General features: G+C 34.1%; 3 protein-coding genes and 1 long non-coding RNA gene across 4 annotated transcripts; 1 reads left to right on the top strand and 3 right to left on the bottom strand.

Moving 5' to 3' along the window:
• Positions 1-4,692: 4,692 nt before the first annotated feature.
• Positions 4,693-5,680, bottom strand: LOC130967034 (pollen-specific leucine-rich repeat extensin-like protein 1). Its single transcript, XM_057891856.1, has 3 exons — positions 5,453-5,680; positions 5,184-5,375; positions 4,693-5,103 (listed from the first exon to the last, which is right to left on the bottom strand). Exons 1-3 carry the CDS (start codon positions 5,678-5,680, stop codon positions 4,693-4,695), a joined length of 831 nt encoding a protein of 276 aa, XP_057747839.1.
• Positions 5,681-14,997: 9,317 nt separating this feature from the next.
• Positions 14,998-15,450, bottom strand: LOC130967033 (uncharacterized mitochondrial protein AtMg00810-like). Its single transcript, XM_057891854.1, has one exon. The coding sequence runs from the start codon at positions 15,448-15,450 to the stop codon at positions 14,998-15,000; it is 453 nt and encodes a 150-aa protein (XP_057747837.1).
• Positions 15,451-34,556: 19,106 nt separating this feature from the next.
• Positions 34,557-36,422, top strand: LOC130970394 (uncharacterized). The gene is made up of 5 exons (XM_057896470.1): positions 34,557-34,781; positions 35,107-35,167; positions 35,357-35,511; positions 35,781-35,856; positions 35,957-36,422. Exons 1-5 carry the CDS (start codon positions 34,632-34,634, stop codon positions 35,971-35,973), a joined length of 459 nt encoding a protein of 152 aa, XP_057752453.1. The 5' UTR covers positions 34,557-34,631; the 3' UTR covers positions 35,974-36,422.
• A 1,389-nt stretch (positions 36,423-37,811) lies between these two features.
• On the bottom strand, positions 37,812-39,388 carry LOC130965256 (uncharacterized). Its single transcript, XR_009081196.1, has 2 exons — positions 39,012-39,388; positions 37,812-38,044 (listed from the first exon to the last, which is right to left on the bottom strand). It is a non-coding gene; the product is annotated as an uncharacterized LOC130965256 (long non-coding RNA).
• Between the last annotated feature and the right edge of the window lie 32,701 nt (positions 39,389-72,089).

Genomic DNA, 72,089 nt, shown 5'->3' with positions numbered 1-72,089 from the left:
TTTTAAATTTATTTATAAAATAAATAATAAAAAATTATAATTTATTTTTTAAAATAAAATTTAAAATTTAAAAAATTTAAATTCATTTTTTTAACTGGGCTAATTGCACTGAAAACTATAAAACTAAAATATCTGTCGTATATTTATTTATTATATATGTATTCATTAGTTTACAATTTTTTAAAAGATAAAATTTAAATAAATAAATGTATGCATTATCATCAAATTAAATAATTATATGTAGTTATACATATATACATAGATATATATAATCTGAATCTCGCATCTTTGTTAGTTCATAACTCAAATTTGTTACATAATTTTAAATTGTTGAAATAATATTCATTCTAATAAACCCTATATTGTTACATAATTTTAGTTTCAAATTTAAAAAATTTAAAAAATAAGATCTAAAAATATAAAATTAAAAGAATATTTGATTTAAAAGATATGATAAGCACAACTTAGAGAATAAGTATATAATTTTTTATTCATAGAAATAGAGTATTAGAAACACTATAGAAAGGAGTTTTGGGGAAATACAAAAAAGATGTAACATCCTAACTATCAGAAGTTATGCTTCCGGCTGCGCTACTCTCATAGTAAAAAGTATTACGACTACTTTACATACTAAATACTAAAATAGGAGCCTGTGACTCGACACTGTATCACTGATTTCTTTGAAAACCGGAAATTAATACCTTATCTTAAGAAAAATACAAGCAGGCATAGATTCATATACAAAACTCTTTACATAATAACTCATAATAATATATACATATAAAACATACAATTCCTATCCCTCTTACAAATTTGTAATAACAAAGACGAGGGAAGAAAATAAACTAATTAATACAACAACATATAAACCAAACGCAGTATAACTCTTCTTAATGCTTCTCCATCCGATTCTTGAAAAGGTAAAGCTGTAGGGGGTGAGAACCTAACCACACGATCTCACCACGGAGTTTCAAAATTGTCATAAAAATATATTTAATAAGCAAAGTATTTTCAAGCTCAGTGATTATCATTGCCTTATGAATCTTTTAAAAACCAATAGGAAATCGTTCAAACATTTTCGAAGAAACAATATTTAATCTTTCAGAAATCCGAAACCTTTTTCTTTCTTATAAGAAAAATCTCAATCAGAAACTAACCACGCAATCAAACAACACAATCATTAATTCAGTACCAAAGTTCATTCTCAAATGTAGCACGTCAGGACAAACACAGGCAAGACAGACAAAGAAAGCACAAGTAGATAGCAGTTACAGCAAATAGTTCAAGTAGCAGTTAAGAACAGTTTAGCAATTAGGCAAACCAAAACAAGTTCAAACCCAAGCAAAGCATACAAATGCATATGATGCATGCCTGTCCTATGGCTGATGAGGCTCATCTGTCGGTTATCCAACCAACCCGACAAGTCTGAATTGTCCTTAGACTGTCCCCCAACGTGCTTCCCCAAGAGTCTATGCATAGCTTTTTCTCAAATAATCAATATTGCTCAATGGGAGTAACATTCCCGAGAATTTATATAGTGCCCGGTGACACTTACGTCGTAGGGTCAACAGAGTATCGAGTTTTCAACCTGGTACACGTGGTGGCTAGCCATGGTACTTTATCCAGGGAACCTCGTATCTCAGATAAATTCATAAACCAAATGAATAATTCAAAGATCATATTTCAACATTTTCAATCCATATCTCAACATTCTCATTATTCTCAATATCATCATCATTCATCAATCCAAATCTCATTTCCAAATTCATTCAAAAACTATATTTCAAAGAAAATTCTCAATCATCCTTCTTTTCATTCCGTTCACTAACAATTCCCAATCCAAAACATAACTCTTCCTTTGATAAATAAGGTAATTTTAAATCATATAATACTTAAAACCTTTTAAAATAACTACTCCCAATGAAACTTCTAATTTTATAAAATATTGGCAGCATCTCCTCTAAAACTCAGATTCTGCGACACTTTTTGGGTCCCAACCAAACCAAACCAAACGCCTGCTAATCAGTCAAATCACTTCCAATAACCATTATCACAACAACACTCAATCCAAGAAAATTGCAAATTCCAGAATTCAATCAACCAATTCTATAAATCGCAATTTAAACCAATTTCAACCAACAGCATCAATCAATAGTTAAGAATTCTCGGTCTTCTCAAACAGTTTCAAACCAAACCATTCCTCAAACACTTTTCGAATCATTTCCAAAATAGCAAATCATTCTCAATAAATAACCCGTTTTTAGATATCAAGTCCTTTCCAAATTTATTTTTAAAATCAAATTCCGATACCAAATCGGGTTTAATATCAAATCAAATCTCAATATTAAATCTTTTCTAAAATTAAACTATTTCCAAAATTAACCTAAAAGCCAATAATAAATCTTCTCTAATAATTCAAGGAAAACCACTTTAACAACATCAATCAACTAATTCAAATATCCACTTTCTCAATCGATTAGTTTATCAATCAAACTAATAATCTCATTCAACAAAAACAACTCAATTCAATCCATAAGACTCACGAAATCACAAAAAATGTATTTTACGCGTTAATATCGATTTATAACAACCCTGTAATGTAAAATAGATTTAAGAAAACCCTACCTCGACTCGTCGAAACCATAACTCAAAACGCGCCAAAGAAACCATTTCTCTTAGCCCGAAACCAACAGCTACCGCAAACTCAGTCCTTGATCACTTTCGCAGCACTCACAGCAACTTAAAAGCGACACGCAACACTCAAAACACAACCCTACGTTACCAGAACCTTAGAGTTTATAACCAAACATAACAGAATATTAACACGGGTTTTCGAAACATAAATACTTACCGAACTAAGAAAATGAAACAGCGACGGTCGCTGAATCTGTTTGGCGGCAGCTCCGGCAGCCACCTCGAACGGCAGCGGCGACCAGAACTCCAGCAACGGAAATTGAAACTAACATACAGCGATGATTGAGCTCCCGAAAATTCAAAGGAAACGAAAATCAACTTAAAACCTAACCGGCGGCAGATCTCAGTGGTGGTAGAGGTGTTCTCTGGCGGCAGAAGCGGCGGTAACCCCGACGGCGGCACTGACAACGAAGGCTCCCTCCGGTGACTACCCAACCACGGCGACGGCAAGGAAGCCATGGCAGCGGTGGCAACAAGCTCCTCTCTCGCGGGCTCCTTCTCTCTCCTGCGTTTGGCTTGGCGGCGACGGAGATCTCTTCTCCTTCTTCTACCCGTGACCAACCTTGACGGTGACGGACCCAGAGGTGGCGACGACCACACGCGCAGCAGCAACAGCTTGTGATGATGACAATGGCGGTGCAGCGTGGTGGCAGCGCGATTGACGGTGGCAATGGCGCAGGTGACACAACGGAGGCGGTGCGGACAGCTCCTCCCTCTCTGGCGCTCTTCCTCTCTCACGGGTCTTCCTCTTCTCTTCCTCGGTGGCCCCCTTCCCCGCTTCCCTTCTTTCCCTCTCTCTTTTTTCTTTCTTTCTTGAGTAAACTACCATTTCTACCCATGGAAGTTGAAAACGCTGACAAATCTACCCACAAGAGATGGAAACTACCAAATGTAGCCATCACTCATGAGTTACGTGGGACGAAACTAACTAATCCATATTCCGGCGTTGACTCCGGCAGTAACACTCTCTACGTGGCACTTCACGGCGTGACATGGCTTGGTGGGCTGCACACGTGGATTGGTGACATGTCTGACCATTATAATGTACCCTCAATCCCAAAATTTCCCAAATTCAAACATTCTTTCATCCAAAGCACGAACCCTAGATCGACAATAATCTTCGAAATTATACCAATGTCGAGGCGAAGACTCTTTACTCCACCTTCGAATGGCAGTGCTAGTGTGTCTGGAAGCTCAATTTCAAAACGGGTGCATGATAGAAAGTTCAGTGGCAGATGTTTCTGTGGTCAGGGGGTGACGTTGTTACAGTTGGGGACGGCGATGAATCCTGGGAGATGGTTCGTCCGTTGTCCCAATTGGAATGTAACCCGTTGTACACCCTGTTTTGTGGGAGTTGAATGTGCATCTGATTTTAGTTTTTTTGCCATGGATAGAACTCAGACTACAACTTATTTGCATGGGTAGACAAAATCGAAGGGCAGTGATAGGGTTTGAGGAGAGCATTGTCGGAAAGAAAGATGCAGGAAGATGTTGATGAGGATGAGGCTGAAGTGAAGATGCTCACCAGATTAGGGAGCTTTGAAGCTGAATTTATCAAAATTAGGTTTTGGCTTCTGGTGATATCAATGGCTGTGGTTTGTAATGTTGTGTGCACTGTGTATCTGATTCTTAGGAGGGTTTGATCCTTATCAGTTGTTAGTCTAAGATCATGACAAAATTACCCATGATCGATTCTAAATATGTCAATTGTGCACACATGGTTTCCAATTAATGTCAGATGTAGTCTTATAAGTTATATAACATGCACAAATTATCTGGAACTAATTGCAAATCTTGTTTACTTTCTGGTCCAAAATAACATCAAAGACAGGCATAAACTTCTGATAAGTATGTACTAAATGGCTGACAAAAATGTGTAAGATACTGATAAGAGTTATCAAAACATAAACAAAATGAGGCAAAGTATGTGACATGTCCAACAATTGTACGATAAACTGCCAACAGGATTACAAAAAACATAACTAATCAACTATTGCTTCATGGAATTGGAGTGGAGTTGCTGCTTCCGCTTGACCCCTCTTTCAAGTGTGCAGTTGTTGACCCCTTTTTGGCTGGTGGACGGAAGGCTGGCTGCGGCCATCTCCTTGAGGTTGATACTCTAACTGTGGGAGTTGGCATGAATTCCAAGAACCTTGAAGTAGTACCCTGGGAGGCAGCTTGCATAGTTTGAGGAGTCACAGTGGGTGGCACATCAGTGGCTAGCGGTGATGGACTAGAAGTAGTTGGTGTTGTTGGATTTAGGGTAGGCTGAGGAGGTCGTGGTTGCTGACTAGTTGGTGGTGGTCTCCTCACATTCTTCTTCTTCTTTGGTGGCCTTATTGTGGTGGGTGGCCTAATTAAAGGAGACATGGCTGGATTAGGAATGGGTTGACGAACTGGGGTGCTCTCCTGTTCAGATAGAAACATATGAGTGACATAATGAAATAAAACTTGTAAAATGGGATTGCAAAATAAATCAATAGAGTTACAGGCGGGGGCTGAGTTGCTGCTGCTTTAGCTACTTCAACAGCTTCAAGAGTTTCCTCCCAGAACATCTCCTCTAGTCTTGCCGCCTCCACTTCGTCATCCGCAGCAGGTGGGTGTTGACTTGCACTTTGTTCCCCAGCACTCCCTGCCATTGCCTCCTTCTTCTTGGAACAGCTGCAACTGTTATGTCCAGTCTGCAGTAACATATGGCATGAATTCATAAGGTGGAGCATCAATTCATAAGTAATGTAACATATGAAGTATGATTTACCTTTAGGCAATACTTGCAAGTGATGGGGCCATACTTTCTGGGGGGCCTATGTGGATCTGGGGTGGGTTCCTTTGGGGCGTCGTTTTTTTTGTCCTTTTTCGACTTTGGCCTCCCAATTTGTTTCTTATATACTGGTGGCAGTACAGGTGGTAGGTCAACATGCTCCCAATATTCTCGACTTGGAACAGGCTGGATGATGAACTGGTATGTGCTGTTATATGTCCCCATGGAAAGCCAGTTGTGTGCATGTTCCTCTGGCCACCTATTTTAGTATGCAAGGGCAGCACATGCATGCTTGCATGGCAAGCCAGTCAGTTGCCAAAATCTGCAATTGTAAATCCTCTTTCCTATGTCCACCATAACCTTATGTGGCAAGCACTAAACTTCATACACATTTCCAGGATCATCTCCAGTGGGAAACGGCCGCCACTTATTGCTCTCCCTTTTCTCTTTTTCCAGCCTACTCTGCTGCACCGGAGTGATGACTCCGTTATACCCCACCAACGCCTTCTTGTTTCTAGCAATTATGCTCATCATGTAAACCCTAACCTCTTCCAGCATAGTTATAATAGGCTTTCCTCTCATCTTCTTGATCCTAGAATTGAACGATTCACAGTTGTTGTTCGTGTAATTGTTAGACTTTGGGTATTCGCTAAAACCAGACCTACTCCATTGACTTGGAGAGATCCTGTTCAGATACTCCCAAGCATAGGGATTAACCCGTCTGATCCGATCCAGTACAGCATTGAACTCTTGGGAGGTTGTGGCCTTGGCACATCTCCACATTGCCATCTTCAACTCTGTATCACCCCACTGTTTTCTGAAGTTTTGCCATATGTGCATAGCACAATATCTATGATGAGCACTTGGGTTTACTTCACGCATAGCAGGGATGAGGCCCTGGTGGGGAAAAGTAAAGCAAGTATATGATTATCCCATATGAAGAAAAATATATATGACAGCAGTAACTATTTAGAGAACATTGTAAATCACTAATTATAAAGACATACACGAACAATAAGAATTGAGGCCATTACCTTCTGCATGTCTGACATGAAGTTGATTCCATTGATAGCTGCGTCCCCTAAGTCTTCTTGGAGAAGTTCGAGAAACCACTTCCAACTATCCTTGCATTCGCACTCCACCACAGCATAGGATTAGGGTATATCTGGTTATTGGCATCGTGGCCTATCACAGTTAACAACTGCCCAGGATAGTATCCCTTTAGAAAAGTACCATCTAACCCGATAAAAGGCCTGTAGCCAGAAGAGAAGCCCTTCTTACACCCTTTCTAGCATATGTAAATCCTTTTGAATTTATGCCCAGTGCCTTTGACATAATCAGTGCTAATCCTTACGGTGGAGCCAGGGTTGGTCCTCATTATTTTATTAGCATAGTCCCGAAGAAGTGCATACTGAGCTATCTCTGTGCCTTCTATTAGTTCTTTTGCCTTCACCATTTCACGGTATATCTTCCTCTCATTGACAATCACATCAAACTCCTTCTTGAAAAAATCATGTGCCTGCCTTTGAGTCATGTATGGATGGTCACGGATCTTGTCCGCAAGCTCCTCTACAACCCATTTTCCATCCGCAAATTTGTTCTTATTAACTCTGCTGCAGGTATGTTCGTTGACAAAGGTCTTCACCTGGAAGCTTGATGGAAACAACCGTTTTGCACAATATATCTGCCATGGGCAATCCTCATCATAACATATGGCCTTGCACCTACTTGAATCAACTCTTGGAAAGAATATGCTTCGCCCTATATTGATGTTGAACTTCCTAATTGCCTTCTTGAAATGCTCCAGATTCTCAAACTCCATGCCAAGCTCCAACCTTACCTCCCTTATTGGAGAATCTGGATTAGCTTGAGAAAATGCTGCTTGCTGACTGTCTTCGTCATCACTTGCAACAGAATCCAGCTCTTCAGACTCGTAACAATGCATCCCTACAGTTGCCTCAGACATATCTTCACTCTCCACAGGTATAAAGATTGAAGGATGCTTGTTTGGATCCTGGTTAGGTATGAAGGTTTGCCCTGATAGAGGAGGCCTCACTGTTGATCGTCTCTTCCACTTCTTTGGACTACCACCACCCACTTCTGGGTTTATAAACGATTCGGGCTGTGAACTGCTAGGTTGACTTCCTTCACAAGGTGTTTCATTCTCATTTTGAATGCTCTGCTCCTGAGAATCTGGTTCGTTGTAAGATTGTGGGATGTATTGTGTGAAAACCTCATTAGATTCAGCAGGTTCATTATCAACTGTGGGTGCTATTGACTCTGCAGAAATTGGATTTCGGTATCCAGTTTCTTCACTTCCAACTGACACACGTGGTGGTTGAGGGTCTAGAGGTGTATGGTCCAACAGCTCATGTGGAAGCAAATTGGGTTCAGTGGGTGTATCTGGGGTTGGAATGATCCTTGGTGGCTCTTTGAAGGTTACTTTTGGTGAGTGTGTGGGGACATTAGGTTGGTCACTGCCTACTTTAGGTGATTGTGTGTCTGTTGTGGTAGCATGGACATCTTTGTCAGCCGCATCATCCTCTGTTTGGGTATCCGGTCTAGGCATACCTCCTTCAATCTCATCACTCTCTTTCCCTTCTTCTTTGGGGTTGGGGGTCTCCTAACACACAGTTTGGTTCTGCGCTTGACTGGGGTCTTAGTAACATTTAAAATCTCAATACCAGGTTCAGGTTCATTCTTTTCTTCTGCGAACTCAGGAAGGTTAACTGGATGCTCAGTGAACACCTCAACTCTCCTACCATTAGCAATGGCTGCTTCGTACATAGTCACCACATCCATGTCAAGTCTAAGCAACTTCAACCCACCATCCAACTCCTTCCCAGGTTCAAGCCAGTAAAGCTCGCTCACATCAGTGTACCCTATATCCTTTACTAAGTCATTCATGAAGAACCTATTTAGGGTATCGACATTCACTCGTTCAATCTCTATTTTATCACCCCCAACGTATGCCAATCTGCCATCAACACCCGTTTCAAATTTTCTTCTGTGACTAATGACTAAGGTAATGTAGATAGTTGCCATCTACAAATAGACACACCCTAATTAACAACCAAATCGTAGCAAATACAAACACACCCAAATGAGAAACCCGTTTCCACAACCATGCACCGAAAACAAGAAAACCATGACATATAGATCAACGGTTACTACTTACCTATGGATAACACCACGTAACTCCACCCGCTGAAACGATCCACACCAACAAGCTCCCTCTCTTCAATACAGAGATTATCGTCGCCCTGGGAGGTATTCTTTGAGTGGAGAAGATGAACAGTTTCTTCCTAGGGCTCTACCCTTTGTTTTCTGAAACGCGCGAAGATGGAAAACCTTTGCTAACTGTTCATTTTTAATTTCCCTTTTTTTTTCAAAAAAATTCAAAATTTAATTATTTTTTTAACTAATTGTAATTATAATATCCATGTGTGCAGCCTACCAAGCCATGTCACGCCGTGAAGTGCCACGTAGGAAGTGTTACTGTCGGAGTCAACGTCGGAATATGGATTGATTAGTTTCGTCCCACGGAACTCATGAATGATGGCTACATTTGATAGTTTCTGTCTCTTGTGGGTAGATTTGTCAGCGTTTTTAACTTCCATAGATAGAAATGATAGCTTTATTTCCTTTTTTCTTAATCCCTCTCCGTATGTATTATGTGATGTGTGGGTGCATTTGTGTTTTTGTTTGTGTGTATGTGACTGGATGGAGTAATGATGATGATGATGATGATGATGATGATTAAGTCAATGGTGTAAGAAGGCTGTAAATGAAGTTCATTTTGAAAGCTACACATGATTTCTAATAAAATTATGATATAATGTATAAATTTAAAATTTAATTTAATTTTTTAAAATTATTTTAAAAATATTATTTATTTATTAATTTGCTAATTAGATTTTAATTAAGTATCCTAATTTAAAATTAGAAATAATATAATTAATTTTCTTTGTTTATAAAAACTAAAGTATTACATTTCAAAATCTCAATTATTTAAATTAAATCATTTAAAATTTTTATCCTTTTACAACTGTTAAGTTGTATAATTTAAATATAAAAAATTACTCAATAATTATGAGATCAAGTAAAATTTTTAATTTAATTATCAAAACTTAACTTAATTATTTTTAGTAAAATAATTTTTAAAAATAAAGACTTTAATAAATAAATAAGTCAGAGTTAACTTTTAATAAATTTTTTTCTGAAATTTTTGGATTTTACAAAAGAAATCATGTTTCTTCTACTGTTAAGGTTCTTCTCTTAATTTTCTACTTTAGAATGTTAGGAACAAATGAACAATGTAATATTTTGTATTTTATTCTAAAAATTAAATCTTAATAATATTTTCTTTATTTTTCTTTATTTAATGAATTATGTAATTATTTAGTTTTTCTTAATATTTATTTTAACAGTTATGAATTTAGGAATTATTTATATTTTTAATTTATGAATGCGAGTTTAAAGATTGATTAGAATAAATTAAACAAATAATTCTCATAAGCCAAAGCATGACCTATCAAAAAATTGTTTGTTTATTCGTAGTCTTAGAAATTCTTATTATTTAGCATCATTAGTTAGATTTAAATTAAAATTAAACTATTTTTTTATTTTGACTACAGTTAAGAATAAATCGATCATAATCTCAATAAATCAAAGAAACTAGGGAACACTAGCTAATAATTATGGAACTTGATTAGATGAAATGTTATAATAGAGTATATAGGATAAAAAATGTGAGATAGTTTTCTGGGTGATGAGTTGTTTGGCTAATTTTTTTTATTTTGATTAAATATATGTGTAATATGTTGTTGTTGAAAAATTAGGTGTTTTTTTATATGATTTTTTTTAATTGATATTATTTAAATTGGACGGTCCAATTTGTTTGAAGAAAAAATAAACCTCCGATTTGTACTTTTAAAGTTTTTATTTTTGAAAATAAAAATCAGACGGTTCGATCTCAATATTAAAAATATTTTAATTTTCAAAAACACAAATTAAACTGTCTGATTTGTGATTGTTTGTTTAAAAAATAAAATAATACAAAAAAATTAGAGACACCAATTTATGTAACCCATAAAAACATAAAACACTTCTCACACTATTTTGTGATACACGTCTCTTTTTCACATGAAAAATAATAAGCGTAACATAATTTTTTATTAGTTAAAATTGCTGCAGTTTCTATAAATAGCAACTCACGTATTTGCAGAATAGCTTACTTTTACTGTAATTGATTCAACTCTGATAATAGTTCATCAATACATTGTTTACTCTTTTTTCTCAATTACTTCGTTTCCTTTCATGCTAGTATTAGTGTCGTCTTTCATCGATAAATTTTTTAGATATTAATCAAACTTTGGTATAACATTCAATTATTAAATTTTATGATACTTTTTAAAATACGGAACAGAACAATACACAAAGAATATATTGTCCCGTCTCAAAAATTTTAAAAAATACCAAAAAATCTAACAATTAAATATTACACCAAAGTTTAGTTAATATCTAAAAAAATTAGCCGTGTTTTATAGATTGCATTTTTATTTTTTATTTGATTTTTAGATTTTGTATACAAAAAATATAAGCAATTATATAACTTTTTATGCACCCAATTGGTTAATTTATAAGCCAACTTTAAAAAAATTTGACTTTCAAATTTTAAAAGATTATATTTGTGCTCAACAAGTATGTGCCCTCCCATTTCAACTTTTCATATTGCGACTTTTCTCTCTAACTCTTCTTACCACTACGCCACGTCTTCCCTGTCCAACTCTTCTCGTTGTTCTCATTATACCAAATTGGCCAAATAACTACACTTAATTTGTGACCCTTATTTTAAGGGTCTCTATTAATCAACATTGTGACACTTATACTCTTAATTTTTAAACCGTCACTGACTCTATATCTCTCTCACTATTTTTCTTTTTTTTTTAATTTTCTATTTTTTCTAAAACTGTATTCACGGTCTCACTACTGTTTCATATGAGATGAGAAGAGATGAGAAACAGAGAAAGTCACGCAACAACCTTCACCACGCTACAGTTCGCCGTTCGTCGTTCGTCGTCGTGAATCGCGTTGGACGTTCACCGTTTGCTGTTCACCGTTCACTGTTCACTGTTGCGGTTCGCATTCACCGTTCACCGTTCGCTATCTCCCGCGTCGTTTAATTGTTCATACAGCGACTTTTTCTTCCCTTCCAACCTCAATACTAAACACTGATGGTGATATTTAATTGTTCTTCTACTATAATTTTTACCCCTGCAATTCCTTTGTTGTTGTTTAATGTTTGTTGTGCTGAAGTTGTTGCAATTGTTTGATCTTGGTGTTCTATTTTGTTGCAATTTATCGTAATGATTTTATCCTCATGTTCATATTTGCTATTTTCTTTAAGTTCTCTTATTTCTTTTTTCTGCACTCAACATGTTCGATGAAATAATTCAACTAGATTTCTTTGAATCTCTCTTTATTATTTCTTCTCTTGATTTCTTTGATATTTTTGTGCCTTGATGACATCATGAATTAGTTAGTACTCTTCTTGAATTATGCAAATTGCTACACTAGAAATGAAAAAGCTAATTAGCTAAAAATGCTATTTGGAATAAAATCTAAGTAAACTATCTTAAGCTATAAGAAATTATAAGCCATACTAGGCGCTGAATTTAGAAAATTAAAGGTGTTTGATGGAACTACTTGAACTTGAGAAGGGGAGGGTTGAATCAAGTTAGCTCAAAACTGAAAATTTTAAGCTCTGTTTTTACGGAAGCTAAATATGCAGGTAATTTTTCCGTTTTGTCTCATGTGCAGAAAAGAAACAGAGAAGGGAAGAAGAGAAAGAGGCCAGCATGTATCTTGGTTCGGATTCTAAGTTCCATGAATCCTAAGTCCAGTCTCCACCAAAATCATGGTAGAATTTTTACTATAATCAACTGATTACAATCACCAATACTATTGAATTACAATCTAATTCAACTAGTATCTATCACTAAGCTTTCTTCACCAAAGCTCAGCTTTCCAAGTGTTGTCCCAACTTGGAAGGAGAACCTAACCAGATTCAGAAACACCAAGTGCTATCCCAACCTTTGCAAGGGGAACTAAACCTTAGTTCCATAAAATCATATTACACAGAAATATTTCTTTGGCTTTTTCATGCATCTCTCTTGCCTCTTCTCTCATGGCTTTTTCAACTCACATTCACAAGTCTTTTTCTCAAATACAGAAAGATGACATTAGATAGCCATAGCAAAGAAAATCTGAAATGAAGTACAAATTGAAGGAAAATGATTTAAGCTCAAGTGTTTTGAGATGGTGCTCTTGTATCACTCTATTTTTCTTGATTTCAAATGTTGAAGTGAGGTCTGTTTTATATCTTTAGCTTGCTCTTCAATTTGCCTCTTCCAATTCCTTGTCAATCTACCCGTTGGAGTTGTCTCTACTGGCATCTAGTCCTTTTTCCATCCTGCTCCACTAACGTTGCTTGTTGGAGGGTTTGATCCACCAACCTCTATTGTCCTTGAAACTGCTGTCTTCCTTGGCATGCAAAGCACTTCCAATTTTGAGCCATTCCCACTGCTGTCCATAACTCTGCATTTTTGTTTGCTCTTCCAAAATTGCTATTGATCTTCTGAATTTTGATTCTGAGTTGTCCTTGGAGTAGTGATATTTTCTTTGTGTTTTTGTTGCCTTTCTAGAGCCATAGCTGTCCCATAATTATGCCAAATGTCCTTGTATCTTATTGCTTCGTTAATCCCCTTTTGTTCTAGCTGTCTTCCTTTTTCTATGATGAAGACAAATGCCCCTTTATCACTTTACAAATGCAAAGCCTTCTTTCTTTACACCTTTTTCTGATCGGTGCTTGTTTAAAGACTTTGGGCTTGTGCATTAAATTGAAGCATTAAAGGAATACTTAAGCAACATTGTTGGGCTGAGAAAAGAATAATGGGCCTGCATCACTAAAACACATATTAAACTACAATTGGACTTTTAACCCAATACATGTTTGTCATCATAATTTATTTATCAAAATCAATCTTAACTCAACAATCTCCCCATTGATGACAAACATGATAAAGAAGATAAATTAATTTAAACTTCTAGCTGAATTGAGTTAAGAGTACTTCCCTTTGATGACCATCCAAACTGTTATGGTGTTGTGTAATGCTCCCTCTTAATGTTAGCATTTCTCCCTCATAACACAACAACACATAAGACAATACATATCATTAAGCATCATCATCCATAACCTAAGCCAAATCTGACTTTTCTTTTCTTTTCTCCCCCTTTTGTCATCAAGGAGAGAAATGGAAGACCCTGTATAAAACTAGTTAGTAGCTAAACACATGCAGTCTGAAGTAGTAGCAAAACAAACTGTTAGATTAGAGATGAGAGTAACTAGGCATCAGAGTTGGAGTCATCGGAGTCTTTATCCTCATCGTCATTGTCAGTGGTGGTACACTCAGCTTCAATTTTCTCCACATAATTTCTGAAAATGTGAATGCGGCCCTTTGTCGTCTTGAGTGCAGTTTCCTCCATGCTTTCAGCTCTCTTCTTTTTAGCCCCAAATTTGATGAGAAGATCCGTCAGATTCACAAATTTTTGGAGCAAATCCTTTATGATCTTAGTCATGATTCAGATTTTGGCTAAGTTGGACTTAGGAATCAATGGATTATAACCATGAACAAGAGTTTCAGTATCCTCATCAGTGCTTCTACGCTTGGTTGCTATTCTCCTTACTACACTACCCCCTTTAATGTAAGAATTTAAATTCCCTGAAGATCTCAGTCCCAAAATCAGCATTATAATACTGAAAAAAAATTTATGAGTAACATGGCATAAAGCAAAGCATTTTTCGAACTCACACATGCATGCATGTGCTTCAACAAAAATGAGAAGTAGGGTTAAGGAGTGGAGAGCGGCGTGTGTGAAATGACTCATGAAGAGAAAAAAAGATAGACCTAAAGTAGTGCAAAGGTCTCAACTTGAAAAATAAAAAAATAAATCCAAGTTAAAATGAAAAATAATTATTTTAAAATCCAAGTCCAAAGTAGGCCAACACTTTTAGACACAAGTGGCCTATCTGAGAGTAGACAAGTAAACACCCTAGACCCACCAAATCTGATAAGCCTCCAACGAGTCCAAATAGCAACAAATCAAATTAATGAAGCCACTCATCATCTTCCCAGAATAGTCTCATCTCGACCTATGAGACAAAACGCTTGAACTAGAATATTAGAAGGATTAAGAAAAATTATATGAATCAAGAATGTCCAGAGCAGTTCGTAATTTGCAGAACCTCTCTTATATCAATGGTTTAGTGAAAATATCAGCTAGTTGATCTTCAGATTTAACAAACTGAATATCTAAATTTCTATTTTGCACATGTTCTCTTATAAAATGAATCTAACTTTAATGTACTTTGTTCTTGAGTGCAAAATAGGGTTTTTTGAAATATTAATAGTACTCATGTTATCACAAAACAATGGAATATTAGATACTTTCAGTTTATAATCAGCTAACTGAGTTTTCAACTATAGTAATTGAGAGCAACAAGAAGTGGCTGCAATATACTCAGCTTCGGTAGTGGATAGTGCCACTGTTGCTTGCTTCTTTCTTGAACATACATTGAGAGATTTGCCAAGAAAGCAACACATGCCACTTGTGCTTCTTCTATCAATTCTGTCCCCAGCAAAATCAACGCTTTGTATGATGTCAGGCCTTGAGGAGGTTAGATACATCAAAGAACCAATCATTCCTCTGTAACGTGTCTCATCAACGTCTCTAGCATGTTCATCTTTGTCAAGCTTGATGTTAGGATGCATAGGGGTTTCCATTGGCTTGGCACACTCCAGCCCAAATTTCTTGACAAATTCCTTTGCAAATTTTTCTTGATGTATAAATATGCCTTCTGAAGATTGCTTAATTTGCAAGCCTAAGAAGAAGGTTAATTCTCCCATCATGCTCATATCAAATTCACTTGTCATTAGTTTAGCAAAATATGCATACAAAACCTCATCAGCTGAACTAAAAATGATATCATTAATGTACACTTGCACAAGAATGAAATGATCATTATAATTCTTAATAAATAGAGTGGTATCAGTGGCTCAAAACCGAACGTTTCAAGCTCTATTTTTGCGAAAGCTAAATATGTAGGAGATTTTTCCATTTTGTCTCATGTGCAGAAAAGAAACAGAGAAGGGAAAAAGAGAAAGAGGCCAGCATGTATCCTGGTTCGGATTCTAAGTTCCATGAATCCTACGTCCAGTCTCCACCACAATCATGGTGGAATTTTCACTATAATCAACTAATTACAATCATCAATACTATTGAATTACAACCTAATTCAACTAGTATCTACCACTAAACTTTCTTCACCAAAGCTCAGCTTTCCAAGTGCTGTCCCAACTTGGAAGGAGAACCTAACCAGATTCAGAAACACCAAGTGCTATCCCAACTTGGCAAGGGGAACCCGCAGATTCAATCTACCACCAAGTGCTATCCTAACTTGGCAAGGGGAACTAAACCTTAGTTTAATAAAACCATATTACACAGAAATATTTCTTTGGCTTTTTCATGCATCTCTCTTACCTCTTCTCTCATGGCTTTTTCAACTCACATTCACTATCCTTTTTCTCAAATACAGAAAGATGACATTAGATAGCCATAGCAAAGAAAATCTGAAATAAAGCACAAATTAAAGGAAGATAATTTCAGCTTAAGTGTTTTGAGATGATGCTCTTGTATCACTCTATTTTCCTTGATTTCAAATGTTGAAGTGAGGTCTGTTTTATATCTTCAGCTTGCTCTTCAATTTGCCTCTTTCAATTCCTTGTCCATCTACCCGTTGAAGTTGTCTCTATTGGCATCCAGTGCTTTTTCTATCCTGCTCCACTAACGTTGCTTGTTGGAGGGTTTGATCCACCAACCTCTGTTGTCCTTGAGGCTGCTGTCTTCCTTGGCATGCAAAGCACTTCCAATTTTGAGCCATTCCCACTGTTGTCCATAATTCTGTATTTTTGTTTTGCTCTTCCAAACTTACTAATGATCTTCTGAATTTTTATTCTGAGTTGTCCTTGGAGTAGTGATATTTTCTTTGTGTTTTTGTTGCCTTTCTAGAGCCATAACTGTCCCATAATTGTGCTAAATGTCCTTGTGTCTTGTTGCTTCGTTGATCCCCTTTTGTTCTAGCTATCTTCCTTTTTCCATGATGAAGACAAATGCCCCTTTATCACTTTACAAATGTAGAGCTTTCTTCCTTTGCACCTTTTTGTTGATCGGTGCTTGTTTAAAGACTTTGGGCTTGTGTATTGAATTTAAGCATTAAAGGAATACTTAAGCAACATTGTTGGGCTGAGAAAAGAATAATGGGCCCGTATCACTAAAACACATATTAAACTACAATTGGACTTTTAACCCAATAAATATTTGTCATCATAATTTATTTATCAAAATCAATCTTAACTCAACAGTGTTGAATTCTTTTTCTATTCACAACATATTAAAAACATTTGAATGGTAGTTAAAATTCAAATTTGTCGGCCAAATGTATATGGCTATATCAACTATCAAGTTAGTCTTCTACAGAGTTTGATTCTTTATCATTGAGTAGATTGCTTGATGTCTAAAATGGACATCAGTTTAATTCTTCAACGTATCTTGGGATACCAACTTGACCATTAATTGAATTGATTATTAATTTACCCTATACATGACAAATTTGGTGTTTAATGTTTTGAGGGACTAACTTGATGTTCTAATTATCTTTGGAGGAATGATTTACAAATTTGCTCTAACTTGGTATTATTATGTTTTTCTACATAATGCTATATTACAGACTGAGCTCAAAGTGATTTGAAATGAAAGCTGGATGATGTCTTGTAGGAGTCTATGGTGCTTTTCTTCTTGCTTGCTATGACTACAATAACGAAGAATTTTAAAGTATTTGTAAGATTGGTGAGTGATCGAATGTTGTTAAGTAACTGTTGAGTTCCTTTATTTCTTAAAATTAATTGTCTTATATTTTGAAATTTTTACTCTGAGTAGGAACGGGATTTACTGAAGACGTGCTCAAAGCGCGTTCTAAAAGTCTTGGTTCTCAAGTGATTCATGAGCCAAAGGTACCTCCATTTCTTGTTCCTCTTTGAACCTGGTTTGAATCCTGCCTAATATTACTAGTGATTTTTAGTCATACTATTGATATGGAGATACAATGAAGCCTGATGTCTGGCTTGAAGCTAGTGAGGTAAGAGTGTTGTATGCCCTTGGTAATTTTGTTCTTGTTCTCTAGTTCTATCAATGAGCTGTCGTTTGCCTCTTGATTATTGGAATATTGCACACTTCTTTCTATTGCTTAAATGGAAGATATGAGGTCATTTTCTATTAGTGTACTATATGCCATTGATAAGTAGTACTTAAACTATATTTCCTTAAGTATAGTGTTATATCGCAATTAACTTGTAGGGAATACTTCTGATAATGTATTATATTATTTATTTATTCAGGTGTGGGAGGTGAAAGCTGCAGATTTAACCATTAGCCCAGTTCACTATTCCAGTTGCAAGCTCAGTTCTTGTTCCCATCCCCATTCTCAAAATGGTATCTATTTCTTAGTCTTTTCTCGTCTTGCTTGAGTCAATTCCAAGTCTTGGTGTGAGATGGAGTTTTTGATATTGGCAGCTGTGGTTTTTTTCCGTTGCATAGAAAATAGAATTTGAAATCTTTCCTTTTTTTTTGAAAGAAAAAAACTATAAACTTTGTTCTGTGAATGCCTTTTGTTTTAGTTGCTTGATTATGCATAAATTTATTTAGAGAGGCAAATGAATCCTACTATGATTAGTTAAGCAAAGTTGGACACGTTTTGCACTGTAGGTTGCTGCTACTACTCCTACAGTTGGGTCCCATGTTTGGGTTGAGGATTCTAAAGTAGCATGGATAGATAGTGAAGTCCTGGAGTTTAATGAAGAAGAAGTTAAAGTCTCTTGCACTTCACGGAAGACGGTGAGGGCCCTTTGATTTTAGCTTAATGAAACTATTGTTCTTGTATTACAATATGCCCATGCTTTAATTTTCCTTGAAATTCAGGTTGTTGTTAAAGTGTCCTGTATTTATCATAAAGACACTGAAGTTCCGCCAGGTGGAGTAGACGATATGACAAAGCTTGCATACTTACACAAACCTGGTGTACTAGAAAATCTGAGATCAAGATATGATATCAATGAAATTTACGTACATATTTCATATTTTGATGATGTTGTATGGTTGGAAATGTGGAATATTATGCTAATTTGTCCAATACTTTGCTTCCAGACTTACACTGGAAATATATTGATTGCGGTGAACCCTTTCGTAAAGCTTCCTCATTTATATGATAGTCATATGATGGCACAATATAAAGGAGCAGTGTTTAGTGAGCTAAGTCCACATCCCTTTGCCGTTGCAGATGCTGCATATAGGTAATCTTCTTTGCTGCACTGTAAATGGAGTCTTAATGTAATATAATTGCTGGTATTTAATTGAACTTTTGAACATTTGAATTTTTTCTCTCATTCTAACTAAAAAATAAAGCAAGTTTAGAAAGTAACTTCTATCCAGGAAGTAATAATAGCAGAGGGTAGCAAAAGTTGTGAAAATCTTAGCCTAATTCTTTGTTGGGTTCATTTTTATACAGAGAATCAATGAGAATTATGTAGTGATAACTGATAGAATGTGGGCTAGGCTGTTATCTTCGATGAATCAACCCAACTTTTTGGGCAACAAGTGTTACAATGAAGATAACATTGAAGAAGAAGAACCATTAAACTAGCTGCTACATGGAGAATTTTCAGATGACACCTTGGTTATGAAAGAAATTCGCAGCATTTAACAATATGCTTCCTAAATGTTATTGTCATTCCTTCATACTCCTTCATTATGTTATATGCATTTAATTTTTAGTAGTATATATGAGCTTTTTTCTTCTCTCCTTTTTTTGAGCCCTTCTACTCCATAAATTGGCTGGAAAAAAATTAATCTCACATTATTGTTATTTTTGTAAAACTTGTGGGATTGAATTTGGATTTAGTGAAATACAAGGTTATTTTTAGAGAATTCAACTTTTGATAATAGAAATCTTTGATGTTGGAGAGATTACGACAATTTAAAATAGTCACTAAAATATAGAAAAAAAACTGTCACAGGAATAAGTAACTTAGTAACGGTTTTAAATCGAAAAACTGTCACTAAAAATATTGTGACGGTTTAAATAGTCACGAAATATGCCAAAAAACTGTCATAAGAATTAGTAACTTAGTGACGGTTTCAAATCGTCGCTAAATATTGTGACAGTTTAAAATAGTCATGAAATATAAGAAAAAATGTCACAGAATTTAGTAATTTAACGACAGTTTCAAGATGTCGCGAAATACAGTATAAAAAAAATACCTTTACAAGTGTTACAAATTAGTGATGGTTTTATATTTTAAAAACCGTCACAAACAATTTAGCGACACTCTTTACCAACGGTGGTCCAAAACCGTCACTATGTTAGCTGGCGACGCTCAAATCTGTGACGCTCTTTTTAACCGTCGTAAAACCATTTAGTGACAGTTAAAACCATCACCAAGCATTAAAAAAAACCGTCGCCAAAATGCTGTTTTGTTGTAATGTCTGCTGTGGCACCTTCCAATCCTTTGGCATGTCCCTTGTCTTATCTCATCCACATCTCTTCCTTCTTAGCATCGAAGCATCTTTATGTTCTTCTTTTTTTTGTTTTTTAGGTTTTTGACGATTCTATTTAATAGTTTGGGATGTTTTCTTATCCTAAGTTTTGGATGTGTCATTTTTATAGGTATTGAATGCTTTTTTTACGTTTTGAATGTTTCTTCATTTTATATTTTGGATAATTCTTTTTAATAGTTTTAAATATTTTTTGTTAGTATTCTTTTATTTAGTTTTTATTGTACGTTCTCCGAAAAAAAAAACATATGTTGATGGACGACAACTGAGTAACGGACGGTGATGAGTGATGCGACGCAGTTATGACGTGACACAACAACCAAGGCAGTTAAAAGTGATACTAAATGACGCGACTAAAAAATGTGGGAGAGAAGATTAGAATTTTGTAATTTTCTATTGTAAATAAGAATGAAAGTGATGAGATTAAGATTACTCTTAATTTAAGATTGTCGATTTTTTCTCTTGTTGAATTTTTTTTATAATTTATATATTAATTGGATACAATTAAGTATCCTAAATGATTATCTAATAAAATTATTTATATACTATTTATTTATTCATTCCATAATTTGAACGTTCAGATAGTAACTATTCTAAGTGAATTGATACTTGATTAATAATCCGGTGTACTTATGAAAACCGAGTTTTATAAATTCGGTAACAACTTATACATACTCAACAACAAATGCATTGCGGAAGGATTAATTATTTCACTAGAAAGAGTACTTGTAATTTTATATAGTGTTTCTATTGTATATTGTTGTTTTAAGAGAAAAGGATAAATAGATCTTTGACTTTTACTACAAGGGACACGACTCTTACCTGCAATAAAATACTAGCCCTTTTCCAGATCGCTGCTATTCGAGTGAGCTGCAGCAGTTCTTGATGCATTTTGATGGTCCGCCTCTAATAGATCCAAATTTGTTGCCCTTTTTGTCCCAATCGCATCTAATAACAGGGTGGGAGAAGGGGGTTGTTTCATTAAAGTACTCCAACCATAGGTAATATAGTTTTGTTTCATAGCAGAAAAAGTCTATTTATGTCACATTGAGTTAGTCAGAACTAGTGTCTAGTAACTCTTAATTTGATGGCATGACAGGATAAGTGTAAGAAAAATGCTGAGAATCGATCAAAGTAACTTTACACCCACACTGGCGGATCGAAAAGCTTGGCAAGGCTCGGAGAAGAAGAGGTAATCTATTTTTGAGAATATTTTTGGACTATCTCTTCCTCTACTTATTCACTTTGTCATCATTATTGGTACAGTCGGAACGACATGGGAGAAGAGTTAGTAGAGGAGAGTTGTATCTCTTAACGCACAAAAGAGCTAATGGCTCGTATGTCCGTGATGCAGCTCGGGCTATTGGAGTAAGTAATGTGTTGCGAGTCGGGAAGTAGTTTCTCCCATGTTTTAGTTTTTTAAATTTTATTGGAAGTCTGTGCAGTTAGCGACTAGCTAATAAATTCTTATAATTGCTTATCTATGTGTGTAGAAAATAATTGAGGCTATTGAGCAACGTGATGAATCCTCTAGACTGTTGTCTCATAATAATTCCCTTGCTCAAGCTCTCGGAAAGGAGCACCCGGGTAGGGTGCGTGGCATGGGGTTAGGGCCCACTTCTAGTCAAGTCTTCGGTATGAATTCCCATCAGCCAAACAATGATTTTGAAAGGGAGGAGACCCAAAGGGTGCTACTTGAACTACAAGCAGAGTTGGCAGCAGAAAAATTGAAAAGGAAGGCAGTGGAGGATGAGACAGGCAGTGGAGGATGAAGTAGCAGCTGGGAAGGTCAGGATACAGGCAATGGAGAGTGCTTTGATATGTCTACTTCAAGGGCAAGGTGGGAAGCTGCCATCAGACGTCGCTGCATGGATGAGTGTGTTGGAGGGACAGAATAGAAAGTAGATCTTAGGACAGTGGAACCTTTTTTTCTTTCAGATATACACTTTTTTTGTGTTGATTATGCAACTCTTAGTAAGGAGTACATTTTATTGATATTCAGATAATTATATCAATTAAATTAATGATTTTGCTATTGTCGTTTACCTTGCAATATATTTTTGGGAATATAAAATAATTTAACGCACTAATATTAAGAAGGATTAAAAAAATTGTACATTAAAATAAAAAAGAGCGTTGATTGCCAATGTGCAATACAGTATTTTTGCGGCCATTTAACCGGAAAATAGCGGCGATTACAACATAGCCGTTAGAAATTTGTAAAACTAGGTTAAGAGATAGTGGCGGTTTAATCAGTTTCATTTGAAAACAGTGGCTGTTAAACAGCAGCATTTTCAAACCGCCGATCATTATATTTGAACAAAACCGTGGCCATTAAACAGCAGCGGTTTCAAACCGCCGAGCATTTCGTGTGGATCATTGTTGGGCAAATCACGGCGGTTTTAAACCGACTCTAAACATTGCGACGCTATTTCTGGGTTTTGCGGCGGTTGTGCCAGCGGTTCCTGAAAACCGCTGCAAAATCATATAACCACCCCCTAATAGGCGATGCTTAACGAACCGCTGGAATCCCGTTTCGTGGCGGCTTAAAACCGCCGCAAATCACTCCAATAACCGCCGCAATTTTCCGTTTCCTTTGTAGTGTTTTAATTTATGGGTATTTAAGTTTTTGAAAATTTAAAAATGTATTTAAGTCTTCAATTTTTTTTTAATTTTGGACATATCAATCTTTTGGTCTAATTTATCATATTTTAAAAACTCTCTTACGTGTGTATTCGTATATCGGCCAAGTCAGTATAATAGAAATTACGTTTGATTTTTTCGTTGAGTCTGACAGACGAAAGTGAACAGAAAAATCGATATGTTCAGATTTTAAGATTAAGACTTAAATGTATTTTTAAATTCTAAAAAAAACCTTAAATATCCATAAACCAAAAAGTTAAGTAGCTATTTATTCTGTTCTACTCTTTTCATTTTCTCTATTTTTTCTCTACTCAGATCACTACTACTGGTGTATAAATAATTCTTGATGATGAATAAAGTGATGAGTAAAAGGCTAATCATTTGCTTTGCTTGATACATATGTATATATATCAAAATTATATTCATATCCACCACACCTTAGCTTATTGTATAGTGTGATGCATTATATACTTATTAAGAGGCGTCAAATTCAAGCCTTTCAGGTTCAAGAGCTACAAACCTCCAAAAAATCACTTGTGAAAACAGATATAACTTTTCTGTATCAAGATTAAAGGATTATATATGTGATTATATGTCCAGACTTATGTATTCATTGCCTAATCCATATTGCATCATCATAATTAACTAACACAATATAATACAGAATTTGAATAATCATGGATCAAATTATTAATTTATTATAATGTGGTTGAACAATAATTCCCTGATTACAAACCAAATTAAAGAGGCACCGCGTCCTGACAAGCAAAGGACTTGGACCCGGCTTGCAATAATGCAATATAATTCATTCGATGCACACAAAAAAAAGTATAAAGGGATTATTCCAATTTCCATCAATGTAAATAATGTTATATAATTAAGAATCTAACTAATTTCTTCTATCTGTATGCATGTTAGTGTTTCCTCTTGGAGGAAAATGAGGAATAGGATCATCGAGTTTTCTAGTTGTAGATATTCTAGTTGTAGAACAAAAAATTGTTGAATTCTGACATAAAAGTTAAAACAAAGTTATTGTGAATTTAACGTTAGATCTAATTTCAGCACAAACAATTAGTCTCTAAATGCAATCTCAAGAAATCAAACTAGACATGAATCAAGATCTCTCATTCTTTTTTGGTGTTTTATTAAGGTCATAATTTATCATGGAAGTCATGGGTCCAGTCGAAACAACTTCATCAAAACTGTTGCACGACACGACTTCTTCTTCCATTGAGTTTTGAACTATCTCCCACATCTCTTATGTTTCCTCTTGAATTTTCTCTTGAAATAGTCCTGAAAGTTACATCGTAGCAAAACAAATTGAAATCTATTAATACATTTTACAAAGAATATGGTCAGGCTTTTACATTATAGCTAGAAGACTTGTTGGACTTACATTCCCATAGCTTAGTAAGTCCTCTTTCTGTGAAAATAAATTCCTCCTGGGATGCAATATCCAGTTCAACCATACATAAACAAGATACAAACACCGAGTCCCAAGATAGTTCTTCACTTCCAAGAGTTTCCAGAATGCTCAGTGTAGTGCCTCACGATCTGCATCTGAAAACAATAACATATGTATGGAATGAAAATCGGGGTTCTCAGTATGGTAAAGGTGCCCACATAAATAATATATAAGGTCCCGAAAAAAGTTAGAGACATTCCTAGAACTCTGACACTCAGAATCAAACTTAAGGAAAGTAAACTAAACCAGAAAGTAGGTAACTGTCTAAGGTTCTCAAGTCCTAAATCAATTTCTAACTTAACCCTTCACTTTTTGCTTCCTCCAGCCCTCCGAAACATCGGTGGAACAGCCCTCGTCACTCCTCTACCAGACAAAGGACCTCTCAGATGCAAGCACAAGCAAAACAGACAAAGAAAGCACAAGCATGAATAACAAGTACAGCATATTGGACATATAGCAATTAATTAAAGTCAAACAATTATGCAAGCCAAAGCAAATCATTCTCAAACAACTCACACAAATGCGCATGATGCATGCCTACCCTACGCCTGATGAGTCTCATATGTTGGTTATAAAGACAACCCGACATGTCCGGTAGCTAGCCTGGACATCGTCTTCTTGAAAACTGGTGAGCGGTACAGTACCAAGATCCTCACCTGGTAAGCGGTAAACTATCTCGATCCCCACTATCTGCTGGCGGTAAACCACCTCGATCTCCATAGACATTTTCAATTAGAAAGGAACAACCTGTGGGCGGTAAATAACCACAGTCCCCACCTCAACTGCAATCCTTAACAAGCAGTACACCACCATGATCCTTGTCAGGTGTATAAATCACAATTTCATAATCCGTAGACGGTAAATCACCACGATCCCCACAAACATGTCGACACTGGACAAGCTGTAAACCACCACGATCCTCGCCAGGTCAAGCCTAAAAATAGTTTCATTTTCAAATTTATTATAAACTATTCATACATTCATTAACTTATATATGAATCTCTGGCATATTCGCAACCTTCTACACTTCCTCAACTAATCAATCATAGCCACAATATATCATTACCGCCCTTATACCCTCTCTTCTCATACATTCACATTTCATCAATTCAAACTCAGTTTTCATCATTCTTCTTTCTCATCTCTTTCCCAGAGCAAGCAGACAACGCCACTGCCTCTTATCCGGGGTCACATATCTCATTCATTTACATATTCTCTGAGCTAACTTCAAAACTGTTTTCGAATTTAAACTATTTTCAAAAGACAAAGGAAAACTATTTATTAGTTAAACCCCTCGACAAGGCCTCTAGACTTTAGGGGAGCGATAACCAATCTTATTTCAAAACCAACTCATTTAAACTCAAACATAATTTATTCTTTTCTTAAATAAATCAAAATCAAATAATACAATTCTTTCAATCCAAATTAACCAAAATAAAACTTCTCGGAATTCTTGTAAAAATTTCAACAACACCTCCCCTAAAACTTAAACTTCTGTCACCCTTCAAGGGTCCCAACCATCAGACCAAACACCTTTCAGTCATTCAGATCATTCCTAGTATCAAATCATTTCAAAATCAAACCTATTCCAATATTAACTCTTTTTAAAAAACCAATCAACTCCAATAACAAACCGTTTATAACATTGAATCATACATCTCTCAACCAATCCATTCAATTCAATGTCACAAACTCACCATCAATTCTCAACACATCAACAATCATGTTTATTTTATACTCATCAAAGTCACAATCCAACACATACAAGTTCATTTATCCTTTATACACACATCGTATACCATATACATAATCCATCAAAAATTCATTCAGTTCATTCCTATCTTATGGTCTTTTAGCCTAAATTTTCATGTTACATTATATTTTATCTACGAGAAACTAAAATCATACCTTGGCCGATTCTTCCCTAAACTCGGAACACCTCAATTATCCACCGTTCCTCAAGCTCCAAAGCTCCAGTTCCTCACCAATTGAATTTTCAGCTCCCAGGATTCAATTTCAAGCTTCCAATATCCACCAATTTAACTCCAATTCAACAAGATACACGATCTAATTCATACAATATCACAATAATCAATATTAATCTCACTAAATCACCAATTCACAAGGGTTAGGGTTTCCTTAACGTTACCCATGAGTCAAATGGACAAAATTCGGTGATTATCCACCGCTAGAGTATCACTAAACCATCAAAATCACAAAATCGCTCAATACTAAAATCCAAAATCACGAATTAAAAAGGGAAGAACTGGGTGAGAAAACGTGATTTTCTTACCAAATTGTTCGATGAATTTTGTATAAAATTCTGAGACGAACACATAACTGCTAACAGCTTGTCAATCGGAGTTCCAGATTGAAAATTATGAACATTGAATTTTCGAAGATGAGAGTTAGCTTTTTCACGTTAATCTCTCTCTTCTTCAACATATTTGCAGCAATGAAAATGAAAATGGCTCGTTTAGTGGTTTTATAGGTTAGGTCTGATTTGGATTTGGTTTAATCGATTCGATTCGTTAACCTAATTTTAGACTAAAATCTTTAAAATTAGTATCAAAATATATATTTTAATTATTTCTACTTTACTAAAAAATTAATTTTTTAATTTTTAAAATAATAATTAATTTATTAGTTAATTATTTAATAATTATTCGAAATTTTTTACATGACGAATGATAATAAGTGATGCAACGCAGGTATGATATGACACAACAATTGAGACAGTTGAAAATGATACTAAATAATACGGTTAAAGGACGTGGGATATATATATTTAATTGGTTGTCTAATAAACTTATTTATATATTATTTATTTATTCATTCCATTATTTGAACGTTCAGATAGTAACTATTCTAAGTGAATTGATACTAGACTAATAATCCGGTGTACTTATGAAAACTGAGTTTTATAAATTCGGTAACAACTTATACATACTCAACAACAAATGCATTGCCGAAGGATTAATTATTTCACTAGAAAGAGTACTTGTAATTTTGTATAGCGTTTCTGTTGAATATTGTTTTTAAGAAAAAAATAAATAAATCTTTGATATTTTAGTTTTTAGATATTTAAATCTTTAAAAATTTAAATATATATCTAAATTTTTAATTTTTTTCAAAATTTATCAATCTTTAGATTTAATTTGTCCTATTTTAAAAATTCTTTTACGTGTATATCCGTATATCGGCTAAGTCAATATAATAGAAGTTACATTTAATTTTTCTGTTATTAAGTCTGATAAACCCAAATAAACAGAGGGATCGATGTATCAAAATTTTAAAAAAATAAAAAATTTAAATATATTTTTAAATTTTTAAAAATTTAAATGTCTATAAACTAAAAGATCATAGATCTAGTTATTCTGTTCTCTTATTTTAATTTTCTCCCTTTTTCCAGTCAGATCACTACTGGTGTATAAACAATTCACGATGATGAATATAGTGATGAGTAAAAGGCTAATCATTTGCTTTGCTTGATATATATATCAAAATTATATTCATATCCACCATACCTTAGCTTATTGTATAGTGTGATGCATTAAATACTTATTAAGAGGTGTCAAATTCAAGCCTTTTCAGGTTCAAGAGCTACAAACCTCCAAAAAATCACTTGTGAAAAAAGATATAACTTTTCTTGTATCAAAATTAAAGGATTATATATGTGATTATATGTCCAGACTTATGTATTCATTGCCTAATCCATATTGCATCATCATAATTAACTAACACAATATAATACATAATTTGAATAATCATGGATCAAATTATTAATTTATTATAATGTGGTTGAACAATAATTCCCTGATTACAAACCAAATTAAAGAGGCACCGCGTCCTGACAAGCAAAGGACTTGGACCCGGCTTGCAATAATGCAATATAATTCATTCGATGCACAAAAAAATAAAGTATAAAGGGATTATTCCAATTTCCATCAATGTAAATAATGTAGGTATTTTTCTTCCTCTTCCCTATATAAGTTATATAATTAAGAATCTAACTAATTTCTTCTATCTGTATGCATGTTAGTGTTTTGTTTGCTCTTGGAGGAAAATGAGGAATAGGATTATCGAGTTTTCTAGTTGTAGAACAAAAAATTGTTGAATTCTGACATAAAAGTTAAAACAAAGTTATTGTGAATTTAACGTTAGGATAACACTCGAAATAAATGGTATATATACGCCAATAAATTATAATTCAAATGATATAATGAGACAAAAATAAAAATATTTTACTAAATATGAGACCTTTTATTAAATAGAGAATAGAAAAATAAAAGAGGAATCCAGCTGTTATTCTATTCTTATCTCTAAACTTGACATTATAAGAATTTTTATCTTTTTGTAAATTAAAAACAGAGAGGGGTCCCCACACATCCCTAAACTTGACATTATGAGTATTTTTTATCTCCATGTGAACTAAAAAATCTCATTTAATTTAAATAGTCATTGAATTGAATTTTGGAATCTACTAGGGCGTGATAATTTCTTAAGAGTAGTATAGTATTTTAAACATAAATTATTCAAAGAATTGAATTAAAATTGAATATTTAAATTGCAACCTTAAGAATGTGAGACAATATTATATATCTAGGTCTGACTGATTTGAAGATTACACTCCAAAATCCAAATCTCTCTATACATATATCCAATAACAACGGGATATGATAATGTTGAAGACAAATTAAAGCTAACGAAGCATTAGATTCCATCAATACACTCTAATATCTAAGACGACATATTATTTTAAAAGAAATTAAGAAAAGCAAAAATGAATAATTAGGAAATGTCGGCAAATAATGGGAAAGATTAGCATGTGTTGCAATGGTGAAGCTTCGAGGGACTTAGAGCAGCATATTCCGTATACTTACATATTGCTAATAACGATATTTAATTGATGTGAAAAAAGCACTTTATAGAATATATTACTTTCAAAAGAAATTCTGCCATGCAGGTCCTTATCCTTAGTTATCCAAAACGAACCCCAGAAGAATGAGGGGATCCCAATTCTTTTAATACTTCACCAATAATATATGTACTCAATTCAATTCTCTTCATCCCCTTCCATCTATATTTGTTCTTCTCTCCACTTTACACCTTCTTTAACACCATTCCCCATGTGGTCGTTGCAACCTTTATTTTAACAATAATTAACTAGATTGCGGTGGTTGCTCTAATTAATTAATATTTAATACTCCATATATTTGCTTTTTGGATACCTTCCTTTACCAACTAGCAATCTTATTATCAAATTCATGGCATTTGAAATTTGAATAGAGTCGTCTAGGCCTTCGATATTGATGCCATAGATTTGTTTTCATGATTACTCACTAACTATTCATGATCTAGATCCCACTTTATTAATCACGAGAGCATATATATGATATCCACTTAGTATATATAAGAATTAATAATTAGGTTTGATATATACATATATGCTCTTAGAATATCTTCTTGGTTATATGAATAATATTAAAAAGTGTTAGCCGTCCCTCTGCATGGAAAATTATTAGGCATGTGGATAATTTCAAGGAACATATACTTGATTAATTAATCACTAGGGTTTCATATCTACCAAGACAAATCTTGCAAATTAAATTGGATATATTTGTAGAGCTCGCTGCTTCAATTTTTCACATTCCATTCCAGTATTAAATTATTGACGGCAATTATATATTTATTTATGAACAATACTATAAAATTAAGATAATTCTACCCGACCTTCCCTAAAATAACATGTAACTTACTTTTCATGATGTGTTATACTTTAATTAGTTATTATCTTAACTATAATTGAGTTATTTTGTAATTTATTATTTGAGATGGGTAATTGTATAATTTTTAAAATATGAAAATTCTACCCCGTAAGTAGCGCTGACTTAATTGCGATCTCCTGCCTCTCACACAATCTCTTTCTGTACAGTGCATAATTCCTTAACGAGTCGTTAAATTCATATGGCTTGTAACTTTCCCGTTCTTCCCAGTATAGCCAGCGCCGACTTCATTGCTATCTTCTGTCCTCTCACTCAATCTTTTTTCTTTTGCCATGGATCACTCCTTATTAAATTTTTTTCATTAAAAATAATATATGGAATATATATTATGATATATAAAATATAATATAATAAAATAAATCTATTCAAAGTACTCAAAAGTATAATTAAAATTAAGAATATACAAATATAATAATAAAATTTGTACTCTAAACAAGTAAATATATCTTTTATCATACATAAATTATTTAAAAATATATAAATTATTAAAATTAATAACACAAATTTAAAATGATAAAATTCAACTTTCTTACAAGTATTTTTTATAATATTTTTATTCTTTTAATTTTTAATTTATTAATATTTTATTATTTAATTAATAATTAAACAAATTATTTTTATGAGAAATTATTTTTTGTATAATCTTAAAGAAGAGACCAATATAACAATTTAAAAATTAATATAAAAATGATATTTTAAATAAAAAATAGTTAATATTAAAATTTTTAAATACAAAAGCAAATTGTATAATAATTGTTTAAAAATGGGAAATCCTTGTGTTCAACTATTTTCCATTTGGAGAAAGGAAATGTTTCTTTCTTTCTTTTTAAGGTAGCGTATCTGTGAATTTCTTGTGATATCCGGCGCTTGAATTTTTTTCAAGAATCTTTATACGAAATAAGTGAAACATGCATTATTATTATGATTTCCTTGCCGACCACTTAAACCAATATTTAATAATTAATATGGCATTTAGAAAAATCTACAACTGCATCCAACCAGAGGGTTGGTATCTTTGGCCCTAAATCACAAATAGATTCTTTCAAAGATTTTATAGAACATAACTATGGGTTTGGATCGGATTTCCTTTTCTCATCTGATCATTCCATTTTAATAGAGGAAATATATTTTTATTTTTTTTTTAAAAGGAGAAGCACTTTAGAAAGAGAAAAAATTAAAAATTAAAAGAAAAAAAATCAGGGGGAGGGGGAGGGGGAGGATTAGAATATGGCGGAAAAGAATAAATTTTTTGTATGAAAAATACTGAAGAATCAGAATTTTTATCCTAATATCAAAGTGATATTATTGTGTACAAGTTGACTTGAAATCTATGAGTGAGTCATAAAACGTTAAGCAGTGAAAACTCAGGTGCACTTGACTTTATGTGAAGTTAATATTTATGAGCAGTTAGATAATTTAACTTATTTGACTAAATTTTTATTTAGATATTAACTTCACGTGAAGTCGATTTCACCTAAATTTTTATATAATATTTAGTAACTAATTAAATTTTGTTATTTTTAACATAGTATGCTATCGAATATTTTCTATGTAATTAGGACATTTATAAATTAAATGTGCAATTCTATGTATGTATAGACTTTATATTTCATCAGATATTTAATCTTCGCTCGTCACGTGATATTTGTTATTTTATACATATTTTTTATATTTATAAATTATGTCAAAATAATGTATTTATAAAAATTACTACTCGTATAAAAGTAATAATATATATATATATATATATTTGACGACTAATATTGCAGAACCAACACCTACTAAAGATGAGTTTATGTTGAGTTTGAATTTTGGATTTTTTTATTTAAATTTTAAATATATTTTTTTAAAATTTTATATTTTTTTTCTTGTTATGTTATTGAATGTTAGTTGTAATATTATTTGTGCAATGTGAACTCTTAAATTTTTTTTATATTTAATAGAATTACTCACCATATATACCACTTATTTATATTTTATATTATATTTATATGAAAATATTCTTTTAAATAAGTACCATAAGAGAATATTAATAGAATTGTACATGAGAAACATCTAGGGTCAACTTGGTATGGGAGTCCTATCCGAATAAAAAACGAAACTAGAGCAACCGCCACCTTATCCATAATCCAAGAATTCTTATTGTGCGTGTCATTCTTACAACTTCTGCTTTGAACGCATTGTTGATGATCTTTTAGGTGTCAATTACACATGGACTCAAAATGTTTTAAGATTTTTCAATATTTATGCGTGGTGCAAATGCAATTGTTCTAGATATAGTAACTACATAGTGACTTGGTATGGCCTTAATTAGGTGATATATATTGGTATAATGGTATATGACCTTTATATGGAAAAAGTCAAATAGCCAATAATTATATGTGGAGGAATAATTAAAGCCTAGTATGAATATAATAATGATCATATTTGAAACAAAAAACCAATTATACATTAATGAAATAAATTGCATTTCATAATTTTGAAATAGATGTTATCAATAAATCGATTTAAAAAATAAAAAATCAGTATTGAGACTCCGTTTAATTGATGTATAGAATGAGACATAAACATAAAGAAATATATATTAAAAATATAAATATAAAATATATGTATATATGTATTGTATTTGACAAAAATAATAAACAAGACACAAATATTTAAAAAAGACTAAATTATTTTCATTTGAAAAAGATTTAAAAAGATAAAAGAATAAATTTTAAAAATTTAAAAATTGAATAAAAATAAAAAATAAAAAATTAATGTCTTACAAGTTGTGTTTCAACGTTTAACTAAATTAAAATTACACAATTTAATATCTTTATATTTATCTGTATTCTTTTGTATCTTTTTAAAATTTGTGTCTTATCAAATCAAACAATAAAAAGATATATTACTATATCCATGTCTCAATGACAATATGAACATCAACCAAATGGTAGCTGAGATATCCTTAACAAAACGATTATATTGCTTATTGATTTACCAATGAAGAATGTCAAGGACAAATTCAGTTATGTGGTTCATTTCTAACAAGAAAGAAGTTAGGTAAGCATGCATAAAGAACTACTTCATTTTCACCTATCACCATATGCTATAGGCTAGATAGCCACAAGCCCACAAGAGTGGTGTAGTGTACTAGTGTAGAGCACACTATGGTACGTAGTAGCTAGGTAATAGTAAGTTTAAGAAAATTATTTACCTTAAAATTTAAATTAATAAAAATATATAAATGATTTCATTTTAATACATTTAAGTACTATATATAAATAATTTGTTTAATATTAATGTGTAGTATAGATGAGTTTTATATATCTACTAATATTCAATGAAATATTTATCTTTCCAAAATTCTTAAGATGTTAGAGTCAAGATAATAATAAAGTAATTAAATAATTAAATATTTTTATATTAAGAAAAAAGTATATTTTTTGTCTTTGAAGTTTAATAAAAGTTTTAAAAATATTTCTAAGTTTTATTTTGTTTGTTTTAAAAGTTTTCGATTTACATCAAATATATCTCTGATGGCTAATTTTTCAACAAGTTTAAGACCAATTTAACAACAATTTTATAAAAAAATCCTCAAGACAAGCAAATCGTCAAGCATAATTTTCATGCATTATTGTTAGATTGGTCTTAAATTTTTTAAAAATTTAGCCGTCAAAAATATATATGATGCAAATAAAAAATTTTTGAGACAAAATTAAAAAAAATAAAACTTAGAGATATTTTTAAAACTTTTACTAAACTTTAAAAACAAAAAATATACTTTACTCTTATATTAAATATTAGAATATACAATATATGCATACCAGATTAGATTTGACCAAAATCTTAATTAGATCCGTATTAAAAAAAAATCGAATCAGATAAGATATATACGTTTTTTTTATCTCTAGATGTTATTTGATTTGACTCTACAATTTACAAATCAAATTAGAATTGAATAAAAAGATACAAAGTATTTTATTTTTTTTAGGAAATTTTATTTTTTTTTTCATTTTTTTATGATTGTACTTTTTTTGGATAATTTTACTTCGATAGAAAAAAATATTAAAAAAATATTAAAATTTATTATTTTTATCTATTAATTAATTATTGTATCAATATTTAAAAATATAAATTAAAATATGTTATTAGAGTACAAAATTAAAAAAAAATTAAATTTATAACTAAAAATAATAGATAAAATTAATAAAGTTTTATAACTTTTTAATATTTTTTTATTAATTATTTAATAATTTTTAACTATTAATTTTTATATAAAAATTTGGTGGAAAAATTTCGAGAATAAAAGTAATAGAAAGAGTGGGACGGGGAGGTGGCAAGAGGGGTTGGGATTTGGGCATGGCGTCCAAATGGGGCCCAAAGAGAGAAGCCACGTGTCAAAGAAGAGAAGAGAGAGCACATGCACATGCTTATGCTTCTGCTTATAAATACCCTTCTCTTCCTCTTTGCTTTCTACCTTCAATCTCACTCATTAATCCAACACGTGCTTCTCTCTTTCAATCTTATCCATTCCCTTTGCTTCATCAATTACTAGCTAGTTACTACTTTCATGGACAACAACAAAAAGAAATCTTCTTCTTCCTCATCATCCTCTTCCACCACCAACTTTGACCATCTTTTTGGTCCCAAGGATCCCTCTACCATCTCATCTTCTTCCACAAGCATCTTTGGCTCTATTTTTCCCCCTCCTTCTTCCACTGTATGCATGCCTCTTAACATTTATTCTTCATTCTCCTCTTGCATGTTCCTTTTTTCCTTTTTTCTTTACTCAAATAATCTTAATATTACCATATTTAACACTTGTTCTCTCACATAACCTCTGGCTCTCTTAATAATTTTGGTCAATATTGTAATTATTCTACTATATACGGCATTTGACCAACCAATCATGAATTTTTATTAATTTTGCACCTCTCTACAGGTTATATATATATAATATTCAATTTCTAATTCAAAATCGTATTTAATAATAATCGTATTATATGTGAATATATATAAGTAACATATGACATGCACAAATTTAGGTTGGAGGAGGGAGAGATTCAAGGAAGCAGGAGGTGGGATTCAAAAATTATGGAGCACCAGGTTCGTTAGTATAAAATATATACTAGTTGAATTTATTTGACTTAGGTACTACTACGATCCCACATTTGAATAGTACAAACAATAATTGATAACATGTTGTCTACATAGAGGGAACATATTTAATTTGCTTTATAATATAAGTTTGAATGTTTAGGCGGTTTGAGTAACATAATAGTGGTTGGTTTGCAGGTAATTACGGTAAAGGTGAAAGCAGTTGTGGCAACAAGAATGAGACAGTGGAGCCCAGCAGCTACTACAGTTCATCAATCTACTATGGTGGTCAAGAAAATTATTCCCCAAAAACAACAACATCATCAACCAGGACCACTGAATCCCACCATGCTGTGAGTGCCTTAATCCCCATCCTTTACTTTATTTTCTGGTGGTCCATGCATCACACTTCACACATATTCTTATATTTTTTTATTTAATTGGCTACTATGGACCTGCACCTCACTCTATACCTTATCACCGTTACAACTTTGTTAACCCTCTCTGCCACCTCCCATATGCTACTTAACTTCATTTATCTACACTTAACTCAACTCATTCATTAATTGCACTTTGAGTTTCACTATATTTTAGATAAATTAAATTTGTGTTCTTTGTGCAGTTTAACAAAGATAAGAAAGATGATGATCCCGATGGTAACGACTCAAATAGCGCCTCAAGAGGAAACTGGTGGCAAGGTATATAGTATATACATATACATGCACTCTTCTCATACTGTTATTTAATTTATATACAATAATTAACCTAATTTTGATCATTATTACTTTTAATTTTCAGGTTCCCTTTATTATTGACACACTACTACACACTTAACTCCCCGGCCATGTTGCAGGGTGATGTGAACTCTGAAGAATTAACTATATATAAAGTGTATGATAAAATTAAATAAGAGATCAGATGCTAGCTAGTCCTGGTTAAGTAGTATATTAACAACATTATGGGTGTTTTTTTTTTAATTAATACCAAGCAGGTCGCTTCACATACATAACGTTAACTGCACATAAACTAAAGTAGTTAGCCCTTACTATCAAAATCAATAGTACTTAATTAGTACACATATAAATTATAGTTGCTCCCTGCTGCTCAGTTTGTTTTTGTAATTTTATTTTACATAAAAGGTTAGTTTCGTCTTTGTAGCTGACCTTCAGCTTTAGACTTTAGGTCTTGTATTGTTACAATCGTGTGATCTCCTTAGCTTGTTGCATGTACTTTCAGGTTTCTGGGTCTATATAATATAGTGTATCCTTTGTGGTTTACATAAATGTCCTTTGTTCTTCTCTCTCTATCCCTTCTGAAAATGACATGCATGTTTATATTGTAAGAAATTTGATAATATAAGACGCGCTGACAACAAAATAAACAACAGAGTGAGGATAGCAACAACAAAAGAATAAAAATAAAAAATAATAAATTATATATTGGATCAACCATCTCTCACAATAGGGATCTTTATAATTAAACTTTATGAATTCAAGAATCCCAAATTAGTGTCTCTTATCAACTTCTAAGAAAAAGATTGATAAAATACAACTATATATGAATGGTTTCTGAATAAGATATATATATACATTTTTTTGTAACACACAATATGGTTAGAGTCACGGATTGATCTACTTATATTGAAGTGGGGATAAGTATTTTCGCTACAATTTAAATTTTTTTTAAATAGTATATAATAATAATAATAATAATAATATTTATCTGTTATTATTAAATTATTAAATTTGATTTTATAATAATTTTTTATTTAATTTTTGAGATTTAATAATAAATTTAAAAATTTTATATTAAATATGTATTATAATAATAAATTTTTAAATTTAAATAAAATTAGTGGTTTTTTTTTAAATTCACTTAAAAAATATTATTTATTTATTAGTATTTTTTTTAAATTAATTTTAATTTTTTTTATAACAACTACACTAATTAAATAAATTTCTTTTAACTGTGAATATTATTAAAATTAGAGCTAATTATATAAAAAGTAGATTTTAAATGATTTTAAATAATGATCTAATAATATATATATATATATATATATATATATATATAAAAGAGACATTTTAATTATATTGTTAATAAAAAATTATTTAATTTTTTTTAAAATATAAAATATAGAAAATAAAATTTTAAATTATATATTATTATTTAAATTATTGTTTTAACTTTTTAATTTATAATTAAATATTCTGAAAATTAATTATATTTTATGATAAAATATAATTATATTAATAATTATATTACGTATGCATAAAAAATAATTATTTATACAAAATAAATTTTAAAATATAAAATATATATTAAAAATAAATTAAATAATATATATATACACACAAATTTATAATAAATAATTTAATAGTTAATTTTATATAAATATAATATTTTTATTATAAAAATTATCATGTTATATATATATTTTATTATTACTATCAAAATCTTTTGATTCTGTCACTGGTTAGAGTTTAATAAATAAACATTCACTGAAATTCACACCAGCCGACCAGCGACATACACAATTCTTACATATGTGAAATATTAACGTCCACAATTGATTACTCTTCGAAGTGTTACGCTAGAATAATGAGAAAAAAAAAAAAGCGAAATAAAAAGTGTACTAGACGATAGATCTTAATTATATAATTACTTGAAAGGCTAAGAAAGCCGAAAGCTATTTATTTATTACGTTATAGTTTATTACAATTGAACATACATGTGTGAGCTGCTATATATACATAGCGAGCTCAATTTATTATATATTAAAGATAGAAGAACAACTATTATTGTAACTTGAACTTGACCATATGGCATAACTTCAGGCGCCATACATAGCTCACACTCTTAGCCTTCAAGGTATGTGATCATATGCTGCAAAATGATCATGTGAAAAATTCAGTACGTATTAAAATTTACGGCCAATACAAATTAAAACTATAATTATATACTCTAAATCACTTGTTCCTTTACTATAACTTAAACTTCCACTTCAATATAATTAATCGGTATTTGAAAAGAAAAAGAAGACATCACATTGAATTCAAGAATAGTTAAATAAGTCCCACTAAATAACATGGTTTTGAGAAGAATTGACCGGTTTAATCAAATTAATTAATTAAAAATCGATTATGAGACTAATTCAGTTCATGATAAAAATTGATTATCAAGTTTAAAAACTGAAAATTTTGGACAAAAATTTTAATAAACGAATCAAATTAATTTTATTTTTTAGTGTTTAATTAATTTAAAATAAAAATATTTTATATATAAATATATTATTTTATTATAGTTAAATCTTTAAAATTTTAAATCTCTAATTTTACTGATACTTAATTCGAATTTTGTGATGTTGCTAAATAATATAACCAACTTTAATATAAAATTATGAACTAATTTTTTTCAGCTAATAATCAATTAATTATTTTTTAGGTTTTGAATTTTTCTTTTTTATGTTTAAACGTTTGTTTACTGACAGATTGTTAACTAAAAAAACACTGAAGGATCAGCGTGAATTTATTGTTTTTAATTGGCAATTTTTAGTCATAAATATGATTTTTTTTTTAGTTTAGTAATTCAGCAACGTATTTTTAATCCACAACGAAAAACAATAAATTCTATTGTTCTCTAGCATCAATATTAAAAAAAGTGGAGTGTTATGACAGCCAATTTTATGAATTGTAGCTATTAATTAATATTTTTAATGGTGTGAGATTTTATCTAATAATAAAAAATTATTCATTTTTTTTTTTACTGACTAAGTATTGATCAAATTTTAATAAAAGTGTTGGGTCTTAGATTTTCTCTTAAATGAAAAAATAAAAGAAGTAGATTTAATGACCTGCAGGGTTTAGGGGTTGTCATGATAGGCGTGGTGGCAGCGAGAGGGGATGGTCATGGCGACGTGTGGGTCGACACCGATTTTGGTGAAGGCGTCGGAACTGAAGACGGTAACGAGGCATTGGAAGGAGACGTTTTGAAGGTCCTGGCAACACTGCCTAGAGACGGGTGCGTACAAGTTTCTTGCTGGTTTCTCGCAGTGCCTGAGCTTATGAGTGAGTATCCTCTGTGTGCTGAACTTCCCGCACGGCCCGTATTGCTTCTCGCTTTCAAGCTCAGCCATTGTCACCCCTATCACCAAACTCAAAACCACCACCAACAATATTGACTTGTTCATTTTCGATAACTAATTAACTGATGTGTCTATGTATGTATGTATGTATGTGATGAATATGATACGATTGTGCTCAGTGTTAAGGACTATTTATAGCGACTGATTTGCTTCACTAATAACAATAACAGAAATGCTACTTGTCCTTCTCACTAAAGTCTAAAACAATGTTCCAAAAGCATATGGTTTTTGATTAGTTAGAACCCAGAAATTATGTAGTTATCTATTTTAAGATTTTTTGGAGCGATAAATTAAAAAAAAGTCTAAAAAACTAACTACATTATAAATCAATTAGGATAGTGGAGAATTATTTTTTGTTTATTTTATAACAAACTTAACTTTTAACTAATTTATGGAAAAGTCTAGGGGCCAGCAGTTTTGTTGAATTTTGGCCAACATGTAACCAGCAGAAAAATGTGAGCTATTGGATGAAATCTCACACTCACACCATCAAATTATCATTGATGGCTAATTGATGGCTAACAATCACAAAAATTGCTGGCCCTCTAGCATTGCTCCTAATTTATTAGAATTGCCTTCACCTCCTAATTAATTCTCTAGTAAAACTAATAAATTAAAGTGGAAATTCAGGTGCAGTTGACTTCACGTGAAGTTGATAATTCAGAACCGTTAGATGATTTGACTGATTTGACAAAATTTTCAGCTAACGACTTTCAGTTATCAATTTAACATGAAGTCGACTGCACCTGAATTTTCACTGTAAATTAAAAATTAAATGCATGCCACCCATTAGAATGTTATTAAAATATATAGCGTGGAATTTCTTCACTTAGGAACGACCTATTATTTTAGGTAGTAAATATATTTTTTATTTTTAAATTAATGCATGCTAATTTATTTTTATCTTTTTATATTAAAAATATTGATCTCTTAATTTTTTTTATTATGAAAAAAATGCTTCATGATGAAAATAAAAACAAATATTATGAATTTTTGTATATTTATGCAAATTATATTATTACTTTACATGCATATTTTTTAATAAAATAATTGACAACAAAAATAATTATTAAATAGGTTATGATGATAGAATAATTAATTTTTTTTATAATAATATAATCAATTTTTTATGAAAACTACTAAATGTAAATTTTTATACAATGTCAATTAACTAATTTTTTGTTAAAAAAAGGAAACACAATAATTAACTAAGCTAACATACTTAAATCTTCATTGCACATTTAAAATTATAAAAAAATAATACATTTAAAATGTGAAATTTATATAATTAAGTTGTCCAAATTTGATTATAATAAATGTTTAATTTAAAAATTTTAATGTATGCTTTTAAATACATATTTTTTATTTTTTATTTTTTATTTTTTATTTTTTGGTTATGTACCAAAATATTTAATCGTAAATATCAACGGATGCTTTCTATTGGCGAATGAATAATATAATAACATATACTGTATGCATGCAGATGCATGTCTTCAGTTTTGGTCTTTAATACGATTATAGATAAGTCAAATCTAAATTCTCAATCTCTTGATTTTATGTACTAAATAAGGTGGTAATAGATAGAGTAGAATAAAATTTATATCTAATTTTTTAATCGTATTCATAAGTTGAGATTTTTATATAAATTCAATTTTATTATATTTGTGAGTAGAGAATATCTTAACTCTAATTCTATCTATTTTTAATTTATAAATTATAAAAAATATGTAATATTATTGTATAACTTGATGATAATTTAAAATAAAACTGATTTTTATATAAAAAATATATTAAATTAATAGTTAATTTTTTTTTAGTAACTAAATTTTTGTATTTAGCGAAAAATTTTTGGTTCAATATCTATTTAAAATAAATAATTATATATATAGAGAGAGAGTGCGACATGTTGCCGCCCTAGTGGTAAACATATAATTTGGTATCATCCAGACTTCAAAGGGAGCAGCTAGCTAATATACTACTTTGTCGTACATCACAAAACTAAGATCTTATCTTAGTTACAAACCTATGTGAACTGTACTTTGACAAGTAGTATTGCTCGATGGCTTTTAATTTCTCGAGGTTCAAATTCAAAAACAAAACGCAAAACTAATGGCAATGCAAATTTTGTTTGACTATTTTGAAGTGGTACAATGTACCAACTTTAAACTTGGGGCATGATGTAAGAAATAATCTAATCGATACAAACAGAATATATACTAAACAGGTAGAGTATAATTCTGGTTCTTAAAATTTTTTAAAATTTTTAAAAAATTAATATTTATTATTTAAAATAAATTTTAATTTTATTCCTAATGTTAAGTTTTTAATAGTTAGTCAATTCAATTTTTTTTATACTTTTACGGCTGAACTATAATGAAAATTAAAGCAACCATGCAGACTGACAAAACAATGTCTGAAAGCTTGTGGTTTAATTTAGAATCAAATCATGAAATCAATATGTATATATTTTTGTTTACTATAAGGAGACAATGCAATAACAAAAAAGATAAAATCAAAAGCAAATCAAATAAAGTGGGCTAATATAAGCCCACACTAGTTGCTACTTCGTACTTACTACCAAGAAATCCAATTGCTTGGAGTTTTTAGACTTTCGATACCCTCGTTACTCTTATTAAATCCGAATCAATTACTGTGGCTATAAACCAAAAAAATAATCCATGTTTAAGTTAAAACTTAAAACCATTAAGAATGATTACTGCTATTGTGATAAGTATGAAGGGATGGATGTCCATTTAATATATTGTGATTTTCTTCACAATATTGGACGGCCAATTTTCTCAAAATTGAAGGAATCAATCTTCAAGACAAATGCAAATAAATGTACTTTGAAAAGTAAAGCTTAATATGTGTATAAATAAAGGTTAAATCTCATTAGGTAACACACAGTTACACAACAATAAGAATATTGAATATTCTTTACTCTCTCTTATACTATTCTCTTTCTTATATTCTTTACTATAATATTATTAAATATATCTATTAATATAGTAATTCTAGTGAACATTACTACTAGAGCTATCTAATTATATTTCCATACATTATATTTTTTACCTCTTATTTATTTATTTATTTAGTTATTTTACAACATGTTATCAGCACGATGCTCTAACGAAATTTTATGAAGACTTTAGGTAACAAATTTTCATTATGTCAAAACTCTTTCATTTTGAATTTAATGCTCTTAATATATCTGAAAATAATTATTTATCATGGATACTAGATGCTAAAATCCATCTTGATTCAATGGATCTTGGAGATACCATTAAGGTTGAAAATAATACATCCCAGAAGGATATAGCCAAAGCCATAATTTTCCTTCATCCTCATCTTGACATATGATTGAAAAATGAATATCCAACATTAAAAGATCATGCAGATCTGTGGAAAGACCTTGAAAAATGTATAATCATGAAAAGACGGTGATACTTCCTCAAGCCCGATATGTTAGAGAAAATTTTCTCGACCTTCCATGCTTCGAATGTGCTCCTGCAGCAGTAATATCGAGAAAAAGAATTTAAAAATATTCTGAGTTAATTTCTTGCCTTTTTGTTGCTGAACGCAACAATGAGTTACTTTTGAGAAATCATGAAGCGCGCCCAACTGGCGCCGCCCCATTTTCTGAAGCAAATGCGACAAATTATAACCCCAGAATAGGTAAATGGCAAGATTTTGATAACAAAAAAAATTATGGAAGGAAAATAAATTATGTTCACAAGAAAAGATCTCACCAGAAGTGGGATAAAGAAAGAAACAATGGGCAAAGTAAATCAATTGAGGATAATGCTTCCGTTGTGGTGGAAAGGGCCATAGGTCACGTACCTGTCGTACACCTAGTTGATCTTTATCAAGCATCTTTGAAAAGGGATGACAAAGGAAAAGAAACAAATTTTGTTTCAAATAATGAAAATTTCACCACTCATTATGATGTATCTAATTTCTTTATGGATTCTGAAAAATTTTTTGGCTATTTGATCAATGATGGAATAGTTTGATATATGTATGTGTTTGTTAAGTATTCATGTGAATAATTTTGCTGTGCATGTACTTCTACTCATTTTATTATTATTATTATTATTATTATTATTATTATTATTATTATTATTATTATTATTATTATTATTATTATTATTTGTCTTTGAAAAAAATGGCAACGACATATTCTGAAGATAGTGCAAGTTCGCACACTATTCTTAAAAGTGATATATATTTTACCCATCTTGTGCCAAAAGAAGAATATGTTAATACTATTATTGGTGATAGAAGGCTCCGGAGAGCTATAATTTTGTTTTCCGGAGGAACAAAATTTATAATAAAAAAATGTACTATTATCTACCAAGTCTTTGAGAAACTTATTGAGTTTCAAAGATATTTGCCGAAATGGATATCATATTGAAACAATGAATGAGAGAAATCATGAGTATTTATGTATCACAACTCATGATTTAAATAAAAATGTTATATTAGAAAAGTTGTCCTCACTTTCATTTGATTTATATTATACCAAGATTAGTGCAATTGAATCACATGCCACTGTAAACTAGAAGTTTACTAGCTCAAATGAATTCATAACTTGGCACGACCGATTGGGTCATCCGGGAACAACCATGATGAGGAGAATTATTAAAAACTTCCATGGACATTCACTAAAGAACCAGAAGATTCTTAAAACTAGTGAATTTTGTTGTGCTGCATGTTCTCAAGGGAAGTTAATTTTAAGGCAATCACCAGTAAAGATTGGATTTGAGTCCTCGAAATTCCTAGAAAGGATTCATGGTGATATATATGGACTTATTCATCCACTATGTAGATCTTTTAGATATTTTATGGTCCTGATAAACGCATTTTCGAGATGGTCACATGTGTGCTTATTGTCCTCTCGCAACCTGGCGTTTGCGAGATTACTGGCTCAAATTATTCGATTAAAATCACAATTTCCAGAAAATTCAATCAAAGCAATTCATCTTGATAATGCTGGTGAATTTACTTCCCAAGCTTTTGATGCTTATTGTATGGCTAATGGAATAAGTATTGAACATCCAGTAGCTTATGTTCACACACAAAATGGGTTAGCAGAATCACTTATTAAGCGTCTCCAATTAATTGCTAGACCCTTACTTATGAGAACAAATCTCCCAACCTCGGTTTGGGGGCATGCTATTTTACATGCCGCAGCACTTATTCGTTTAAGGCCAACGAGTTACCATCAGTTTGTAAATTCCAGTTAAATTAGTAGATAATTAGTCATTAAATTAGTTTTTAATAAGGAGGATTAAAAATGTGAATATTATATTAAATTAGGGTAGAGCTCATCAAAATGGGAATTTTGACACTAATTTCGAAAAAAACGGTCTAAAATTAGACCGAAAAGACCGAACTGGTTGAACCAGACCCAAACCGGACTGTCGATCCAACTGGACTAGCCCTTTTAAGTGAACCCAAGCCCTTCGTCCCCTTCATTCCAACAAAAACGAAGTTTTTAGCTTCCAGGGGAGGGAAAAACAAAAACTTTACCGAAACCCTTACGTTACTTTCCAAATCCCATAACTTCTCCGTCCGAGCTCCGATTGCCGCACCGTTTGCGGCCACGTGTCTACCGCGTCGAGCTCTACATTTCTACCAGAACAATTTTACTAGTAACTTGTTTAATCACTCTCAGTCCACTTTCCCCCCAATTTTCAAATTTTTAATGGGAAGGTTGAATTTCTTTGATTTCTAATGTTTTAGGATCCAATCAGCTTGTGGAAAACATTCATTCTTGCTTATGTGAAGCTTGGATAAGGTGAGAATATGATAATTCTATTTTATTTTCATTAAATTTGAGCTTTGAGTATTAAATTGGATATATATGTGTTATGAATGTGTATTAGGTTGTGAATAAATAATTGGAATTTGAAATTGTGAATACTGGAACTTGGAGAAAGCAGATTAGTTGAGTTTTGAGGGGCTGCCTTGGTTTTGAATAAATAGTTTTGGTCGTTACGTGGAAATCGGCCAAGGTATGGTTTAGGTTTCTTGCATTTAATATATAATGTTCTGTGAAAACTTAGGCTAGATGACCATAGGATAAGTTGGAATGCAGGTGTATGTTTAATGTTTAGTAATTTGTCGATGAATATATTTGGTTGAAGTTTATTGGATAATTAGTTATTAATTTTGGATTGTGAATTGGATTGTGAATGTTATTGAGTTAAAAAATTAACTAAATTAATTAGTGATGACAAACATTATTTTTGGGCAAAATAAATAATTAGTGTTGATTGATTATATTTATTTTTTACTAATTGTTTATTGGTGCAGGCCAAAATTTCAATAGCCCAAATGGAATAAAAAGCAATTAGCAAGGATGATTGGGCTGAAAGAAAAATCAGAAGCCCAAGAAAAGCAAAAGATAGAAGCCAAAGAAATCAGATGGGTCAAATGGGTTACATGAACCAAACCGATCCAAGCCCGTATCCATCTGGTGGACGAAATTGTGATCAACAATATTGGCTCTTTGGTATGTGCACAAAAACATTAACTCAGCACTTTCTTTCCACAATCTCGTTCAACTAACCAGCAAGTGTACTGGGTCGTCCAAGTAATAAACCTTACGTGAGTAAGGGTCGATCCCACAGAGATTGTTGGTATGAAGCAAGCTATGGTCACCTTGTAAATCTCAGTTAGGCAGATTAAATGGTTATAGGTTTCGAAAATAAATAATAAATAGAAAATAAAATAAGATAGAAATACTTATGTAAATCAATAGTGGGAATTTCAGATAGGTGTATGGAGATGCTGTGTTCCTCTTGAAACTCAACTTCACTACTCACTCTTCCTTCAATCCTTCTTACTCCTTTCCATGGCAAGCTGTATGTAGGGCATCACCGTTGTCAATGGCTACATCCCATCCTCTCAGTGAAAACGTTCCTATGCTCTATCACAGCACGGCTAATCATCTGTCGGTTCTCAATAAGGTTGGAATAGAATCCCTTGATTCTTTTGCGCTTGTCATCACGCCCAGCCTTCAGGAGTTTGAAGCTCGTCACAGTCATTCAATCCCAGAATCCTACTCGGAATACCATAGACAAGGTTTAGACTTTCCGGATCCTCATGAATGCCGCCATCTATCTAGCTTATACCACGAAGATTCTGTTGGGGAATCTAAGAGATATGCGCCCGACCTAAAGTAGAACGGAAGTGGTTGTCAATCACGCGCGTTCATAGGTGAGAATGATGATGAGTGTCACGGATCATCACATTCATCAAGTTGAAGTGCAACGCATATCTTGGAATAAGAATAAAAGAGAATTGAATAAAAAGTAATAGTAATTGTATTGAAACTTGAGGTACAGCAGAGCTCCACACCCTTAATCTATGGTGTGTAGAAACTCCACTGTTGAAAATACATAAGTGAAAGGTTCAGGCATGACCGAAAGGCCAGCCCCCAAAACGTGATCACAGGATTCAAAATACAATCCAGGATCAAAACCAAGATGATAATATGATAGTAAAGAGTTCTATTTATAATAAACTAGCTACTAGGGTTTACATGAGTAAGTAATTGATGCATAAATCCACTTCCGGGGCCCACTTGGTGTATGCTTGGGTTGAGCTTGATCTATCCACGAGCTGAGGCTTTTCTTGGAGTTGAACTCCAAGTTATAACGTATTTTGGGCGTTCAACTCCGGATCATGACGTGTTTCTGGCGTTTAACTCCAGACAGCAGCATGTACTTGGCGTTCAACGCCAAGTTACGTCATCAATTTCCGAATAAAGTATGGACTATTATATATTTCTGGAAAGCTCTGGATGTCTACTTTCCAACGCCATTGAGATCGCGCCATTTGGAGTTCTGTAGCTCCAGAAAATCCATTTTGAGTGCAGGGAGGTCAGATTCCAACAGCATCAGCAGTCCTTTTGTCAGCCTTTTTCAGAGTTTTGCTCAAGTCCCTCAATTTCAGCCAGAAATTACCTGAAATCACAGAAAAACACACAAACTCATAGTAAAGTCCAGAAATGTGAATTTAACATAAAAAATAATGAAAACATCCCTAAAAGTAACTAGATCATACTAAAAACTACCTAAAAATAATGCCAAAAAGCGTATAAATTATCCGCTCATCACAACACCAAACTTAAATTGTTGCTTGTCCCCAAGCAACTGAAAATCAAATAGGATAAAAAGAAGAGAATATACTATAAATTCCAGAATATCAATGAATATTAATTCTAATTAGATGAGCGGGACTTGTAGCTTTTTGCTTCTGAACAGTTTTGGCATCTCACTTTTTTCCCTTGAAGTTTAGAATGATTGGCTTCTCTAGAAACTTAGAATTTTGGATAGTGTTATTGACTTTCCTAGTTAAGCATGTTGATTCTTGAACACAGCTACTAATGAGTCTTGGCCGTGGCCCTAAGCATTTTGTTTTCCAGTATTACCACCGGATACATAAATGCCACAGACACATAACTGGGTGAACCTTTTCAGATTGTGACTCAGCTTTGCTAGAGTCCCTAGTTAGAGGTGTCCAGAGCTCTTAAGCACACTCTTTTTGCTTTGGATCACGACTTTAACCACTCAGTCTCAAGCTTTTCACTTGGACCTTCATGACACAAGCACATGGTTAGGGACAGCTTGATTTAGCCGCTTAGGCCTGGATTTTATTTCCTTGGGCCCTCCTATCCATTGATGCTCAAAGCCTTGGATCCTTTTTACCCTTGCCTTTTGGTTTTTAGGGCTATTGGCTTTTTCTGCTTACTTTTTCTTTTTCTTTCTATTTTTTTTCGCCACTTTTTTTTTAGCAAGCTTTTGCTTTTTCACTGCTTTTTCTTGCTTCAAGAATCAATTTTCATGATTTTTTCAGATCATCAATAACATTTCTCTTTGTTCATCATTCTTTCAAGAGCCAACAGTTTTAACATTCATAAACAACAAGATCAAAAGACATATGCATTGTTCAAGCATTCATTCAGAAAACAAAAAGTATTGTCACCACATCAATATAATTAAATTAAATTCAAGGATAAATTCGAAATTCATGTACTTCTTGTTCTTTTGAATTAAAACATTTTTCATTTAAGAGAGGTGAAGGATTAATGGAATTTATTCATAGCTTTAAGACATAGTTACTAACTACTAATGATCATGTAATAAAGACACAAACATTAGATAGACATGAAGCATAAAAACCGAAAAAGCAGAGAAAATAAGAACAAGGAATGAGTCCACCTTAGTGAGGGTGGCGCCTTCTTAAAGAACCAATAGTGCTCTTTGAGCTCCTCTATGTCTCTTCATTGCTTCAACAAGAGTGCCTTTTTCTTTATTCCTGCTCATATGAAAGAGAAGAGAAAAAGAAAAGGAAGAGGAATCTTCTATGTCACAGTATAGAGATTCCTTTATGTTAGTAGAAAAAGAAAGGGGATAAGGAAAGGAGAATGGTTCGGATTTTTAGATGAAGAGAAGTGAAGAGAAGTGTTAGTAAATAATTAATTAAATAAAATAAGAAAAGAGAGGGAGAATTTTCGAAAATAATTTTGAAAAAGGGGTTAGTAATTTTTGAAAATTAAAGATAAGATAAGATTAAAATTAAAATTTAAAACAAAAAGAATTTTTGAAAAAAAAGATGAGATATTTTCAAAAATTAGAGAGGGATAGGTAGTTAGGTGGTTTTGAAAAAGATAAGAAACAAACAAAAGGTTAATTAGTTAGTTGAAAAAGATTTGAAAATCAAATTTGAAAAGATAAGAGGATAAGAAGTTAGATAAGATATTTTAAAATCAAATTTTGAAAAAGATAAAATTTTTTTATTTTTTTGAAAAAGATAAGATAAGAGATAAAAAAGATTTAATTTAAAAATTTGAAATTATTTACTTCACTAACAAGAAACTACAAGATAAGATTCTAGAACTTAAAGATTGAACCTTTCTAAGCAAGAAAGTAACAAACTTCAAATTTTTGAATCAATCACATTAATTGTTAGTGTAATTTCGAAAATATGATATAAAGATAAGAAAAAGATTTTGAAAATATTTTGAAAAAGATTTTTGGAATTTTTCGAAAATAATAAAAAAATGAAAAAGATATGATTTTTAAAAGATAAGATTTTTAAAATTAAAAATTTGACTTGACTTGTGAGAAACAACTAATTTTAAAAATTTTTGACCAAGTCAATCCAAAATTTCGAAAATTTGGAGGGAAATAAGGAAAAGATAATTTTTTGATTTTTGAATTTTTAAGGATGAGAGAGAAAAACATAAAAATGACCCAAAACATGAAAATTTTGGATCAAAACACATGATGCATGCAAGAACACTATGAATGTCAAGATGAACACCAAGAACACTTTGAAGATCATGATGAACATCAAGAACATAATTTTGAAAAATTTTTTATGCAAAGAAAACATGCAAGACACCAAACTTAGAAATCTTTAATGCATGAACTCTAACAAACGAAAAATGCATATGAAAAACAACAAACAACACAAAACAAGAAATCATCAAGATCAAACAAGAGGATTTACCAAGAACATCTTGAAGATCATGAAGAACACTATGAATGCATGAATTTTCGAAAAATGCATGAAAAAAATTTTTTAAAGCATGCAATTGACACCAAATTTAAAAATTGACTCAAGACTCAAACAAGAAACACAAAATATTTTTTATTTTTATGATTTTATGAATTTTTTTGTATTCTTATTATTTTTTTTCAAAAAACATTATTAGAAAAACGAAAAAAAATTTTGAAAAATTTTTTTGAAAACTTTTTGAAAAGAAAATTACCTAATCTGAGCAACAAGATGAACCGTCAGTTGTCCATACTCGAACAATCCCCGGCAACGGCGCCAAAAACTTGGTGGACGAAATTGTGATCAACAATATTGGCTCTTTGGTATGTGCACAAAAACATTAACTCAGCACTTTCTTTCCACAATCTCGTTCAACTAACCAGCAAGTGTACTGGGTCGTCCAAGTAATAAACCTTACGTGAGTAAGGGTCGATCCCACAGAGATTGTTGGTATGAAGCAAGCTATGGTCACCTTGTAAATCTCAGTTAGGCAGATTAAATGGTTATAGGTTTCGAAAATAAATAATAAATAGAAAATAAAATAAGATAGAAATACTTATGTAAATCAATAGTGGGAATTTCAGATAGGTGTATGGAGATGCTGTGTTCCTCTTGAAACTCTACTTCACTACTCACTCTTCCTTCAATCCTTCTTACTCCTTTCCATGGCAAGCTGTATGTAGGGCATCACCGTTGTCAATGGCTACATCTCATCCTCTCAGTGAAAACGTTCCTATGCTCTGTCACAGCACGGCTAATCATCTGTCGGTTCTCAATCAGGTTGGAATAGAATCCCTTGATTCTTTTGCGCTTGTCATCACGCCCAGCCTTCAGGAGTTTGAAGCTCGTCACAGTCATTCAATCCCAGAATCCTACTCGGAATACCATAGACAAGGTTTAGACTTTCCGGATCCTCATGAATGCCGCCATCTATCTAGCTTATACCACGAAGATTCTGTTGGGGAATCTAAGAGATATGCGCCCGGCCTAAAGTAGAACGGAAGTGGTTGTCAATCACGCGCGTTCATAGGTGAGAATGATGATGAGTGTCACGGATCATCACATTTATCAAGTTGAAGTGCAACGCATATCTTGGAATAAGAATAAAAGAGAATTGAATAAAAAGTAATAGTAATTGTATTGAAACTTGAGGTACAGCAGAGCTCCACACCCTTAATCTATGGTGTGTAGAAACTCCACTGTTGAAAATACATAAGTGAAAGGTTCAGGCATGGCCGAAAGGCCAGCCCCCAAAACGTGATCACAGGATTCAAAATACAATCCAGGATCAAAACCAAGATGATAATATGATAGTAAAGAGTTCTATTTATAATAAACTAGCTACTAGGGTTTACATGAGTAAGTAATTGATGCATAAATCCACTTCCGGGGCCCACTTGGTGTATGCTTGGGTTGAGCTTGATCTATCCACGAGCTGAGGCTTTTCTTGGAGTTGAACTCCAAGTTATAACGTGTTTTGGGCGTTCAACTCCGGATCATGACGTGTTTCTGGCGTTTAACTCCAGACAGCAGCATGTACTTGGCGTTCAACGCCAAGTTACATCGTCAATTTCCGAATAAAGTATGAACTATTATATATTTCTGGAAAGCTCTGGATGTCTACTTTCCAACGCCATTGAGATCGCGCCATTTGGAGTTCTGTAGCTCCAGAAAATCCATTTTGAGTGCAGGGAGGTCAGATTCCAACAGCATCAGTAGTCCTTTTGTCAGCCTTTTTCAGAGTTTTGCTCAAGTCCCTCAATTTCAGCCAGAAATTACCTGAAATCACAGAAAAACACACAAACTCATAGTAAAGTCCAGAAATGTGAATTTAACATAAAAACTAATGAAAACATCCCTAAAAATAACTAGATCATACTAAAAAACACCTAAAAACAATGCCAAAAAGCGTATAAATTATCCGCTCATCACCATCCCACAAAGCTTCTCTTGTAAGATTGAATTCTTCACTCCTCCAAAATGTGCAACGTATCTCTTCTCTCTGACCAAGTCAAATCAGCTTCAGAAAAGTAAGAAAGAGAACGAGAGTGAAAGAGCTTCTTCACCAAGCAAATCACCAAAGAAGCAAGAAAGAGCAACTAAGCTTGAAAGGCAAAAGTCATCTCAACAAATCCAAACCAAATCAAGCTTATGTTATAGGTAAATCTTTTCCTCATACATGCAACTCGATCTCATCTCTTCTTCCCAACTCTCTGCTCTATCCGAAAATGGCATTCAAGGGAAAGTTATTCTCTGCCCTATTCTGTTTCACATCTATGGTCACAAGTGATACTTGGGGACCAAGTAGATTTTCAATGGCTAAGATAAAATTGACCATGAGAAGATTTCTATGGTTACTGCTTTATAGCTTTCGGTCAAGATGAGAAAGTCAGAGGGAAAGTTTCTACTCTGGAGATTAAGGTGAAAAAGTGAAGCTATGGGTTGGTGAAGCTCAAGGCTCAAGGTGTTGACCTTGGAAGAAGAACCCAGCAACATGCAAGGAGATAAAAGAAAATTTTCTGTTCATTCAAAGGCAAGGAGAGAAAACCAGAGTTTGTGAGTTGTGTTCTGAAAAGTTCCTCTACTTGGATAATGCTCTCTTTCAAAGAAGCATTCGGCCAACACTGAAGAACTGTATCTGAGGTTTGTAAATCTGGTTTTGCACATAGCAAAGAGGTTGCTGATGAAGTCAATCTCCTTCATGTTTTACTGATTGTAATGTACTTTTCCAAGTTTATCTTTCTGTAATTTCTTGTGAGAAAAGGCATTGTGAGAAAGCTCAAGTAAAAGCCATGAGTGGAAAAAGGCTGAGTGATACACTTGAGAGAAAAGCCTAGAGTTATTTTTCTGATTTCTTTAGGTATGTCTATGTCTTGTATCTTGTACCTGTAAGGTATCCCTTTCTTAGTTGGGTTAGCACTAAGAGTGAATAGTTAGGTATTAGCATAGCCAATGTCAAGTTAGGTTAGAACTTGAGTGTGAAAGGATTGGGTCAATCCTGTGTTATTGGTGTATGTAATACTGTTAACTATAGTGAAATTCTTCCATAGTTGTGGAGGAGACTGGATGTAGGTTGCATAACACAAGGCAACCGAACCAGGATACTTGCTGGTGTTAGCTTTTCTCTTCTCTGCTGTGTTCTGTTTTCTAATAATCATGAGACAAAAATAAATTGTCTCATAAATTTCTGCTGCTGAGTTCTAACAGAATCAAAATTACAAATCTATTTTAAAAGGGTAATAACAATAACTTAAAAGGAAGGCATAGATTCAATCCCCTTCTCTAAGCCTACCACAACCTTCAATTGGTATCAAGAGCTGAGGTCTCAAGAATTAAGCTTAACTGCTTGGAGCAAAGATCCAATGGCAAACAACTTGGGCACAACCACAATTGTTTACACCCTCACTGAAGGCCAGTCAAACAACCGGCCACCTTTCTTCAACGGGAAGAACTATTCCTACTGGAAAGAAAGGATAAGGATCTTCATCCAATCCATTGACTACAACATATGGAAGATCGTTGTAAGCGGTCCAAAGATCCCAACAAAAACAAGTGCTGATGGAGTGGTGACTCCAAAAGAAGAAGCTGAATGGAATGAAGATGATAAGAAGAAGATAGAGCTGAATGCTAAAGCAATCAACCTTCTTCACTGTGCTATCAGCTTTGAAGAGTACCGGAAGGTATCTAGATGCAAGACAGCCAAAGAAATCTGGAAAAAACTCCAGGTTACACACGAAGGCACCAAACAAGTAAAAGAAACGAGGATTGATATGCTGCGAAAAGAGTACGAGATGTTTAGCATGAAGGATGGAGAAAGCATTGATGAAGCGTTTGAGAGATTCTCAATCATAATCAACAACCTTGATGCTATGGGTACAAACTATGCAGAACAAACCTTGGTGAGAAAACTCCTTAAAAGCCTCACAAAAGAGTGGGAAAACACAGCCACTGTTCTAACTGAGAGTAACAACATAAGTCCCATAACCTATGATGAGCTGAGAGGAAAACTCATTGCCTATGAAGCCACACACACAAACACAGACTCAAAGAAAAAGGGAATAGCCCTCAAGTCACAAATAGAACCAAAAGAGAGTGAGTCTAGTGATGGTATTTCAGATGACGAGCTTTTGTTTTTTTCTAGAAGATTTAGAAGGATAATGAAGAGCAAGGGTAAATACATGGGTTCAAGTTTAAAGGAGCACAAGATAGACTTGATCAAGGTGACGTGTCATCATTGCAAGGAGGCTGGACACTTCAAGTCAAACTGTCCAAAGCTCAAAAAGGAGGACAAAGGAAAGAAGGAAAGGAAGAGAGTACTCATGGCAGCTTGGGAGGATCTTGAGAATGACTCAAATGAAGATGAAGAATCTGAAGGAGATGACAAAGACTGCTTCATGGCTGGAAACAACAATCTTGATGAGGTAAACTATTATGATTTGACCATTGAGGACTTGCATGCTATTATTGATGATCTCACTTTAAACACATCAAAACTGCTTGATAAATACAATGAATGCAGATCTGAAAGAGATGTGTTAAGAGCTGAAAATAATTTTTTAAAAGAAAAAGTGAAGGAAACTGAATGTGCAATGGACATCATTGAAGAAAACAGATTTCTAAAATCTGAACTTGAAAAATTAAAAGGAAAGCACATTGTGGATCCTTCTCATGAGTTAATTGCTGAAAATGAAAGATTAAATGATAAGATTAAAAGGCTGAATGGTGACTTAGCAAAATTTGCTCAAGGTTCCAAAAACTTGGACAAATTACTTGCAAGTCAAAGACCATTGTTTGAAAAATCTAGTTTAGGCTACATAGCCAAAAAAGATGCAGTTTCTAATACTTCCTCTATAAAATTTGTGACTTCTTCATCAAATACCAAATCCATACCAAGCAAATCAGGTATCGGATATGTTTCAACTTGTGAAGAAAAATTTGATGAAGCAAACACAAGTGAAACTGAGCCTTCACCAAGAACTGGTCCGAGTCCAAACCGGCCAGGTTTAGGTTACATTTCAAAAAATGAGGATGCTTTCAAGAAACCAATATTTTACAACAAAACCTCATTTTCGAAAGGTAAAAATATTCAAAAAAATTCTGGTGAAAATATTTTTGCAAAGAGGAATAATTATAACAAAAATCAGTTTGTCAAAAGAAATGCATCTCCTCCAAAAACTAGAAAATTCCAACCATTTAATCATTTCAAGCGATATAACTCACCTCAATTTCAGCGGCACACATCAGAAATCATTGTGTTAATTGCAAGAAATTTGGTCACTCATATGCACAATGCTTCATTAAAAAAAGAGTTGTTGGAAACAAAGTTTACAATATTGTTTGTGATTTCAATGCACTTGGGCAACCAAGATGGATTAACTTCAAAGGACCCAAATTAATTTGGATACCTAAGGCTACTTGAAACTCATCATGCAGATTTGCCTAGCATCCAAGAACAAAAAGGACATGTGGTACATGGATAGTGGATGTTCAAGGCACATGACTGGAAGGTCAACCTATTTCATCAAACTAAATAAGTATGATGGAGGTTTTGTGACCTTTGGAGATGATGGTAAAGGTAAAATCATTGCTGTTGGAAAAGTAGGTAATGAGCAATCTACTTTCATTGATGATGTGCTTTTGGTATGTGGTTTAAAGCACAATCTTTTGAGTATAAGTCAGCTGTGTGATTTAGGATATTTAGTTGTTTTCAAAAGGCTTGAATGCTGTGTTGTTAATGAAAAGACAAATGAAGTGATGTTTGTTGCCAAGCGTTTCAATAATATGTATGGACTTAATCTTGATGAACTAAAGGATCAAAATGTAGCTTGTCTTCACTCTAAAGAATCTGAAAAGTGGTTATGGCACAAGAGATTGGGCCATGCAAGTATGTTTCAAATAAACAAACTTGTAAAGAAAGAATTAGTAAGAGGTCTCCCTTTGATAAAGTTTGACAAAGACATCACTTGTGATGCTTGCCAAATGGGAAAACAAACAAAAAGTTCTTTTAAACCAAAGGAAGACATCTCTACTAAAAGACCACTTGAGTTGCTACACATTGATTTATTGGTCCAACAAGAACTCAAAGCCTAGGTGGTAAACATTATGGTTTAGTAATTGTGGATGACTATACTAGGTTTGGTTGGGTTTTATTTCTTGCACACAAAAATGAAGCCTTTTCGGCCTTTGAACCTTTTTGCAAGAAAATTCAAAATGAAAAGGATTTGAAAATCTCTTCTATAAGAAGTGATCATGGAACTGAATTTGAAAATAATTTGTTTGAATCCTTTTGTGAGGAATTTGGAATATCTCACAACTTCTCTTGTCCAAGAACACCACAACAAAATGGTGTTGTGGAAAGAAGAAATAGAAGCATACAAGAGATGACAAGAGCTATGCTTTGTGAGAGTAATGTTTCAAAATTCCTTTGGGCTGAAGCGGTTAACACAGCTTGCCACATTTTAAATAGAACAATCATAAGGAAATTTTTGAAGAAAACCCCTTATGAAATTTGGAAAGGCTACCCACCAAACTTAGATTACTTGCACATCTTTGGATGCAAATGTTTTGTTTTAAATAACAAAGAAAACTTGGGAAAATTTGATCCAAAGGCTTATGAGTGTTTATTTGTAGGATATTCCACAACTAGTAAAGCGTATAGGGTTTAACATCAAGATACTAGAATTATTGAAGAGTCCATACATGTTACATTTTGTGATACTAACTTGGTACAAAGCATTTTGGAAGATTGTGATGCAGAAAATCAAGATCAAAAGGAGGATGAAGCTGCTCAAAATCATGGAAAAGAAAATTCTGGACAAGCTGAACCAGAAACAGCAAATGCTGAAAATTCAAGAGACAATTCCATTTTGTCTCATGAATCTGAAGGAAATCCTGCAGCCAACAGCGCCCAGAATTCCTTGGTGACTGAATCTGCCTTCAAGTCCACCAGACCTCGTGAGTGGAGATTCTTGAAGAATTATCCTGAGGAATTTGTCATTGGGGACGTCTCTCATGGAGTGCAAACAAGGTCTTCCACTAGAAAGGCAAATGAAGGAACAAACATTACCCTTCTTTCTCAAATAGAGCCTCAAAACGTCAAGGAAGCACTTAGTGACCTTTCTTGGGTTAAAGCTATGGAGGATGAGCTTCTTAAGTTTGAAAAGAACCAAGTATGGACCTTGGTTCCAAGGCCAAGTGGAAAGAAAGTGAGCGGCACCAAGTGGACATTTCGGAACAAGTTGGGAGAAGATGGTAGCATTGCAAGAAACAAGGCAAGACTAGTGGCACAAGGATATGACCAAGAAGAAGGAATAGACTTTGATGAATCCTTTGCCCCTGTTGCCCGAATGGAAGCCATAAGACTTCTCTTAGCTTATGCTGCATATTGTGGTTTTAAATTATACCAAATGGATGTGAAATGTGAATTCTTGAATGGAGTGATAGATAGAGAAGTGTATGTGGAGCAGCCTCCTGGTTTTGAAAATAAAGAGCATTTTGATCATGTTTTTAAACTATCTAAAGCTCTCTATGGTTTAAAACAAGCTCCTAGAGCTTGGTTTGAGAGACTTAGCTCTTTTCTTTTGAAAAATGGTTTTCAAAGAGGCACCACTGACACAACTCTATTCATCAAGAACTCTAATGATTCTTTTATTCTAGTCCAAATATATGTTGATGACATTATTTTTGGATCAGCCAATGAATCCCTTTGTTCTGAATTTGGAAAACTCATGACAAGCGAATTTGACATGAGTATGATGGGTGAACTTAATTTTTTCCTTGGGCTGTAAATTAAACAAACTGAAAATGGTATTTTCATTCATCAAGAAAAGTATGTCAAGGAATTAGTTAAGAAATTTGGTATGGAAAATGCCAAACACATGGGAACTCCCATGCATCCTAGTTCTAAATTAGATAAGGGAGAAACTGAGAAAGATGTTGATGAGACTAGGTATAGAGGGATGATTGGTTCTCTTATGTACCTAACTTCCTCTAGACCCGATATTGTGCAAAGTGTTGGATTGTGTTCTAGGTTCCAATCCAAACCTAAAGAGTCACATCTTTCTGCAGTTAAAAGGATCATTAGATATGTTCATGGCACATCTAATTTTGGTCTTTGGTATCCTAAGATTGATGATTTTTCTGCAGTTGGTTATTGTAATGCAGATTTTGCTGGTGATAGAGTCGATAGAAGGAGCACTTCTGGTTTATGTTGCTTCCTTGGAAAGTCCTTAAATGTTTGGTCAAGTAAGAAGCAACCAACAGTGGCCTTATCCACTGTAGAGACTGAGTATATAGCTGCTTCTTCTTGTTGTTCTCAGCTTTTATGGTTAAAAACACAGCTTGCTGATTACAAATTAAAGGCTGAAAATATTTCCTTGATGTGTGATAATATGATTGCCATTAATATTTCTAAAAATCCAATTTTGCACTCAAGGACAAAGCATATTGAAGTGAAATTTTACTCAATAAGAGAACATGTCCAAAAGGGGGATATTAGTATTCAATTTGTTAAATCTGAGGAGCAATTAGCAGACATTTTTACAAAACTACTAGCTGAGGACAGATTTTGCATGCTTAGGACTAGTCTTGGTATTTTAAGCTATGATTCATTGTTTGAGCTTTGTTGATGTGTTAGTTAAGTTTTGGTCCTACAGGGTCGGATGCGACAATTTTGGGCAAATGAAGAACCTTCTCTCTAAATTACTTTCTCTGGCCTTATTGCACGTGCTGAATCATCTAGGCCTATCTTAAATTTCAGATTCTATGTGGTCCATACATGTTTCATTAAAATGAACCACCTCTGGGCCCAAATGAGTGTTACATCAAACACGTGTTTCATTTTATTTTAATTTGTTCTTAAAAAAATCATATTTAAAATTACTCTTTGTTTTAAATTTTTTATATGTTTAAATCACTTTTTTGTGTTGTCTAGTCTTTTTAGTTGATTTACCGAATCTGAAAAAGAATTTTTTTTTGAAAATTTGAAATTTCTGGACTGTAATCATTTTGTTAACATCAGAAAGCCAGTGCACCCACCTTTGGTCAAAGAGTCTTATGCTTACTTGACATATCATGAAGGCACTATTCACTCATATATAAAAGGTCAAGATATAGTTTTAAATAATGAAACAATCAGTGACTCATTGAGGTATACTGATGTTGGGCCTTGTACTTATGCTTCTGTTAAGTGGGATGAAGGAGTTGGTGTTTCCTTCAATGATGTCTTGGCTCATATGTGTGAACATGTTTTCTTGATTGATGGCATTACACCCACTCACAAAGTCCTAGGATATGAACGTGCTCAGTTGCACCGAATGGTCAATGATAGCACGAAATTGTGATCACTACTTTTCACAACTCAAATAATCCCTAGTAATGGCCCCAAAAACTTGGTGCTCAATACCATGGTATAAACACAACTTCGCACAACTAACCAGCAAGTGCACTGGGTCGTCCAAGTAATAAACCTTACGCGAGTAAGGGTCGATCCCACGGAGATTGTTGGTATGAAGCAAGCTATGGTCACCTTGTAAATCTCAGTCAGGCAGACTCAAATGGGTATGGATGATATATGAATAAAACATAAAGATAAAGATAGAGATACTTATGCAATTCATTGGTGAGAACTTCAGATAAGCGAATGGAGATGCTTTGTCCCTTCCGTCTCTCTGCTTTCCTACTGTCTTCATCCAATCCTTCTTACTCCTTTCCACGGCAAGCTGTATGCAAGGGTTTCACCGTTGTCAGTGGCTACCTCCCATCCTCTCAGTGAAAATGTTCAACGCACCATGTCACGGCACGGCTATCCATCTGTCGGTTCTCAATCAGGCCGGAATAGAATCCAGTGATTCTTTTGCGTCTGTCACTAACGCCCCGCCTTCAGGAGTTTGAAGCTCGTCACAGTCATTCAATCATTGAATCCTACTCAAAATACCACAGACAAGGTTTAGACCTTCCGGATTCTCTTGAATGCAGTCATCAATTCTAGCTTATACCACGAAGATTCCGGTTAAGGAAATCCAAGAGATATCCTCCCAATCTAAGGTAGAACGGAGGTGATTGACGGTCACACGTTCATAGGTGAGAATGATGATGAATGTCACGGATCATCACATTCATCAAGTTGAAGAACAAGTGATATCTTGGAACAAGAACAAGTGGATTTGAATAGAAGAACAATAGTAATTGCATTAATACTCGAGGTACAGCAGAGCTCCACACCTTAATCTATGGTGTGTAGAAACTCCACCGTTGAAAATACATAAGAACAAGGTCTAGGCATGGCCGTGAGGCCAGCCTCCCAATGATCTAAGAACTAGATGTCCAAAGATGATCTAGAGATCTAAATTGATCAAAAGATGTAAATACCATAGCAAAAGGTCCTATTTATAGAGAACTAGTAGCTTAAGAATTACAAAGGTGAGTAAATGACATAAAAATCCACTTCCGGGCCCACTTGGTGTGTGCTTGGGCTGAGCATTGAAGCATTTTCGTGTAGAGACTCTTCTTGGAGTTAAACGCCAGCTTTTATGCCAGTTTGGGCGTTTAACTCCCACTTTGGTGCCAGTTCCGGCGTTTAACGCTGGGAATTCTGAGGGTGACTTTGAACGCCGGTTTGGACCATCAAATCTTGGGCAAAGTATGGACTATCATATATTGCTGGAAAGCCCAGGATGTCTACTTTCCAACGCCATTGAGAGCGCGCCAATTGGGCTTCTGTAGCTCCAGAAAATTCACTTCGAGTGCAGGGAGGTCAGAATCCAACAGCATCTGCAGTCCTTTTCAGTCTCTGAATCAGATTTTTGCTCAGGTCCCTCAATTTCAGCCAGAAAATACCTGAAATCACAGAAAAATACACAAACTCATAGTAAAGTCCAGAAAAGTGAATTTTAACTAAAAACTAATAAAAATATACTAAAAACTAACTAAATCATACTAAAAACATACTAAAAACAATGCCAAAAAGCGTACAAATTATCCGCTCATCACAACACCAAACTTAAATTGTTGCTTGTCCCCAAGCAACTGGAAATCAAATAAGATAAAAAGAAGATAATATACTATAGACTCCAAATTATCAATGAAACTTAGCTCCAAATTAGATGAGCGAGACTAGCAGCTTTTTGCCTCCGAACAGTTTTGGCATCTCACTTTATCCTTTGAAATTCAGAATGATTGGCTTCTTTAGGAACTCAGAATCCAGATAGTGTTATTGATTCTCCTAGTTAAGTAGGATGATTCTTGAACACAGCTACTTATTGAGTCTTGGCCGTGGCCCAAAGCACTCTGTCTTCCAGTATTACCACCGGATACATACATGCCACAGACACATAATTGGGTGAACCTTTTCAGATTGTGACTCAGCTTTGCTAGAGTCCCCAATTAGAGGTGTCCAGGGTTCTTAAGCACACTCTTTTTGCCTTGGATTACAACTTTATTTCTTTCTTTTTCTTTCTTTTTCTCTTTCTCCCTTTTTTTTCGTTTTTCTCCTTCTTTTTTTTTGTATTCACTGCTTTTTCTTGCTTCAAGAATCATTTTTATGATTTTTCAGATCCTCAGTAACATGTCTCCTTTTTCATCATTCTTTCAAGAGCCAACAATTTTAACATTCATGAACAACAAATTCAAAAGACATATGCACTGTTTAAGCATACATTCAGAAAACAAAAAGTATTGTCACCACATCAAACTAATTAAGCTAGTTTTAGAGATGAATTCGAAATACTGTACTTCTTGTTCTTTTGTGATAAAAACAGTTTTCATTTAAGAAAGGTGATGGATTCATAGGACATTCATAACTTTAAGGCATAGACACTAAGACACTAATGATCATAAGACACAAACATAGATAAACACAAGCATGAAAATTCGAAAAACAAGAAAATAAAGAACAAGGAGATTAAAGAACGGGTCCACCTCAGTGATGGCGGCTTGTTCTTCCTCTTGAAGGTCTTATGGAGTGCTTGAGCTCCTCAATGTCTCTTCCTTGTCTTTGTTGCTCCTCTCTCATGATTCTTTGATCTTCTCTAATTTCATGGAGGAGGATGGAATGTTCTTGGTGCTCCACCCTTAGTTGTCCCATGTTGGAACTTAATTCTCCTAGGGAGGTGTTGATTTGCTCCCAATAGTTTTGTGGAGGAAAGTGCATCCCTTGAGGCATCTCAGGGATTTCATGATGAGAGGGGTCTCTTGTTTGCTCCATCCTTTTCTTAGTGATGGGCTTGTCCTCATCAATGAGGATGTCTCCTTCTATGTCAACTCCTATTGAATAACAGAGGTGACAAATAAGATGAGGAAAGGCTAACCTTGCCAAGGTAAAGGACTTGTCCGCCACCTTATAGAGTTCTTGGGCTATAACCTCATGAACTTCCACTTCTTCTCCAATCATGATGCTATGAATCATGATGGCCCGGTCTAGAGTAACTTCGGATCGGTTGCTAGTGGGAATGATTGAGCGTTGGATAAACTCCAACCATCCCCTAGCTACGGGCTTGAGGTCATGCCTTCTCAATTGAACCGGCTTCCCTCTTGAATCTCTCTTCCATTGGGCGCCCTCTTCACAAATGTCAGTGAGGACTTGGTCCAACCTTTGATCAAAGTTGACCCTTCTTGTGTAAGGATGTTCATCTCCTTGCATTATGGGCAAGTTGAATGCTAACCTCACATTTTCCGGACTAAAATCTAAGTATTTCCCCCGAACCATTGTAAGCCAATTCTTTGGGTTCGGGTTCACACTTTGATCATGGCTCTTGGTGATCCATGCATTGGCATAAAACTCTTGAACCATTAAGATTCCGACTTGTTGAATGGGGTTGGTGAGAACTTCCCAACCTCTTCTTTGAATCTCATGTCGGATCTCCGGATATTCACTCTTTTTGAGTTTGAAAGGGACCTCGGGGATCACCTTCTTCAAGGCCATAACTTCATAGAAGTGGTCTTGATGCACCCTTGAGATGAATCTCTCCATCTCCCATGACTCGGAGGTGGAAGCTTTTGCCTTCCCTTTCCTCTTTCTAGAGGTTTCTCCGGCCTTGGATGCCATAAATGGTTATGGAAAAACGAAAAGCAACGCTTTTACCACACCAAACTTAAAAGGTTTGCTCGTCCTCGAGCAAAAGAAGAAAGAATAGAGGAGAAGAAGAAGAAAATGGAGGAGATGGAGGAGGTTGTGTGGTTCGGCCAAAAGGGGGAAGAAGTAGTGTTTAAGGTGTGTGAAAATGAAGGGTGAGGTAGGTGGGGTTTTATGAAGGATGGATGTGAGTGGTGAAGAGAAAGATGGGATTTGATAGGTGAAGGGTTTTTGGGGAAGACGTGTTGAGGTGATTGGTGAATGGGTGAAGAAGAAGAGAGAGGGTGGTGGGGTAGGTGGGGATCCTGTGGGGTCCACAGATCCTGAGGTGTCAAGGAAAAGTCATCCCTGCACCAAATGGCATGCAAAAATGCGTTTTGAGTCAATTCTGGCGTTAAACGCCGGGCTGGTGCCCATTTCTGGCGTTTAACGCCAAGTGCTTGCCCATATCTGGCGTTTAACGCCAGTCTGGTGCCCCTTTCTGGCGTTAAACGCCCAGAATGGTGCCAGACTCGGCGTTAAACGCCCATCTGCTAGCCTTACTGGCGTTTAAACGCCAGTAGGTTCTTCCTCCAGGGTGTGCTATTTTTCTTCCTGTTTTTCATTCTGTTTTTGTTTTTTCAATTGATTTTGTGACTTCTCATGATCATCAACCTACAGAAAACATAAAATAACAAAGGAAAATAGATAAAATATAACATTGGGTTGCCTCCCAACAAGCGCTTCTTTAATGTCAGTAGCTTGACAGAGGGCTCTCATGGAGCCTCACAAATGCCCAGAGCAATGTTGGAACCTCCCAACACCAAACTTAGAGTTTGGTTGTGGCCTCCCAAAACCAAACTTAGAGTTTGACTGTGGGGGCTCTGTTTGGCTCTGATTTGAGAGAAGCTCTTCATGCTTCCTCTCCATGGTGACAGAGGGATATCCTTGAGCCTTAAACACAAAGGATTCTTTATTCACTTGAATGATCAATCTCCTCTGTCCACATCAATCACAGCCTTTGCTGTGGCTAGGAAGGGTCTGCCAAGGATGATGGATTCATCCATGCACTTCCCAGTCTCTAGGACTATGAAATCAGTAGGGATGTAATGGTCTTCAACTTTTACCAGAACATTCTCTACAAGTCCATAGGCTTGTTTCTTTGAATTGTCTGCCATCTCTAGTGAGATTCTTGCAGCTTGTACCTCAGAGATCCCTAGCTTCTCCATTACAGAGAGAGGCATGAGGTTTACACTTGACCCTAAGTCACACAGAGCCTTCTTGAAGGTCATGGTGCCTACGGTACAAGGTATTGAAAACTTCCCAGGATCTTGTCTCTTTTGAGGTAATTTCTGCCTAGACAAGTCATCCAGTTCTTTGGTGAGCAAAGGAAGTTTGTTCTCCCAAGTCTCATTTCCAAATAACTTGTCATTTAGCTTCATGATTGCTCCAAGGTATTTAGCAACTTGCTCTTCAGTGACATACTCATCCTCTTCAGAGGAAGAATACTCATCAGAGCTCATGAATGGCAGAAGTAAATTCATTGGAATCTCTATGGTCTCATTTTGAGCCTCAGATTCCCATGGTTCCTCATTAGGGAACTCATTGGAGGTCAGTGCACGCCCATTGAGGTCTTCCTCAGTGGCGTTCACTGCCTCTCCTTCCTCTCCAAATTCGGCCATGTTGATGGCCTTGCACTCTCCTTTTGGATTTTCTTCTGTATTGCTTGGAAGAGTACTAGGAGGGAGTTCAGTAATTTTCCTGCTCAGCTGTCCCACTTGTGCCTCCAAATTTCTAATGGAGGACCTTGTTTCAGTCATGAAAATTTGAGTGGTTTTGATTAGATCAGAGACCATGGTTGCTAAGTCAGAGTGGTTCTGCTTCGAATTCTCTGTCTGTTTCTGAGAAGATGATGGAAAAGGCTTGCTATTGCTAAACCTGTTTCTTCCACCATTATTGTTGTTGAAACCTTGTTGAGGTCTCTGTTGATCCTTCCATGAGAGATTTGGGTGATTTCTCCATGAAGAATTATAGGTGTTTCCATAGGGTTCTCCCATGTAATTCACCTCTTTCATTGAAGGGTTCTCAGGATCATAAGCTTCTTCTTCAGATGAAGCATCCTTAGTACTGCTTGGTGCATTTTGCATTCCAGACAGACTTTGAGAAATCAAATTGACTTGCTGAGTCAATATTTTGTTCTGAGCTAATATGGCATTCAGAGTATCAATCTCAAGAACTCCTTTCTTCTGATTTATCCCATTGTTCACAGGATTCCTTTCAGAAGTGTACATGAATTGGTTATTTGCAACCATTTCAATTAGTTCTTGAGCCTCTGTAGGCGTCTTTTTCAGATGAAGAGTTCCTCCAGCAGAGCTATCCAAAGACATCTTGGACAGTTCAGACAGACCATCATAGAAAATACCTATGATGCTCCATTCAGAAAGCATGTCAGAGGGACACTTTCTGATTAATTGTTTGTATCTTTCCCAAGCTTCATAGAGGGATTTTCCTTTCTTCTGTCTGAAGGTTTGGACTTCCACTCTAAGCTTACTCAATTTTTGAGGTGGAAAGAACTTTGCCAAGAAGGCATTTACTAGTTTTTCCCAAGAGTTCAGGCTTTCTTTAGGTTGTGAGTCCAACCATATTCTAGCTCTGTCTCTTACAGCAAAAGGGAATAGCATAAGTCTGTAGACCTCAGGGTCAACCCCATTAGTCTTGACAGTGTCACAGATTTGCAAGAATTCAGCTAAGAACTGATGAGGATCTTCCAATGGAAGTCCATGGAACTTGCAATTCTGTTGCATTAGAGAAACTAATTGAGGCTTAAGCTCAAAGTTGTTTGCTCCAATGGCAGGGATAGAGATGCTTCTCCCATAGAAGTCGGGAGTAGGTGCAGTAAAGTCACCCAGCACCTTCCTTGCATTGTTGGCATTGTTGTTGTTTTCGGCTGCCATGGGTTCTTCTTCTTTGAAGGTTTCTGTTAGGTCCTCTATAGAGAGTTGTGCCTTAGCTTCTCTTAGCTTTCGCTTCAAGGTCCTTTCAGGTTCAGGGTCAGCTTCAACAAGAATGCCTTTGTCTTTGTTCCTGTTCATATGAAAGAGAAGAGAACAAGAAAATATGGAATCCTCTATGTCACAGTATAGAGATTCCTTTAGGTGTCAGAGAAAAAGAAAAATAGAAGGAAGAGGGAGAAGAATTCGAACTTAGTGAGATAGAGTTCGAATTGTGCATTGAGGAGGAGTGGTACTCCATAAATAGAAGGATGTAAGAAGAGGGGAAGAAATTTCGAAAATTAAATTAAAAAGATTTTAAAAACATGTTGAAAAACTTTAATTGATTTTCGAAAATCAAGAGTGGGAAAGAGATCAAGTAATTTTTGAAAAAGATTTTGAAATTAGAAATAAAAAAGATATGATTAAAAACTGTTTTGAAAAAGATGTGATTAAAAAGATATGTTTGAAAAGTTATGGTTTTAAAAAGATATGATTGAAAAGATATGATTTGAAAACAATTTTAAAAAGATTTGATTTTAAAAATTAATGACTTGCCTAACAAGAAAAGATATGATTCAAACATTAAACCTTCCTCAACAGAAAAGGCAACATACTTGAAATGTTGAATCAAATCATTAATTGTTAGCAAGTATCTTTGAAAAGGGAAAGAAATTGATTTTGAAAAAGATTTGATTGAAAAAGATTTGATTTTGAAAAACTTTGAAAACTTGGAAAAAATTGATTTGAAAACAAAATTTTCCCTCTTGTGCCATCCTGGCGTTAAACGAATGGTGCACATTCTGGCGTTTAACGCCCAATGCACTACCCTTTTGGGCGTTAAACGCCCAGCCAGGCACCCTGGCTGGCGTTTAAACGCCCAGCCAGGCACCCTGGCTGGCGTTTAAACGCCCAGCCAGGCACCCTGGCTGGCGTTTAAACGCCAGTCTGCCTTCTTCACTGGGCGTTTTGATCACCCAGCTTTTTCTGTGTAATTCCTCTGCTGCATGTACTGAATCTTCAGTTCTCTGTATTATTGACTTGAAAATAGAACCAAGATCAAATAAACAATGCATGCAAGACACCAAACTTAAAATAAGACACTAGACTTAAACAAGAAACATAAAAATATTTTTGGTTTTTTTATGATTTTGTAATTTTTTGGATTTTTCAAAAATTAAGTGGAAAAGAAAATAAAGATATCAAAATTCTTAATGAGAATTCCAGGAATCATGCAATGTTAGTCTAAAGCTTTAGTCTAAAGAGATTAGACATGGATAGCCAAGCTTCAGCAGGACATTGCATTCAAGAGCTAAATTGATGAGAATCAATCAGCTTTGGTGATGATAAGAACATCACCTTGAAACACTAGAATTCATTCTTAAGAACTCTGAAAAAATACCTAATCTAAGCAACAAGATGAACCGTCAGTTGTCCAAACTCAACAATCCCCGGCAACGGCGCCAAAAACTTGATAGCACGAAATTGTGATCACTACTTTTCACAACTCAAATAATCCCTAGTAATGGCCCCAAAAACTTGGTGCTCAATACCATGGCATAAACACAACTTCGCACAACTAACCAGCAAGTGCACTGGGTCGTCCAAGTAATAAACCTTACGCGAGTAAGGGTCGATCCCACGGAGATTGTTGGTATGAAGCAAGCTATGGTCACCTTGTAAATCTCAGTCAGGCAGACTCAAATGGGTATGGATGATATATGAATAAAACATAAAGATAAAGATAGAGATACTTATGCAATTCATTGGTGAGAACTTCAGATAAGCGAATGGAGATGCTTTGTCCCTTCCGTCTCTCTGCTTTCCTACTGTCTTCATCCAATCCTTCTTACTCCTTTCCATGGCAAGCTGTATGCAAGGGTTTCACCGTTGTCAGTGACTACCTCCCATCTTCTCAGTGGAAATGTTCAACGCACCCTGTCACGGCACGGCTATCCATCTGTCGGTTCTCAATCAGGCCGGAATAGAATCCAGTGATTCTTTTGCGTCTGTCACTAACGCCCCGCCTTCAGGAGTTTGAAGCTCGTCACAGTCATTCAATCATTGAATCCTACTCAGAATACCACAGACAAGGTTTAGACCTTCCGGATTCTCTTGAATGCAGTCATCAATTCTAGCTTATACCACGAAGATTCCGGTTAAGGAAATCCAAGAGATATCCACCCAATCTAAGGTAGAACGGAGGTGATTGACGGTCACACGTTCATAGGTGAGAATGATGATGAGTGTCACGGATCATCACATTCATCAAGTTGAAGAACAAGTGATATCTTGGAACAAGAACAAGTGGAATTGAATAGAAGAACAATAGTAATTGCATTAATACTCGAGGTACAGCAGAGCTCCACACCTTAATCTATGGTGTGTAGAAACTCCACCGTTGAAAATACATAAGAACAAGGTCTAGGCATGGCCGTGAGGCCAGCCTCCTAATGATCTAAGAACTAGATGTCCAAAGATGATCTAGAGATCTAAATTGATCAAAAGATGTAAATACCATAGCAAAAGGTCCTATTTATAGAGAACTAGTAGCTTAAGAATTACAAAGGTGAGTAAATGACATAAAAATCCACTTCCGGGCCCACTTGGTGTGTGCTTGGGCTGAGCATTGAAGCATTTTCGTGTAGAGACTCTTCTTGGAGTTAAACGCCAGCTTTTATGCCAGTTTGGGCGTTTAACTCCCACTTTGGTGCCAGTTCCGGCGTTTAACGCTGGGAATTCTGAGGGTGACTTTGAACGCCAGTTTGGGCCATCAAATCTTAGGCAAAGTATGGACTATCATATATTGCTGGAAAGCCCAGGATGTCTACTTTCTAACGCCGTTGAGAGCGCGCCAATTGGGCTTCTGTAGCTCCAGAAAATCCACTTCGAGTGCAGGGAGGTCAGAATCCAACATCATCTGCAGTCCTTTTCAGTCTCTGAATCAGATTTTTGCTCAGGTCCCTCAATTTCAGCTAGAAAATACCTGAAATCACAGAAAAACACACAAAATCATAGTAAAGTCCAGAAAAGTGAATTTTAACTAAAAACTAATAAAAATATACTAAAAACTAACTAAATCATACTAAAAACATACTAAAAACAATGCCAAAAAGCGTACAAATTATCCGCTCATCAGTCAACCACATCATACTTCCTCAAAGTGGTTCATATCAAAAGGTTTTCTACACTAATACTCTTGTTTTATATGCCCTTCTCACCAAAACTGAAATTTCATTTGCATACTTAATGGTTAGATATATGTTTGACTCTGTTAGGAGTGAAAAAGACAAAACACTTTCTTATGACATATTTCTAACTTGCATATTTGAGTATTTTGGTGTTGACTTGACCAATGGGGAATATCAAAATAGACATTCATACCTAAAAGGGGGTGGTTCAGTGAAACGGCCCAAAGGACCTACTCGATCTGAACGGGTGGTCTTAGATGATAAAGATGATGATTTTGTCCTCGAGGAATCTCCTGCTCCTTCCACCGAGGGTACTTCCATCTCTACTAGGAAGAAATCCGCTCTACTGAATGTGGTCAAGGATGTTGTTCAAGAGCTTGTCTCCCAATTCAATCACTTGATTGCAATGAGCAAGGAGCAAAGGAAGCTAGCAAGCAAGCATAAAAATTTTCTAAGAAAATCAAGGGATAGAGTGACTGTGTCCATGACTTTCATTGAAAATCTTCAAAAGGATGAAGATCCCGCCATTGATGTTGAAGAGGAAAATGATTCGGAGGGAAATGGTTCTAATGCCTAGGATTTGTCTCATAAAAACTGCTGCTACAGCTCTCTTTTTATCTCTTTTTATCTCATAAAAACGTTACCCCCATTGAGCAATATTGATTATTTGAGAAAAAGCTATGCATAGACTCTTGGAGATGCACGTCGGAGGACAATCTAAGGACAATTCAGACTTGTCGGGTTTGCTGGATAACCAACAGATGAGCCTCATCAGCCATAGGACAGGCATGCATCATATGCATATTACTTGAATTACTTGCTTGTGTTTTAATTGGGTGTGCCTATATGTACTTGCCATGCTAAATGTGTATTTGTTACCTGTAATAACTGTAATCTTCTTGTGTTTGTCTTATCTGTCTATTTGTCTGTGAAAATGCATGAAAGAGTTAGAGGTGGAAGAATGGCAGTATGGGACTTAGATTTAAGGTTAAGTTAAGTTAGGATTAAATATTTTTAGAAAACCACCTTTTATGACTCCTGTTTAATACTTTAAGCTTTATAATCTAAGTGTCGGCGTTCTAGGATTGCCTTTGGCATTCCCAAGACCTTATATATTATGTGTGTGGCACATTTATCATACTGAGAACCTCCGGTTCTCATTACATACTATGTTGTTATTTTTCAGATGCAGGTCGAGAGGCATCTCGTTAGGCGTCTGGACTCTTGAAACGGAGTGGTTACAGGGTTATTTTGTTATGCTATGATGTGTATCTATGTACTTGGTTTTTCCTCCGCATAACTTGTTCTTTTGATCCTCCTAGAGGTTTATAGAGAGGCAAGATTGTGTATATGTACTTTTGGGTTTTGGGATATGTATGTATATATGTGTAAATATTCTTTGGCCAGTCTTGACTTCGCATGCTGAGTTGGGAGCTTGTTATTTTGTTTCTTTGGCACTCTATTCCTACTTCTGTTATCTTATGTTTAATAATTGTGATTTGCTAAGCACGTAAGTTAACTCGTACCTTGAGCGTTGTGCTTTTATTTTGCGTTTTTTGTTTCCTCTTTCTTCAAGGCTCCTAGCATATTATAATTCTTCCGCTATTATATGTACTCATTTTATTTTAAAGGTCGTAATACGACACCACCTCTGTTTTACGGCTTAAGCATAAAGCTTAGTGTGGTAGCGTGTTACACAGTTCTCTCCTATGCAATTAGCTTTTGGCCAGCAGCCAAATGTTTCCCATTTAAGAATATTTGGGTGTGCGATAAATGTTCCCATTACACCACCTAATCGTACCAAAATGGGACCCCAAAGAAAATTGGGGATATATGTTGGATATGATTCTCCCTCCATAGTGAGGTATCTTGAGATACAAACTGGAGATGTATTTAAAGCCCGATTTGTGGATTGTCATTTTGATGAATCAAAAATTCTAACATTAAGAGGAGAGAATAAGCTTCCTGAAAAAGAAATAAATTGGAATGCATCATCGTTGATGCATTTAGATCTTCGATCAGGGCAATGTGAACTAGAAGTTCAAAAGATTATACATTTGCAAAGAATAGCAAATGAATTGCCTGATGCATTTTCCGATACAAAGAGGATAACCAAATCTTATATACCAGCAAAAAATGCCCCAATTTGAATTGATGTCCCAGTTGGACAAATTGCCACCGAAGCAAATACACGCCAGAAGCGTGGCAGGCCTGTCGGTTCCAAAGACAAAAATCCTCGAAAGAGAAAAGAGGTCAATACTATTTCTATTGAAAAAGACATAGTAAAGACACCTGCAATTGTCCAAAATTCTGATATAACGCCAAAAGACGTTCAGATACCTGAAAATTGTAAAAATGACGAGATCTCGATAAATTATGTCTTTACAGGAGAGAAATGGGACCGAAATAAGATAATTGTCAATGAAATATTTGCATATAATGTGGCATTAAATATCATGCATGAAAATAAGGATCTTGAGCCAAGATCAGTCGAAAAATGTCAACAAAGAAATGATTGGCCAAAATGGAAAGAAGCCATGAAGGCTGAATTAGACTCACTTACAAAATGTGAAGTCTTTGGACTTGTAGTCCGTACACCAAAAGATGTAAAACCTGTTAGATACCGATGGGTATTTGTGAGAAAACGAAATGAAAAAAATGAAGTTGTGCGCTATAAAGCCCGACTTGTGGCACAAGGTTTTTCACAAAGGTCCAGTATAGATTATGAATAAACGTATTCCCCTGTAGTGGATGCGATAACGTTGCGTTATTTGGTCAGTTTATCTGCATATTATAAACTGCATATGCATTTAATGTATGTGGTAACAGCCTATTTATATGGCTCATTAGATCGGGATATCTATATGAAAGTCCCTGAAGGACTAAAGATATTTAAACCATCCAATGAATATTCACAAAGGTTATACTTAGTCAAATTGTAAAGATCTTTATATGGTCTAAAGCAATCTGGACGAATGTGGTATAA

Source organism: Arachis stenosperma, chromosome 3 (assembly GCF_014773155.1).
Source record: "Arachis stenosperma cultivar V10309 chromosome 3, arast.V10309.gnm1.PFL2, whole genome shotgun sequence".
Lineage (NCBI taxonomy): Eukaryota > Viridiplantae > Streptophyta > Magnoliopsida > Fabales > Fabaceae > Arachis > Arachis stenosperma.
This window is presented reverse-complemented; position numbering and strand designations above follow the sequence as displayed.

Bases quoted from the DNA above. Each gene is read 5' to 3' on its own strand.
- LOC130967033 (XM_057891854.1), bottom strand. From the start codon at position 15,450: ATGACAAGTGAATTTGATATGAGCATGATGGGAGAATTAACCTTCTTC.
- LOC130970394 (XM_057896470.1), top strand. From the start codon at position 34,632: ATGGACAACAACAAAAAGAAATCTTCTTCTTCCTCATCATCCTCTTCC. The intron at 34,782-35,106 runs GTATGCATGCCT...GCACAAATTTAG, and splicing joins TTCCCCCTCCTTCTTCCACT to GTTGGAGGAGGGAGAGATTC. The intron at 35,512-35,780 runs GTGAGTGCCTTA...TTCTTTGTGCAG, and splicing joins CCACTGAATCCCACCATGCT to TTTAACAAAGATAAGAAAGA.
- LOC130967034 (XM_057891856.1), bottom strand. From the start codon at position 5,680: ATGGGGACATATAACAGCACATACCAGTTCATCATCCAGCCTGTTCCA. The intron at 5,376-5,452 runs GTAAATCATACT...ATGTTACTGCAG, and splicing joins CTTGCAAGTATTGCCTAAAG to ACTGGACATAACAGTTGCAG. The intron at 5,104-5,183 runs GTAACTCTATTG...CTATCTGAACAG, and splicing joins CAGCAACTCAGCCCCCGCCT to GAGAGCACCCCAGTTCGTCA.